Below are 71,610 nucleotides of genomic sequence, written 5' to 3'. Positions count from 1 at the left end.
TCAGAGAACAGGAATGAGATCAAACAGTGCTGAGGTTAGAGGAGTTGGTAGAAAAAGAAGGAAGAGCAGGTGTTACGGAGGATCCAGCCATGCAGAGCTCAGAAATTGGCAGCAAAATTCAGCTGCTGGACAGGAGGGGGTCACCCTGGGGACAGGGCAGGGAATACTGGACAGGCACAGAAGCCTTCTGGGCCCGGTTTGCTTTGGAGAGAAAGAAGGTTGTGGCTGCATGAAGAAATCCACAGAAATGCCATATTGGAAGGAAACAAACAGATGAAAGAAGTCTGAGTTGTTGGAAAACCACCCTGGTGAGAGGTAGAACAGGTGCATGACTGCTCCCTCTGTAGCAGCTAAGAGTCAAAGTATGCTCTTTGACATACACATCAAGTCAGAGGTAAAGGCATACTTAACAGTGCAAAGATAAGTATTAAGCAAGATAATACGGGCGGGCGCGGTGGTTCACGCCTGTAATCTCAGCACCTTGGGAGGCCAAGGTGGGTGGATCACCTGAGGTCCGGAGTTCGAGACCTGCCTGGCCAACATGGTGAAACCCCATTTCTACTAAAAATAGAAAATTAGTCAGGCGTGGTGGCACATGCCTGTAATCCCAGCTATTTGGGAGGCTGAGGCAGGAGAATCATTTGAACCCGGGATGCAGAGGTTGCGGTGAGCTGAGATGGCGCCATTGCACTCCAGCCTGGGCAACAAGAGCGAAACTCCGTCTCAAAAAAAAAAGAATAACATTTACATCAAAACTCCATAAAGACTGCTTTTAAAAAAGAAACGACAGGTCAATCTTGTTTAAAACTATCAGTGTAAAAAATTATCAGTGTCCTAAGTAAATATTAGCACACAGAATCTAAGAGTTAATTTTTATAATCATGCACGTTATTTTTAATCAAGTGGATTTCTTCTAAGATGCAAAAATAGTTTCATATTAGAAAATCTATTGACTTACTTCATCATATTAGCAGGTTAAAAGAGTAAGAACATATGCTGAGAATACATTTGACAAAATTAAATGTTCATTCCGGGTTTTTAAAAAGAGACTCAAAAGAAGGAGGAATAGATATTTACCTAACCCACTTTTTTAAAAAAAAATACATAACTAATGTTAATTTCTTATATTTCTTATTTTTTTAAATGTATTAATACCATGATTATATAACATAGGGAAAACTGAATAAAGGATATGTTATACAAGAATTTTATGTACTGTCTGCAATTCTTCTATGTCTAAAGTTATTTCAAAATAAAAACTTAAAAATGTATAGAACACCACACATTTCAGCCCAATAGCTACCATATTAACAGGAAATCATTCCACTAAAGTCATGAATAATGTAAGAATGCCCACTACTGCTATTATGATTTAACGTTTTATTGGTCAGTGATATTTAAAAAGAAAATTAAACTTGAGGTCTAAAACTGTAAAGAGAGAAGAAAAACAAATTCTGTTTGCAGATTCTATTTTCAGGATGTATACTTGGAAAAGAAACACAAGACAATAGAAAAACTAAAACAAAATAATTATGTAAGTTTGCAGGATATAAAATTAACATACAGAAATAAGCAGACTTCAACTATGTAAACAAAAATCAGCTAGAATTTATAAAAGAAAGATTCTTTTTACAATACCATTGAAAAAGATAAAATATTCCCTTTGACACAGCCACAGACTGCATGTTTGGTGATAGCAGGGCTGGAGGATGAGATACTTGGCTAATATGGTGGGGACATTAGTCATATACAGAAGGATTAAACAAGTAAGAAAATACATCAAGGAGAATGGGAGCCAGGATTTGTAACTGTTAGAAAAGGAAGTTACAAGTATAGAAATGAGGAAGTCTAGAATAAACCCTACTGAAATTGAAATAGGAAATGTCAGATTGAGTTTAGAAGTATCAGTATGAACATGTAGTTTTTAATAGAGGTAGATGAAAGGAGAGATAGGGATAGATATACTAACAGACATTAATGTGTGTGGGTCTGTGTGTGTGTGTACGCACATACATGTATTTCCTAGCTCTGTCCTTTGACAGGACCTAAAGTAATGACACTCTGGAGCAGATTAACACCAAACTTTAGTTCTGAATTCTGACTTTTTAGTTTCTGAATTTTTATTCACAACAGGAGGAAACCAGGGCCTCTTGGAGAAATGGCGATTCCAGAGCAGGGAAAATACAAAATGAACCAGAACATCTTGTGCCTCCAAATAAAGAAATGCTCAGGAATGATAGACACCTGTTATAAGGACACAGGAGCTGGCTTGAATGATCTCCTACTGGCTGACCTGAGATAATTTTAGCATTAAAATGATTAATGATGGTAAATCAATTAGAAATGAATAGTCATAATGAAGGAAATAGGAATCCATAATGATATAAATAATTATATAAATAAATGTTGGAGAAAGGAAAGCTCTACCTTACAATAGAATACCAACAAATATTAATTGCAAATAAGCACAAAATAATTATCCTTACAGTGAAGAAGTCATACTGACATTATCTTACAAGTGATGTAGACAGATATACAGAAAGGTATCTTACTCAAGATAATATCACCAGTAATGGGGCAAACTGACAAACATTACGTGCCTCCTGATATGACGCACTGAGAAGAACATAGCACCACTTCTGTGGTAGTCCTGCAAAAGACATATAACCTTACCCAAATCAAGAGGAAACAATTATACACTCAAATTGGCCTGCTCATGTCAGAAGTATCAAGGTCATAAAAGACAAGGAAAGACTGAGGAACTGTTCCATATAAAAGGACATGACAACCCAGTCCAACACATAATCCAGGATTGGATTGTGGTCCTATAACAAACATTATTAGGACAACTGATGCATTTAAATGAGATCTCTAGATTACACGGGAGTATTATAACAAAATTTCTTGATTTTGATAGTTACACTGCAGTTATGTTGGAGAAAGCCATTGTTTTTAGGAAATACTCAGTGAAATGCTAAAAGAGTAATAAGGTATTATGTCTTCAACTTACTCTCAAATGATTCAGAATAAGAAATAATTGTATGTAGAAAGAATAAAGTAAATGTCAAATTTAACAATCGGGGAACCATTGCTGAATGAGGAGGGTCACGTGCATCAGTGTGAAGAGACCACCAAACAGGCTTTGTGTGAGCAACAAGGCTGTTTATTTCACCTGGGTGCAGGCAGGCTGAGTCCGAAAAGAGAGTTAGCGAAGGGAGATAGGGGTGGGGCTGTTTTATAGGATTTGGGTGGGCAGTGGAAAATTATAGTCAAAGGGGGTTTTTCTCTTCCAGGTAGGGGCGGGGGTCACAAGGTGCTCAGTGGGGGAGGTTCTGAGCGAGGAGAAGGAATTTCACAAGGTTAATCGCTCAGTTAAGGTGGGGCAGGAACAAATCACAATGGTGGAACGTCATCAGAACTGGCCATTTTCACTTCTTTTGTGATTCTTCAGGCCATCTGGATGTATACGTGCAGGTCACAGGGGATACGATGGCTTGGCTTGGGCTCAGAGCCCTGACAAGGAGAATTTGGGAGATCTTTGTATTACCGTTGCAACTTTTCTGTAAGTTTGAAATTATTTCAAACTAAAAAATAAAAATACCTAGTTAAAGCTTAATAAAAACGTGCAAAATCTTTAGGGCAAAATCTTAAAAATACTAGAAAGGTATATAAGAGGCCTCAAAGAAATGAAAAGACTGCTATATACTTGAATAAAGATTTGCCATAAAGATGACTATTCGCCCTAAGTTAACATATATTTAAAACAATTCCAATTTTATATATAAAGTAATATAAACTAGTATTTATATATAAATATAAAACTGATGTGTTTAATTTGGAAATGAGACAAGCTGACTGTAAATTTTTTTTTTTGAGACGGGGTCTCACTCTGTCGCCCAGGCTGGAGTGCAGCAGTGCGATCTCGGCTCACGCAACCTCTGCCTCCTGCGTCAGCCTCCTGAGTAGCTGGGATTTCAGGTCCACACTATCACACCCAGCTAATTTTTGTATTTTTAGTAGAGACGGTGTTTCACCACGTTGGCCAGGCTGGTCTCAAACTCCTGACCTCAACTGATCACCCGCCTCGGCCTCCCAAAGTGCTGGGATTACTGGTGTGAGCCACCGCTCCTGGCCATAAAATTTATGTTAAAGAATTTATTTGTTTAAAAAGATCAAGAAAGTTCAGAAAGAGACAGGCAATGAGGGAGCACTAGCTCTATCAGATATTAATATGTTCTATAAAACCTAGATAATAAAAATATTGTGGCATGATATATGAATAGACAGACCATTTCAAGAGAATAGGTCAGCCATGGTGATTCACCTCTGTTATCTCAGCACTCTGGGAGGCCGAGGTGGGCAGATTACTTGAGGCCAGGAGTTTGAGACCAGCCTGGCCAACATGGTGAAACCCTGTCTCTACTAAAAATATGACAACTAGCCAGGCATGGTGGTGGGCCCTTGTAATCCCAGCTACTCAGAAGGCTGAGGCACGAGAATTGCTTGAATCTGGGAGGCAGAGGTTGCAGTGAGCCAAGATCGTGCCACTGCACTCCAGCCTGGGTGACAGAGTGAGACTCTGTCTCAAAAAAAAATTAAATTAAAATTAAAATTAAAATTAAAATACACAGAATAGAAGTCCAAGAAGTCAGTCACAAGCACATATGGGAATTCTGTCTGCAATAAAGATGGTGTCTTGAGTCAGTGGAGAAAAGATGGACTTTCTTTTTTTCTTCTTTTTCTTTTTTTTTTTTTTTTTTTTTTGGAGACAGGGTCTGGCTCTGTTGCCTAGGCTGGAATGCACTGGCACAATCTCAGCTCTCTGCAACCTCTGCCTCCTGGGCTCAAGTGATCTTCCCACCTCAGCCTCCCAAGTAGCTGGGACTACAGGCACACACCACCATGCCTGGCTAATTTTTATATTTTCTGGAGAGACGGGGTTTAGCCGTGTTGCCCAGGGTAGTCTCAAACTCCTGAGCTTGAGATCCTCCTGCCTCGGCCTCCCAAAGTGCTGGGATTACACGCACAAGCCACGGCACCTGGCCAAAAAAGATGGACTGTTCAATAAAATTATTCTGGGAGACTTGTGTGGCCAACTACCAAAATTAGATGTAGACCTCACATCATTTATTAGTGTATTATTCTGTTCTCACATTGCTATAAAGAAATACCTGAGACTGGCCCTCTCCCTCTCCTCCCTCTCCTCCCTCTCCTCCCTCTCCCTCTCCCTCTCCCTCTGCCTCTCTCTCTCCCTCTCTCTCTCTTTCCACAGTCTCCCTCTGATGCCGAGCCAAAGCTGGACTGTACTGCTGCCATCTCGGCTCACTGCAACCTCCCTGCCTGATTCTCCTGCCTCAGCCTGCCCAGTGCCTGCGATTGCAGGCGCGCGCCGCCACGCCTGACTGGTTGTCGTGTTTTTTTGGTGGAGACGGGGTTTCGCTGTGTTGGCCGGGCTGGTCTCCAGCTCCTAACCGCGAGTGATCCGCCAGCCTCGGCCTCCCCAGGTGCCGGGATTGCAGACGGAGTCTCGTTCACTCAGTGCTCAATGGTGCCCAGGCTGGAGTGCAGTGGCGTGATCTCGGCTCGCTACAACCTCCACCTCCCAGCCGCCTGCCTTGGCCTCCCAAAGAGCCGAGATTGCAGCCTCTGCCCGGCCGCCACCCCGTCTGGGAAGTTAGGAGCGTCTCTGCCTGGCCGCTCATTGTCTGGGATGTGAGGAGCCCCTCTGCCTGGCTGCCCAGTCTGGAAAGTGAGGAACGTCTCTGCCCGGCCGCCATCCCACCTAGGAAGTGAGGAGCGCCTCTTCCCCGCCGCCATCCCATCTAGGAAGTGAGGAGCGTCTCTGCCCGGCCGCCCATCGTCTGGGATGTGAGGAGCCCCTCTGCCTGGCTGCCCAGTCTGGAAAGTGAGGAGCGTCTCTGCCTGGCCGCCATCCCATCTAGGAAGTGAGGAGCGCCTCTTCCCCGCCGCCATCCCATCTAGGAAGTGAGGAGCGTCTCTGCCCGGCCACCCATGGTCTGGGATGTGGGGAGCGCCTCTGCCCCGCCGCCCCGTCTGGGATGTGAGGAGCGCCTCTGCCCGGCCGCGACCCCATCTGGGAGGTGAGGAGCGTCTCTGCCCGGCCACCTCATCTGAGAAGTGAGGAGACCCTCTGCCTGGCAGCCGCCCTGTCTGAGAAGTGAGGAGCCCCTCCGTCCGGCAGCCACCCCGTCTGGGAAGTGAGGAGCGTCTCCACCCGGCAGCCACCCCGTCCGGGAGGGAGGTGGGGGTCAGCCCCTGCCAGGCCAGCCGCCCCGTCCGGGAGGGAGGTGGGGGGGTCAGCCCCCAGCCCGGCCAGCCGCCCCGTCAGGGAGGTGAGGGGCGCCTCTGCCCGGCCGCCCCTACTGGGAAGTGAGGAGCCCCTCTGCCCGGCCAGCTGCCCCGTCCAGGAGGGAGGTGGGGGGGTCAGCCCCCAACCCGGCCAGCCGCCCCGTCCGGGAGGGAGGTGGGGTCAGCCCCCCACCCGGCCAGCCGCCCCGTCCGGGAGGGAGGTGGGGGGTCAGCCCCCCGCCGGGCCAGCCTCCCCGTCCGGGAGGGAGGTGGGGGGGTCAGCCCCCCGCCCGGCCAGCCGCCCCCTCCGGGAGGTGAGGGGCGCCTCTGCCCGGCCACCCCTACTGGGAAGTGAGGAGCCCCTCTGCCCGGCCACCACCCCTTCTGGGAGGTGTACCCAACAGCTCATTGAGAACGGGCCATGATGACAATGGTGGTTTTGTGGAATAGAAAGGCGGGAAAGGTGGGGAAAAGATTGAGAAATCGGATGGTTGCCGTGTCTGTGTAGAGAGAAGTAGACATGGGAGACTTTTCATTTTGTTCTGTACTAAGAAAAATTCTTCTGCCTTGGGATCCTGTTGATCTGTGACCTTACCCCCAACCCTGTGCTCTCTGAAACATGTGCTGTGTCCACTCAGGGTTAAATGGATTAAGGGCGGTGCAAGATGTGCTTTGTTAAACAGATGCTTGAAGGCAGCATGCTCGTTAAGAGTCATCACCAGGCCGGGCGCGGTGGCTCACGCTTGTAATCCCAACACTTTGGGAGGCCGAGGTGGGCGGATCACAAGGTCAGGAGATCGAGACCATCCTGGCTAACACGGTGAAACCCCGTCTCTACTAAAAATACAAAAAAAATTAGCCGGGCGTGATGGTGGGCGCCTGTAGTCCCAGCTACTCGGGAGGCTGAGGCAGGAGAATGGCATGAACCCGGAAGGCGGAGCTTGCAGTGAGCCGAGATTGCGCCACTGCACTCCCGCCTGGGCCACAGAGCGAGACTCCGTCTCAAAAAAAAAAAAAAAAAAAAAAAAAAAAGAGTCATCACCACTCCCTGATCTTAAGTACCCAGGGGCACAAACACTGCGGAAGGCCGCAGGGTCCTCTGCCTAGGAAAACCAGAGACCTTTGTTCACTTGTTTATCTGCTGACATTCCCTCCACTATTGTCCTATGACCCTGCCAAATCCCCCTCTGCGAGAAACACCCAAGAATGATCAATAAAAAAATAAAAAATAAATAAAAAAAAGAAATACCTGAGACTGGGTGGTTTAAAAAGAAAAGGTTTAATTGGCTCACAGTTCCTCAGGCTGTACAGGAAGCATGATGCTGGCAACTACTCAGCTTCTGGAGAGGCCTCAGGAAACACACAATCATGGTAGAGGCGAAGGGGAAGCAGGGATGTCTTAAATGGGTAGAGCAAGAGCAAGAGAGAGACTGGGGGGGGCAGGTGGTGCTACATACTTTTAAACAACCAGTTCTCATGATAGCTCACTCATTTCCTGTCATGAGAACAGCACCGAGAGGATGGTGCTAAATCATTCACAGAGGATCCACCCCTATGATTCAATCACCTCCAACCAGGCCCTGCCTCCAACTCTGGGAATTACAATTGAATGTGAGATTTGAGTGGGGACATAGATTCAAACCGTGTCAATCAGGATAGATTCCCCAATGCATCAAAGACTTAAGTGTCAAAAATGAAGTCATAAGAAGTACCAGAACAGTAAATTCTTTTATAACATCATAGTAGAAAAGTCTTCCTAAAGCCATAAATAAAACAATTGATGTTTTCAACTACAAAAACAGGGAACATGTCTTCATAGAAAGAAAATTAACAATATAAATAAAGATTAACGAGAAATAACAAACTGGAGGAGAGGATTTGTACCTCATATTACAGCAAAGGGTGAATCCCTCTAGTGTAAAAAGAGTTTCTGGAATTTGACAAGGAAAAGACCAACAGATGAATGATCAGTTCACAGACATAGAAATATGAGTGATTCTTAAATATATGAAAATTGCTAATTAAAACTACCTTTCAATACCATTTTCCATTATGGCCAAAATACAAAAATTTGACAAATATAATTGGTGAGGCATGGGGACCATGGGGAAATGCCTAGGCACTCTTGGATATTGCTGGTGGAAGTACAGACTTTAGGGAAAATAATCTGGGAACATCTATTAAAATTACAAAATTGCTGGTGTGATTCCATCCTGTGCAGCTGTTCTCTTGAGCAGTGGTCATTTATCTCTGTCCCCCTTCTCTGCCACCTAAGTGCGTGCTGCCACCCGATGGAAGATTTGATGGACATGGACATGAGCCTCCTGAGGCCCTAGAACTATCTTTTCGGTTGTGAACTGAAGGCCAACAAAGATTATCACTTTAAGGTGGATAATGATGAAAATGAGCACCAGTTATCTTTAAGAATGGTCAGTTTAAGGCTGGGCGCGGTGGCTCATGCTTGTAATCCCAGCACTTTGGGAGGCTGAGGTGGGTGCATCACGAGGTCAGGAGTTTGAGACCAGCCTGGCCAAGATGGTGAAACCCCGTCTCTACTAAAAATACAAAAATTAGCTGGGCATGGTGGCACATGCCTGTAGTCCCAGCTACTTGGGAGGCTGAGGCAGCAGAATCACTTGAATTCGGGAGGTGGAGGTTGTGGTGAGCCGAGATCGTGCCATTGCACTCCAGCCTGGGCGACAAAGCGAAACTCTGTCTAAAAAAAAAAAAAGAACGGTCAGTTTAGGGGCTGGTGCAAAGGATGAATTGCACATTGTTGAAGCAGAGGCCATGAATTACGAAGGCAGCCCAATTAAAGTAACACTGGCAACTTTGAAAATGTCTGTACAGCCAACGGTTTCCCTTGGGGGATTTGAAATAACATAACCAGTGGTCTTACAGTTGAAGTGTGGTTCAGGGCCAGTGCATATTAGTGGACAGCACTTAGTAGCTGTGGTAGAAGATGCAGAGTCAGAAGATGAAGAGGAGGAGGATGTGAAACTCTTAAGTATATCTGGAAAGCGGTCTGCTACTGGAGGTGGTAGCAAGGTTCCACAGAAAAAAGTAAAACTTGCTGCTGATGAAGATGATGATGATGATGATGATAATGATGATGATGAAGATGATGATGATTTTGATGATGAGGGAACTGAAGAGAAAGCACCAGTGAAGCAATCTATACAAGACACTCTAGCCAAAAAAGGACAAAAATTAAATCAGAATGGAAAAGACTCAAAACCATCATTAACACCAAGATCAAAAGGACAAGACTCCTTCAAAAAACAGGAAAAACTCCTAAAACACCAAAAGGACCTAGTTCTGTAGAAGACATCAGAGCAAAAATGCAAGCAAGTATAGAAAAAGTGCATTGAACAGTCCTGGGCACTACTGGTAAATTAAGCCCAAAGATGGGGAGAAAGGAAAAGGAGAGACCAATATAGTCCATACTGAGTGTCATCAACAATCCAGACTGAAGTCTTCTATTTTAATCCCAATCCCCTTTTCTGATTTGCCACCCATGCCTCTTCAGGCTGGAAACAATCTCACTCTTGGTTCCCTAAAGCACTTTCTTCTGACTGCTGTGATTCGGTGAACCTTGCCCTTTGCTTTCTATTACTTGTGCATTTGCATCACCTCTGACCATGTTTTTTTTTTTTTTTTTTTTGAGACAGAGTCTCACTGTCTCCCAGGCTGGAGTGCAGTGGCACGATCTCGGCTCACTGAAAGCTCTGCCTCCTGGGTTCACCCTGCCATTCTCCTGCTTCAGTCTCCCGAGTAGCTGGGACTACAGGCGCCCGCATGCATGCCCGGCTAATTTTTTGTATTTTTAGTAGAGACGGGATTTCACCATGTTAGCCAGGATGGTCTCGATTTTCTGACCTCGTGATCCACCTGCCTCGGTCTCCCAAAGTGCTGGGATTACAGGCGTGAGCCACCGCGCCCGGCCACCTCTGACCATGTTTTAAATCACCTTTGTATCTCCTTAGCTGTTCAATAAATATTTGAATGAATAAAAAAATTACAAAATTATTTACCCTGTGATCCAATAATCATACTTCTGGAGATTTATTTATATAGACATATGAACAAGTTTATTCATTGCAGCATTTTGGTAAGAGCAAAATGAGAGCAGGTCAAGTCTCCATCAATAAGAACTGGTTAGCTGATGATACATCCATATCATAAAACACTATGTACATGAGAAGAAATAAAAAAAGAAGCGTTTTACTGTTACTGATAAAGCTGCATAATATGTTTTTAAATTAAAAGCAAGATGTAAGATGGTAATGAATGCAACTGAGTATGTTACAATATGCTTCCTTTTGTGAAGGAAAGAGGGGGAATAAAAATAGATATTCATGTTTTTTATACTTTTACATAATAACTCCAGAAAGGAAAAAAAAAAAGTCGTTATCTGTGGTAAGGAAAAGAGACAGACAGAGCAAGGATAGGAATGGGAGTTTTCACTGCATACCATTTATATTTGATTTTATGTCAATGTATTGCTTACTCAAAAAGAATAGAATGTAATAGTAACAAATATTGAAACATAAAGTTAAACCTCAATCTGCACAACCTGCCTTAAAGCGCCTTTAATCCACTTCCCTAACTGTTCCTTGCTCTCGTGTATCACACTACTTGCCTTCCTTTTCATCCAGTTTTCTCAAGCTAACTGAATCATGGTAAACATCCTTTTAACTGTGCCAGGAATTCACTTTTCTCCAGCCACTTTCTAAAGTCAAAAGTAGAGGGCAGCAGCCCAGGCATGGTGGCTCATGCCTGTAATCTCAGCACTTTGGGAGGCCGAGGCAGTTGGATCACCTGAGGTCAGGAATTCAAGACCAGCCTGGCCAACATGGTGAAACCCCATCTCTATTAAAAATACAAAAATTAGCAGGCATGGTGGCAGGCACCTGTAGTCCCAGCTACTCAGGAGGCTGAGGCAGGAGAATTGCTTGAACCCGGGAGGTAGAGGTTGCAGTGAGTCAAGATCATACCACTGCACCCCAGCCTGGGTGGCAGAGCGAGACTCCGTCTAAAAAAAAAAAAAAAGGTAGGGAGCAGCTGACAAGGCCATGAAGGAAAAAGACTAAAATGCACCCGTTTAAGTTATGCCCCTCTGGTAAATGTTCCCGTCACACTACACTTCTCCTTCATAACACTCATCACTCTTGTAATGTCCTCACGGCTCAGAAAAATCATCACTTTTTATTATTGTCATAGCTAAAATTTATTGAGAGTATTATAATCCAAAAACTGTAAAGTGTTTTACATAGACTAAAATCTCACCACTAACCTATTTACTATGATTATTTATTTAAAGATCAGGAGATTGATACCCAGAAAGAGTAAGTAACTTGGCGGAGGGTCATGTACCCAAATGACAGGGCAGAACCTATGTCCTTAATCCTTACACTCCGCCACCTGGGATAGTCATGGTGGCAAGAAATACCCTACTTTCACTTTCATTACTTTAAATGTTTAAACAACTTATTGTATCTAATCCATTAAAAAAAAGAAAATTAGTGTCTAAGGCATTACTTGGTACAAATATTAGAATACTGTAATTGAGAAAAAGAAGTTACATGAGAAGTATAATGTGGTGCCTGTATTAAGCCATTCTTGCATTGCTATAAATGCCTGCGACTGGGTAATTTATAAGAAAAGAGGTTTGACTGGCTCATGGCTCTGCAGGCTTTACAGGAAGCACGGTGCTGGCATGTGTTCAGCTTCTAGGGAGGCCTCCGGAAGCTTACAATCATGGCAGAAGGTGAAGAGGGAGCAGCCCCTTCACGTGATGAAAGCAGAAGCAAGTGAGAGAGTGTGAGGGAGGTGCCACACACTTTTAAATGAACAGCTCTTGTGTGAACTCAGAGCAACAGCTCACTTATTACCAAGACGATGGTCCAAACCATTCATGAGGGATCTGCCCCCATGATCCAAACACCTCCTACCAGGCCTCACTTCCAACATTGGTGATTACATTTTGACATAAGATTTGTGTGGGGACAAATACCCAAACTATATCAGTGCCCCATGCTGAAAAGGAAATAGTTAAGTGTATACTTATTCCTTTCCTTCACATAAATCCGATCATGGCCGGGTGCGGTGGGTCACACCTGTAATCCCAGCACTTTGGGAGGCCGAGGCGGGCAGATCACAAGGTCAGGAATTCAGGACTGCCTGACCAACATGGTGAAACCCTGCCTCTACTAAAAATACAAAAATTAGCCAGGCTTGGTGGCAGTGCCTGTAATCCCAGCTACTGAGGAGGCTGAGGCAGGAGAATCACTTGAACCCAGGAGGCAGAGGTTGCAGTGAGCTGAGATCATGCCACTGCACACCAGCCTGGGTGACAGAGCGAGACTCCATCTCAAAAAAAAAAAATCTGATCATAAAATAATTCTTATTCCCATATTCAGCAAGCATATATTTCATCATCCACTATATCCTTAGCATCATGCCTGGAACACTGGGGAAAAGCAAAAACATACATAGACCCAAGATTTGATATTATAGTCTAGTACTGAAGAGATCATACAATACTAAATTTAACTCAAGATTTTTATAGATACTTATTTAAGTTTAAATTCACAGGATCAGGCAACCAAGCTAACACCCTCTAGGCAGGAAAATATGAATAGTTCAAGAAAATAGACCTAAAGATACTGATGATGGACGTTCCCCAGTAAAACAGTAGAATAAGTGACAGTGAAGCTTTCATTCTTAAAGGTCTGTCCACATGTGCAGAGTTAGCAATCAGCTTTTAGTGCCTTACTCTTTTTTGTGTGTGTGTGTGATGGAGTCTCGCCCTGTCGCCCAGGCTGAAGTGCAATGGTGTGATCTCGGCTCACTGCGACCTCCGCCTCCTGGATTCAGACGATTCTCCTGCCTCAGCCTCCTGAGTAGCTGGGATTACAGGTGCCTGCCACCATGCCCAGTTAATTTTTGTATTTTTAGTAGAGACAGGGTTTACAATTTTGGCCAGTCTGGTCTCAAACACCTGACCTTGTGATCTGCCCGCCTCGGCCTCCCAAAGTGCTGGGATTACAGGCATGAGCCACCACGCCCGGCCCGCCTTACTCTTAAATAGAACCAGTGAGCCTAATTTATTTCTGAGTAAAGGCTTTACTATGAAAGAAGAAGATTTTTAAAATCTTAACCATCTTTGGAGACATGTGAAAGGAGTGTTGGCTACGTGAAACAAACACAGGATTTTTTTAAAGCTAGAAAATAGTAAAGAGCTCTTGGAAGTTAACACTATAATATAAATAAATAATTCGTTAGAAAAATTGATACATAAAGGTAAGGAAATATCTCAGAAAGTAGAGGAAAAGTAAAAGAAATTGAAAATAGCAAAAACAAGACAATTGGAGGATCAATCTGAGAAGTCCAACATCTAACTAATAGAAGTTCCAGGAAGAGAAAACATGAAAAACAGAAGAAAATTATTAAAGAACCATTTAAGAAACAAATGTCTTCCATTTGAAAGGATGTACCGATTGCCCAATGAATGAAAACAGACTATGAGAAAGTATATAATCATGAAATTTTGAAATAGTGGAGACAATAGCAAAGTCCTAAAAGTTTCCAGAATTTAAAAGCAAAAACAAGTCACATACAAAAGATAAAAACATTAAAAGACAGTGGAGAACATTGCCTCCAAAATTCTAAGCAAAAATCACTTTCAACTTAGAATTCTATACCCAAACTATTGATTGTATGTGCAAGTTGACTAAAGACCTTTTCAGACATGTCAGATCTCAAAAATTTATATCTGTGTACCCTTTTCCAGGAAGTTACTTGAGGGGGTTCATTCCACCAAAGCAAGAACATAATCCAAGAAAGAAGAAAACTTGGGAACCAGGGAATAAATAGGACTCAATAAAGAAACAAAGGGAATCCCCAAAGATTATGGCAAATAAAGACCATGAGCTGTCAGTTGTGCACCAGTACAGATTAGAGCAGGTCCAAAAACTCAAGATAAAACTAATGAATCCCTGTGTTTGAGTGGACTGAAAGAACATTTCCAGAATTTAAGGCAAGTTGGGGGTTAACTTAATGATGAGTATAGAGAAAACAAAGCAAATTAAATAAAAAGTTTATTAACTTTAGGAGAAACAAAAAGTTGGGCAACAAAAGGAAAGCAAACATTGCATAAGGAATGGAACAATCCCAAATGGCTTTATGTAAATGTAATACTGTAACATCACATATTGATCTAACCAAAGTTATAACTTAACTATGATGGAAAGATGGAGGGGAATTGTGACCAGATGTACTGGGGATAGGAGTTGAAAAAAAGTAAATCCTCATTTTCCAAAAAGGGACGTCAATAGATAATGCTGACAACTATAATAATAGTAATAATAATAATAATGTAGTCATATAAGCATGCTATATTTAGAGGTATGCAGTTAAATATCAAAACCAACAGCAAAAAGGAGTTGAGCATGGTTGGGAGACTCTAAGAATTGATGTGGCACCCTAGAGGCCAGCTTTTCTATGCAATAATTCGAGTGTAGCTATTTGACTTGTTAACTGACATTCACGTACAACTGATGAAAATTAAAACTAAATTTAAAAAATGAAAAGAAAATGTATGTATGGGCATGTTTTTAAAAGCAAACAATATCAAAAACCTTAAATTTTTTTAATACATTGATATATGTGAATCAACTCACGTGAAATTTATACTTTCCTTATAAAGAATATTGAAATAATACAAGCCCCCGTGAAAGGGGAAAACTGAAAAGACGAAACAAGCCACACATTCAGCTAAGGAAAGCAGAAGCAGTTGAGAAGGACTAAACTAAAGCAAGACAGCTTCCTGAATACTGCTGAATAGGGCATCAAATTACAAAGAGGGAAAACCTAAAGGTCTATGGAATAATAGAGTGCAGCCAGCAGAAATTTAAACAGAAGGGAGAAAAAAACTTGACAGAATAATAGCAACCAATGCCAGAAGCACATCCCCTCACATAGGAGTCAAGTTACAGAATTTCCCTGACTTAAAAACTGGAAGTAGATTTTCCCACTTTCAGAAATGGTGAACCATATTAGAACATATTGTACAGTTAGTCTGAGCAAACATTTGTCCAACATTGAAGAATCTTTAAGGCCTTAAGAAATGTTAATTCTGCCACAAAACAACCTGAAGAATAAATTGTTTAAAAAAGAAAGAAAAATAAGCTGCTTTCTCTCATATTCAATTGAATGTTGTGACAAGGGTAATGCTAGTCTACTACGGTAGATGGTCTATTATTAATTGTCTACTGGAGTATATCTTTCCATAATTATCTCATAATTTCCTGCTCTTTTAACTTGAGCTAGGATAAATCCATGGCTAGGACAATTCTGTTTCTGAATATAGAGTCAATTGAATGTAGGCTTGAGTATGCAATTAGTGGATTGTTCAGGATTTTCCCTGCTGGCTCTCTTGCCACTATGTTTTGGCCATTCTGGTACTCAGTACCTCTGCCAGGGTGGTAGGAGAGAAAATGATGCAGATACATTCAACAATTTGTTTTTCTGTTTTGTAACAGGACTGATCTCCAGTGTTGGCTTTAATTAGATTTGAGGACTACTTCTAGGTTTCATTTATTTGAACTCTCCCCCAACCTATTTTATAGATTCCTCCTTAGTGACAAAAATTCTATTTTAAAGAGTTCTATGGTTTTTTCTTTTCTTTTTTTCTTTTTTTGAGACAGAATCTCGCACTGTCGCTCAGGCTGGAGTGCAATGGCACGATCTTGGCACATTCCAACCTCCACCTCCCGGGTTCAAGTGATTCTCCTGCCTCAGCCTCCCAAGTAGCTGGGACTGCCACCACGACCAGCTAATTTTTGTATTTTAGTTGAGACAGCATTTCTCCATGTTGGGCAGGCTGGTCTCGAACTCCTGACCTCAGATGATCTGCCAGCCTCAGCCTCCCAAACTGCGAGGATTACAGGCGTGAGCCACCGCACCCAGCAAAGACCTGTAGTTCTAACTCTAACAGCAGGAAATCCTCATTGGGATTTTATTTGTACAAAGACGTGTAGTTCTAGCTCAAACAGCAGGAAATCCTCATTGGGATTTTATTTGTACAAAGCTTCAAAGATTTCCTGGGCCGGGCGCGGTGGCTCACGCCTGTAATCCCAGCAGGCCGAGGAGGGCAGATCAATTGAGGTCAGGAGTTCAAGACCAGCCTGAGCAACATGGTGAAATCCTGTCTTTACCAAAAAGACACAAATTAGCTGGGCGTGGTGACACATGCCTGTAATCCCAGCTACTTGGGAGGTTAAAGTAGGAGAATCGCTTGATCCCAGGAGGTCGAGGTTGCCATGAGCCGAGATCAGGCCACTGTACTCCAGCCTGGGCGATAGAGCAAGACCCTGTCTCAAAAAAAAAAAAAAAAAAAAACAAAGTTCCTGGAAGAGATCACTAAGATGAGGCTAATAGTCGGCCTCCACCCACAACCCCTCTGCCTCTCCATATCAAAAAAAGAAAAAGGCAACCAAGAAATAATGGCTTCTCCTTAACTGAGGAGGAACTGTTCAAATGAAGAAGAAATTAACCCTAAGAGCAATGTCAGCGCAAGAGAATGTCAGCCTAAGCTACCCCAGCGGATGAAGGAGATCTTTTGAGGCGCCTTCCAGGAAAAATGACCAGCGGAGAGAGTGGAGCATTGTGTGAACAATTAAAACGAAAAAGGCGCCAGGGGGCGCTGCTGGCTCAAGGCTGGGCAGCCCCCGGGAAGGTAGCCGTTTCCTTGCTTCTACAGAAGCTCATGGTTGAAGATGTCCACAAGGGACAAGAGACCAGCAACCCCTGGGAGATGTCATGACACCAGCAAGGGGACAGGTGCTTAGTGTCTTCCAGCAGAAAGAGCAGATGGAGGGAGTGGAGGCCCATGTTTCCTGAATGTAGCTTAGGCTGCTGGAGCCTGAGGAAACAAAAGCTGCCTTTAGTGATTCTTCTGCCTGGGAAAGTCAGGGAAACCCAAGAGTGAATAAAACATGTTTCCTGTTTGCAAGGAGCTTTTAGCCTTCCACCATTGGTTTTACTAAAATTATATGTTTTTTCAATAAATACTTTACATCCCACACACCAAAATCGCTTCCAGATGGATTAAAGAGCATATATAGAATTGAAAGATTATGAATATGAACACAGAAGCTTAAAAACAATGAAAAAAACTATGAAGGAGATTGCCAGATTTAATTACAAAAAATGGTAACTTCTGATTATTAAAATATGAATAAACTACAGACAATGGGTGGAGAAAAATATTTTGTCAAAATGTGACAACAGGTCAATATTTTTATTATATAAAGAATGCATACATGGCCAGGTGCAGTGGCTCATGCCTGTAATCCCAGCACTTTGGAAGGCCGAGGCAGGTGGATCACTTGAGGTCAGGAGTTTGAGACCAGCCTGGCCAACGTGGCAAAACCCTGTCTCTACTAAAAATATAAAATTAGCCTGGCGTAGTGGCACGCGCCTGTAATCCCAGCTACTTGGGAGGCTGAGGCAGAAGAATCACTTGAACCTAGGGGGTGGAGGTTGCAGTGAGCTGAGATTGTGCCACTGCACTCCAGCCTGGGCGACAGAGCTAGACCCTGTCTCAAAAAAACAAAAAGAAGAAAAGAAAGAGAAAGAAAGAAAGAAAGAAGGAAAGACAGAAAGAAAGAAAGAGAGAGAGAGAGAGAGAAAGAAAGAAAGAAAGAAAGAAAGAAAGAAAGAAAGAAAGAGAAAGAGAGAGAGGAAGGAAGGGAGGGAGGGAGGGAGGGAGGAAGGGAGGAAGGGAGGGAGGGAGGGAGGGAAAGAAGGGAAAGAAAGAAAGAGAAAGAAAGGAGGGAGGGAAGGAAGGAAGGAAAAAAGAAAAGAATAATTGAAAAAGAACACACATACATAAAAATCATCATGCCCTAATAGAGAAACGAACGAAAATCTTGAAAGTTCAATTCATAATAAAGAATATGCATTTAGGAGACAAATATGAAAAACAGGATAACGTGATCTCACAAGTACTTGAAGAATTGCAAATTTAAAATAAGGTATCTTTTTTTAAAACACCCACACATACACAATTCTTAATTTGAATAAAGTTGTGGTAAAAGAAGATCTCGCCACTCCTAGTGACAATATAAATTATTAAAGCTTTTTGGAAAATAACTGCAGTTTGGCAGTGTATCAAGAACCTCAAAAATATTTATATTCACTGATTCAGTAATTCTGCTTCTGGACCTCCATCCTATGAAATACTATAAAATAAGAATTTTAATTGAAAAAAAATCACCAAGAGCCATTTATTCTGGTAAGAAATTCAAAGAAAGATAAATGTTTTAAACTAGTTAAATAAATTGCAATAGAACAGTTGATTCAAAAGGATATGAAGATTGTGATAACAGAAATGGCTGTACTATAGTGTTCAATGAATGGGGCAGAGTACAAAATTACACATTGTTTGATTATAAGTGCTTTTTAAAATCAAGAAATTTTTCTTAAAACACACAGAGAAAAGACCGAAATTAAAGTTTCGTTTGTCTGGGGTTAGTTGTCTGGAGGGCTGTGGATTTATTTATTTAAAAAAAAACTTTTCTTGTTTTCCAATTTCTAGAAATTCTTTATAATATAAACAATCTGAAAAGAAATTAAGAAAACAATTCCATTTACAATAGTATCAAAAGAACAAAATACTTAGGAATAAACCTAATCAAGGAGGTAAAAGGCTTTTACATTGCCATAAAACATTGCTGAAAGAAGACACAAATAAATGGAAGGACATCCTGTGTTTAAAATTTTTTTTTTTTTTTAGATGGAGTCTTGCTCTGTTGCCCAGGCTGGAGTGCAGTGGCACGATCTTGGCTCACTGCAAGCTCCACCTCCCAGGTTCACGCCGTTCTCCTGCCTCAGCCTCCAGAATAGCTGGGACTACAGGCGCCTGCCACCATGCCCAGCTAATTTTTTGTAATTTTTAGTAGAGATGGGGTTTCACTGTGTTAACCAGGATGGTCTCGATCTCCTGACCTCGTGATCCACCCACCTCGGCCTCCCAAAGTGCTGGGATTACAGGCGTGAACCACCGCACCCGGCCTCATCCTGTGTTTATGAATTGGAAGATGGAGTCTCGCTCTTGTCACCCAGGCTGTAGTGCAATGGCGCTATCTTGGCTCACTGCAACCTCTGCCCCCACCCCGTTCAAGCAATTCTCCTGCCTCAGCCTCCCAAGTAGCTGGCATTGCAGGCGCCCACCCCCACGCATGGTTAATGTTTGTATTTTTAGTAAAGACAGGGTTTCACCATGTTGGCCAGGCTGGTCTCGAACTCCTGATCTCAGGTGATCTGGCCACCTCAGCTTCCCGAAATGTTGGGATTACAGAGATGAGCCACTGTGCCCAGCTGGAAGACTTAATATTATAAAAATGTCCATACTAGCCAAAGCAACCTACAGATTCAGTGGAATCCTATTTCAGAATCTAAATGTCTTTCTTTGCAGAAATAAAATTACCCTAAAATTCATATGGAATATTAAAAGATCTTTAATAGCCAAAACAATTTTGAAAAGAAAGAACAAAGTTAAATGACTCACACTTCCTGATTTCAAAACATATTACAAAGCCATAGTAATCAAAACAGTGTAGTGCTGGCATGAAAACAGACAAATAGACCAATGGAATAAAATAGAGCCCAGAAATAAACTCTTGTGTATATGGTCAAATGATCTTCAACAAATATGCTTCATTTAGTTTTTTTATTATTTCTTTCTTTACCAAAGTAACTTAAGCAAACACAAAAGTCACATCATTTTATTTCTTCATCCTTCTATTAGCATCTCTAAAATATGGACACTTTCTTACATAACCATAATGTCATTATCACTCTTAATTAACAATTTCTCACTAATATCAAATGATTTATCAATAATCAAATTTCCCTAATTGCCTCAAAATATGTTCTATGGTTGTTTTGTTTATATCAACATCTAAATAAGATGCACACATTTCTTTTAGGTGTTCTTTTAATCTAGATTCCTCCCCCCACCCAAATGTTTGTTTGCTTGTTTGCAGAAACTAGGTTCATTTTCTTTTCTTTCTTTCTTTTTTTTTTTTTTTTTTTTTGGTGATGGAATCTTGCTCTGTCGCCCAGGCTGGAGTACAGTGGCATGATCTCAGTTCACTGCAACCTCTGCCTCTCAGGTTCAAGCGATTCTCCTGCCTCAGCCTTCCGAGTAGCTGGGACTACAGGCACGAGCCACCACTCCCAGCTAATGCATTTGTAGTAGAGACAGGGTTTTGCCATGTTGGTCAGGCTGGTCTCGAACTCCTGACCTCAAGTGATCCACCCACCTCAGCCTCCCAAAGTGCTGGGATTACAAGTGTGAGCTACCACACCTGACCAAACCAGGTTTATTTTCTATTAAATGTCCCACATATTGGGTTTGCCTATTGGCTTCTGGGATAGTCCCTTTGCATTGCTATAAAGGAACACCTGAGAATAGGTAATTCATAAAGAAAAGAGGTTTATTTGGCTCACATGTCTGCAGGCTGTACAGGAAGTATAGCTCCCACATCTGCTTCCAGGGAGGGCTTAGGAAGCTTCCACTCATGACTGAAGGCAAAGGGAAACTGGCATCCCATGGTGAGAGAAGGAGCACGAGCCAGGAAGGGGGTACCAACTTCTTTTTTTTTTGAGATAGAATCTCGCTCTGTAGTCCAGGCTGGAGTGCAGTGGCCTGATCTCAGCTCACTGCAACCGCACCTCCCTGGGTTCAAGCAATTCTCCTGCTTCAGCCTCCCAAGTAGCTGGGACTACAGGCACACACCACCATGCCCAGCTAAGTTTTGTATTTTTAGTAGAGAAGGGGGTTTCAATATGTTGGCCAGGCTGGTCTTGAACTCCTGACCTCAGGTGATCCGCCCAACTTGGCCTCCCAAAGTGCTGGGATTACAGGCATGAGTCACCGTGCCCGGCTGCCAGCCCCTTTTAAATAACCAGATCTCACATGAACTGAAAGAACTCACTCATTACCATGAGGATGGCACCAAGCTATTTGTGAGGGATCCACCCCCATGACCCAAATACCTCCCACTATGCCCACCTGCAACATTGGGGGTCACATTTCAACATGAGATTTGGAGGGGACAAAACATCCAAACTGTATCAGCTTCTTTGTGGTGACATTTAAATCTTTCTATTATCCCCCCATTCCCTGTGAGGGGAATTTGGTTTTAGACCCTTGACTAAGTTCAGGTTCAACATTTAGGGGAAGAATCCTTCATATGTGGTGCTGTGTGCCTAACCTCAGGAAGAATACATTCATTTTTCCACCTTCAGAGATAATGAGATGGATCAAGGGGTTCCGTAAATCTGTCCATTGTAAGGGCATCCTCCAGCCTTCTCTCATGTAATGGTTCCATCCATTACATATCACCTGACTCAACTATTTAGGACTTACAAAATGAGGCAATCCTAATTTTATCATTCCTACCCTATGTAGTATTTGGAAATCTGTTTAAAAAAAAAAAACTCTTCCACATAAAATAGAGCTATTTGGTGGAAATGCAGTATGTATAAGAAAGTTAGGGTAGCCAGGTGCGGTGGCTCATGCCTGTATTCCCAGCACTTCGGGAGGCCAAGGCGGGTGGATCACCTGAGGTCGGGAGCTCGAGATCAGCCTGACCAACATGGAGAAACCCTGTCTCTGCAAAAAATACAAAAAATTAGCTGGGCATGGTGGTGCATGCCTGTAATTCCAGCTACTCGGGAGGCTGAGGCAGGAGAATTGCTTGAACTCGGGAGATGGAGGTTGTGGTGAGCCAAGATTGTGCCATTGCACTCCAGCCTGGGCAACAAGAGTGAAACTCTGTCTCAAAAAGAAAAAAAAAAGAAAGAAAAAGAAAAAGAAAGAAAGAAATTTAGGGTAAATGCTAATTTTTTGCTTTTAATTATCATATTTCAGAGTAAGGAATTGGTGTCCTAGTTATTTACTGTGGCATCCAATGAGCTATTAGAGTTATTCTCTTTTTGATCTCATTCTGCCTCTCTCTCTATCATAAATTTGTTTTTTATATATTCAATATCGATCAATTCTAGTCTTAATTCTTTTTGATGCTTAAATGGTTTCATAATTGATTAATGGAGTTTCTTTATATTGGCCCCTGTTCTTTGGACATAATCCATAAATCTTCCTTGCTTTTTGACACAACAATATGTCCCTAACTCATCTTATAAATTCCTACGCAGATTTAGAATCAAGCATTCCTCCAGTGAGCCCTGATGTTTTTAGTGGGAAATGCTATTTAGAGACTCCAATCCAGACACCAGTTGTGCTCATTGCTATTGGGTTATCATTACCCCTAGGCCTTTTCAGTGGACAGAACCAGAAACTGTCTATTTGTGAAATTTTAAAATAAAATAATCTAGTAAATATGTGCAGTATGTGATTATACCACAATAAAGCTGTTAAAAACAAAAACAAAAATAAATGCACATCAATGGGCTCAATTTCAATCATTATTTTAAGTCAACACTGGTAAGATAAAGATAACCATGTTTTAAACAGAAAAGCACATAACACATAGCACACTCCTATGCACCACTCAGAGTTTAGCCGTCAACTGTTGACCAAGTTATTTTCATACATAAGAGAGAACAATAAATTCTAAGATTTATAAAAAATAGAGTGGAACAATTAGGTAAACATTTAGAAAAAATAATTTGAATCTCCTAATATCTTACACCAGAATACATGTCAGAAACATCAATGAAATCAATGTAGACAATGAAACCTCAGATGTACCATAACAAAACCATGGCGATTTTTTTAAAAAATGAAGTTGTGACAGACAAAGAAGACCCAAAACCCAAAGCAAGAAAAGAAAATATTATTTAATTTGACAACAACAAAAATAAAATTTCTTGATAGTAACAACCATGATGAGGAACTGACAAATTGAAGACAGACTGACAAACTGAAATAAAATTTCTGCAACTCAGATCACAGATTAAGAGCTAATTTTCGGCCAGGCACAGTGGCTCATGCCTGTAATTCCAGCACTTTGGGAGGCCGAGGCAGGAGCGTCAGGAGGTCAGGAGATCGAGACCATCCTGGCTAACACGGTGAAACCCCATCTCTACTAAAAAATACAAAAAATTAGCTGAATGTGGTGGCATGCACCTGTAGTCCCAGCTACTTAGGAGGCTGAGGCAGGAGAATTGCTTGAACCCGAGAGCTGGAGGTTGCAGTGAGCCGAGATCATGCCACTGCACTCCAGCCTGGGTGACAGAGTGAGACTCCATCTCGAAAAAAAAAAAAGAGCTAACTTCCATAACAGAGAGCGCTTATCAAATCAATGAGTTGAAATATCAGTAACCTAATAGAAAAAAACTGGTACAAGATATGAACAGACAATTCACAGAAAAGGAAATATGAACGACTCTTAAATAAATGAAATGATGCTTAATTCACTCTTAGTAATAGAAACACAACTTTGGGTGGTTGTTAAAATTAGTGGCAAGCAGTAAAAGTGATGAAGTTTGCTAAATTTCCTTTTTTTTTTTTTTTGAGACAGTTTCTCTCTTGTTGCCCAGGCTGGAGTGCAATGGCGTGATCTCGGCTCACTGCAACCTCCACCTCCCAGGTTCAAGTGATTCTCCTGCCTCAGCCTCCCAAGTAGCTGGGAGTACAGTTGCCTGCCACCATGCTCAGATACTTTTTTGTATTTTTAGGAGAGACAGAGTTTCACCATGTTGGCCAGGCTGGTCTCAAACTCCTGACCTCAGGTGATCCACCCACCTTGGCCTCCTGAAGTGCTGGGATTACAGGCATGAGCCACGGCGCTGGGCCAGATTTTGCTAAATCTTGATTCTTGTCCTTTTAATAATCTATGTGATCAAATGGGAGAACACATACAGTGCTTGCTGCAAGCTGTTTTATGGTTGTTTGGAGGAAAAGCAGTTGTGAACTGAGTTGCAAACTGAACCAGCCTCTTTTTCCATGGAACACCATAAAAGTCTTTTTTTTTTCCCAATTACTGGTTTGAATTATATTGTATCAAAGCATCTTTTCCCATCCCTTAATAAAAATCTAGGAAGAAATCTATTATTATAGTTTCTGGTAACTTCAGATTATTACAACCCAGTCCAGTTCAGTTTAAAACCCTGAAATGATATCCAGTTCAATGTTTTCTCCTCCACTATCAGTGGTTACACTTGTGGCTTGAGTAAATAGACTATTTAATTTAAAATAGAAACTGGGACACACTTGAGTGAAAGTCGGCACTAATAATAATAATGATACCTTGGTCATGTGCTGAGGCTACCCTGGCCATTTTGGATGAATGGTCACCCTAGGTGGAAGGACTTGAAATAGGGAGAAGGGAGTTTCCTCTGTTATTTCAAAACTCTCCCCCTGTGGATTCTAAGCCTAACTCTATTGCTGGGGAGCAGGAAGGAGGATAGAGAAGGCAGAAGGCATCTCACATGTCTAGCAGTATGTTGGTGGTGGGGAGCTACCCTTGGATCTGTTCAGTTCCATGCCTTGCCATTCAAAATTGGGAGTTCATCTGATTGAACACCCTCCTCTCACAAAGGAGGAAACGGGGACCCATGGAGACGATGACTCTTGTGAGGCGCATGCCTAATAAGGGGCCAAGCCTGGACTCCAGCATGTCCTCCAACTTCTCCCCAGCGTCCCCTGTGCTGCACTAAGGCAGCTTCTCTTGCATGCGCCCATCAGAGCCAGGACCAGGTTGAGGCTTTGGGCTTAGTAGTTAAGGGGGTGGCAAGAAACCCAGTAACAGAGGTAAATAATATTGGAATGCATTCTCTTAAATGTCAAAATCAAAGCAAAACAAGCTATGACAAGCAGAAACACAATTTTAAATGAAGACGGCATCAGTATTACTCACTTTTCCTTTTGCCTCAGTTTCCAGTAACCACAGTGCACATAATTTAGATGTCTAATGTCCATCTTGGACTGAACACGTCTAAGACAGAACCCTCTGGCTGGGCGCAGTGGCTCATGCCTGTAATCCCAACACTCTGGGGGGCCAAGGAGGGTGGATCACGAGGTCAAGAGATCAAGACCATCCTGGCCAACATGGGGAAACCTCGTCTCTACTTAAAATACAAAAATTAGCTGGGTGGGGTGGCGCACACCTGTAGTCCCAGCTACTCGGGAGGCTGAGGCAAGAGAATCACTTGAACCCGGGAGGCAGAGGTTGCAGTAAGCCGAGATCGCACCACTGCACTCCAGCCTGGCAACAGAGCGAGACTCCATCTCAAAAAAAAAAAAAAAAGAGAGACAGAACCCTCCATTTGCCACCCCCAACCTGTTCCTGCTTCAGGCCTCCCCATCTCGGTAAATGGCCTGGTTCATCAGGCTCAAAACCCAAAAGTCACTGTTGATTCCTCCTGTTTCCTCACTACGTATATGCAACCTATTAGCAAAGCATATAGAATCTGCTTCCAAACAATGTTTCCAATCTCCAGTTGTCTCTGCCTTCAAGGTTTCCACTTTTGTGCCCCTCACCAAGATCATCCCTCACCTACATCCCTGCAAAAGGCTACTACCTTCTTGTTTTCACTCTTATCCTCCTATAGTCCATCTCTTCAAAATGTAAACCAGGCCAGGCGTGGTGGCTCACGCCTATAATCCATCACTTCGGGAGGCCAAGGCCAGGCAGATCACCGGAGGCCAGGAGTTTAAGACCAGCCTAGCCAACATGGTGAAACTTTGTCTCTACTAAAAAAAAAAAAAATACAAAAAAAAAAAAAAGTAGCCGGGCATGGTGGCATATAGCTGTAGTCCCAGCTACTTAGGAGGCTGAGGCAGGAAAATTGCTTGAACCCAGGAGGTGGAGGTTGTAGCAAGCAGAGATCACGCCATTGCACTCCAGCCTGGGCGAGACAGCAAGACTTCACCTCAAAACAAATAAATAAATAAAAATTAAAATAAACAAAATGTAATCACATCCCCCACCCACCCTGCCAAAAATCCTTAGTGTCACCCAAATGACATGTCCTAGTCCTCACATCCAAAACCTATGAATATTTGGAAATATGGTCTTTGCACAGTGTGGTGTTTTGTTGTGTTGTGTTGTGTTGTACTGTGTTATGTTGTTTAAACATAGGCTCTCCCTCTGTCCCCCAGGCTGGAGTGCAGTGGTGCAATCATAGTTCACTGCAGCCTTAAACTCCTGGACTCAAGGGACCCTCCTGCCTCAGCCTCCCGAGTAGCTAGGACTACAGGCGTACCATCACGCATGGCCTGGAAATACGATCTTTGCAAATCTAATTAAGTTAAGGATCTCAGAATGAGTTCAGTCTTAGATGTAGGTTGGGCCCCAAATCCAGTGACTAGTGTCCTTAGAAAGGAGAGAGAGATTTGACACAGACACACACGGAAAAGGCCCTGTGACGATGAAAGCAGAGATTGCAGTGATGTGTCTACAAGCCAAGGAATGCCAGGTGTTGCCAGCAGCCAGCAGATGCTAGGAAAGCAGCACAAACATTATCCCTCAAAAGGGTTCAGAAGGCTCAACCCTGCCAACACTTCCATTTTGTATTTCTGGCCTCCACAACTCTGAGGGAATAAATTTCTGTTGTTTCAAGTAACCAACTTTGTGGTAAATGTTTACAGTAGTCCTAGGAAACTAGTACAGGAATCTTCCCACTGTGCTTAGAATAAAATGCAAGCTCCTAATCCTACTTCACAAGGTACTACATTACCTGGCCCCTGACTTCTTTCTTTCTCATCTCCTTCCCCTCCTCTCCCTCACTGCTGAACTGCACTGGCCTTCTCTGTTCCGCAAACACAGCAAGCTCACCTCCACCCAGGGAATTTGCATCTGCTCTTTCCTGTTTAGGAAGCCCCTCCCCCAGATTACTGCATGGCTGGTTCCTCCTGGTTATTCCACCTTTATTCTAATACCTCCTCCTCTGTAGACATTTGTTATTCTCTTCAGTTACACAGCTGAAAATGCGAGATGCTCACTTCCCCAGACTCCCTTGCAGCTTGGCCTTGACTATGTGAGCTAGGCTTTACCTGTCACAAGTTGGCATAAAGAAATAGGAACACAGCACTGCAGGCTGATGGTGTGAGAACTCACCCTTAGAGTTCCTTCTTCCTGCCTTTCTGGAACATTGTTTACCTGCCAGCAGCATGGAGGCTGCACTTTCTCTTAAACATCAGGTGCGGAGTCGTCCTCCAGTTTGTCCATCCCCGGCGACTTCATGGTAGGCTGGGGGGTGACCTCAGAGTCATTTCAATACCTCTAGTATAGCTCTTCTAAAGCCGAATTCTTAATCATAATCTGAGCTTCTTCACTGTTAACTTCTTGGTCACCCGAAACCCACTTAAAGTTTAGTGATTGCCTTTTTTTCTAGTTCTTTTAATAAGACTATTATTTTCACAGACATGTATAGGCTGGCTACAGTGTCCGGGCAGGGTTCCGGGCACTGGGAATACAATCAAAGACAAGACATGGTGGGGCGTGGTGGCTCACACCTGTAATCCCAGCGCTTTGGGAGGCCGAGGCAGGCGGATCACCTGAGGTCAGGAGTTTGAGACCAGCCGGGCCAACATGATGAAACTTCATCTCTATTAAAAATACAAAAATTAGCTGGGCGTGGTGGCAGGTGCCTGTAATCCCAGCTACTCCGGAGGCTGAGGCAGGAGAATAATTTGAACCTGGGAGGTGTTCACTACAAGAGCATAGGCAAAACAGAAGCACTGTCGAATCATGCATTGTCCAGGTCCCTTTGAGAGTCTGTTATACAGCAGTCCTCCTCTTTGCCCTTTCGTTTTCTGTGGTTACAGTTACCTGCAGCCTGAAAATATTAAATGGAAAACTCCAGAAATAAACAATTCATCAGTTTTAAACCACATGCCATCTTGAGTAGCGTGATAAAATCCCACGGCATTGGCCAGGCACGGTGACTCATGCCTATAATGGCAGCTGAGGTGGGTGGATCACCTGAGGTCAGGAGTTCGAGACCAGCCTGGCCAAGATGGTGAAACCCTGTCTCTACTGAAAATGCAAAAATTAGCTGAGTATGGTGGCAGGCACCTGTAATCCAGCTACTCAGGAGGCTGAAGCAGGAGAATCGCCTGAACCGGGGAGGCGGAGGCTGCAGTGAGCCAAGATCATGCCATTGCACTCCAGCCTGGGCGACAGAGCGAGACTCTGTCTCAAAAAAAAAAAAAAAAAAAATGCTGCTCTGTCTCTCTCAGAACATGAATCCTCCCTCTGCCCTGCGTCTCACGCCGTCCACAATCCCCGCCCATTAGTGACTTAGTAGCCGGCTTGGATGTCAGATCAACTGTGGTGGTAGCACAGTGCTTGTGTTTAAGTAACCCTTATTTTACTTAATAATGGCCCCAAAATGCAAGAGTAGTGATACTGGCAATTCAGACATGCCAAAGAGAAGCCAAATATATGCCAAAGAGAAGTCGCTAATCTCTTAATGTACCTCATTTATAAATTAAACTTTATCATATGTACGTATACATGGGTGAAAAAACACAGTGTATACAGTACTCAGTCCTATCCTCAGTTTCAGGCATCTACTGAGGTCCTAACTTAAACCCCCTTGGATAAGGGGGGACTACTGTAATCTGATTTCCTCAGTATCAAAGTGTTGTGTAGATGTATGTATTAACTACCTATTGCTGATAACAAATTACCACAAATTTAGCAACCAGCACACATTTATTACCTCACAGTTCCTATGAGTCACGGATCCAGGCATGGCTTAGGAGGGCCCTCTACTTCAGGGTCTCTCATTAGGGCTTCAATCAAGGTGTTGGCCAGTTCTGAGGTCTCATCTGAAGACTCAGGGATCTGCTTCCAAAGTCATGTCATTGTGGGTGTAACTTCAGTTCTTTTCAGGCTGTTGGGCCGAGAGCCTCAGCTCCTTTCTGTCTGGGCCACCAGCCACCCTTATGTCCTTGCTACATGGGCTTCTCCATAGGGTAGCCTCCAACATGGCAGCTCCTTCCTCAAGGCTGGCAAGGGAGAGTCCACTGGCAATACAGAAACCAGAATCTTATTTAATCTATTTGTGAAAGTGATATCCCAGTACTGTTGCCAAATTCTAGTGTTTGGGAGCAAGTCACGGTTTCCCACACTCGGAGAAGGAGTTTTCACAAGGGCATGAAAAGCAGGTGGGGACTCTTGGGGCCATTTTTGAGTCAGTCCAAAGCACAAAAGCAACACAGCAGAATTAGTATGTGGGGAGAGCCATGAAGTCCAGTCTTCTCACAAAGGAAGGCAAATGGTAGAAATATTTCCTAGAGTTATATTAATTCTGTACAACATGAAAAGCACAAGCCCAGCAAAAGTGACTGGTAAATCACATATCCCTAGCTTTCCCACATGATGTCTGGATCACAAAGCTGTGCCATGGAAATCCTCTGCAGGTCCTCTGCTAGAGCTAGGAAACAGCTCTAGCTGGGACAGAAGTAGACCAGTGACTTTTCAGATTGTATGCAGGCTGGGGAGCAGGACAAAGAGAGGAGACAGGGGGCACTAGTGAGGCCTGTGGGCAGGACATTCAGCTCCCACCCGCACAGAGAATTCCATGAGCTCTGCCATTAAATATGATTGTAAATTACCAATCTATCAAATGTTCCATATGAATCATTCTCCGTAGAAAGACGTTATTGTATCCCTACTTCTGTTCTTTTGGTCACTTTAGTGAAATGATTTTAATGAGCAAATAGGGTTGAATGGCCTTGGTATCTATGGAACTTCAAACGAAAGGATGAGAACTTTAAAAGGCATTCTACCTTACAATGGACACAATAGTAGCTCAATAAAATTTCTAACCTCATCGCTTCTCAGCCTTTTGGCTAAGATCAAGTGTAAAATTTCTAACCTCAGCTATAGTGAAATGTATAAAGCCCTTCTATGCCATGTTCTTTAATACAACAGGATTTTGTATCTCTCAGATATACTGCCACTGCTAATGATAAAGATGACTGCTAACATACACTGATAGTACAGAGCTAAGAGTGCAGGCAGCTTTGATCCAAACACTAGTTTTCCTGTGACCTAACCTCAGCTTCCTCATAAATAGAAAGTGAATAACAGCACTTATCACCTACAGTTGATGTGAGGATCAAATGGATTACTATTACAGTTAGAACACTCCCAACAATAGTGCTGGTTCTTCTCCTTCTCCTTCCGCCTTCTCCTTCTCCTCCTCCTCCTCCCCTCCCCCTCCTCCTTCTTCTTCTTTTTCTTTTTCTTCCTTTTTTTTGAGACAGTCTCACTCTGTCCAGGCTGGAGTGCAGGGGCATAATTTCGGCTCACTGCAACCTTCACCTCCCAGGCAGGCAATTTTCATGCCTCAGCCTCCCAAGTAGCCAGGACTACAGGTGTGCACCACCACACCTGGCTAATTTTTGTACTTTCAGTAGAGATGGGGTTTAACCATGTTGGCCAGACTGGTCTAGAACTCCTGGCCTCAAGTGATCCACCTGCCTCAGCCTCCCAAAGCGCTGGGACTACAAGCATGAGCCACCGCACCTGGCCTGGTGCTAGCTACTCTCATATGCCGAGTAACGTTCTAAATCTTCACATACTCTCTCTGGTTTTTATTCTTAAATTTCAGACTGAAGAAGTTTAACACAAAAAATATGTATTTAGATAAAAAATTCTGCAAATAAAATACAGGAGTTCCCCCTTATCCACAGAGGTAGTGCCAAGCTCCCCAGTAGATGGCTGAAAGCATTTCAGACTGAAGAAGTTTAACATACAAATGTTGTATTTAGATTTTTAAATTCCACAAATAAAATACAGGAGTTTCTCCTTATCCACAGAGCTGGTGCCAAGACACCCTGGGTGCCTGAAACCACAGATAGAACCAAACTCTATATATACTACGTTTGTTCCTGTACATACATACCTATGATAAAGTTTAATTTATAAGTTAGGTACATGAAGAGATTAATAATATTTTATTATACTTTAATAATAAAATAGGACAATGGTAGTCATATACTGTAATAAAATTATGTGAATGTGGTCTCTCTGATTTCAAAGTATCTTATTGAACTGTGCTGCAGGTAACTGAAACCTCAGAATGTGAAACCAGGGATAAGGTGGGGACTACTGTTGTGTCTAAACAGACTCATCCACATTCATTCCACAATTTGCCTTTTTCAATGTGATTCAGACATTTACACATGTGTACCATGAATTCAGTAGTTTTTGACTGCTGTAAATTTCCTTTTGGAGAAAGTAGGATGACACTGTCATTGCAGTGAAAGACCAGTAGATGGCCATCCACAGACCCACACAAATACCTGCAGTATTTACAAGATAATTGTCTTTACAAGATAATTGTCTTTACAAGATAATTTTAAAAGATCTGCAAAAATTAGTAAAGAAAGGCTATACATAGGGATATTGAAAACACAAATTTCATAAAGTTGTTAGGAATATTTCAAAAGTTAAAATGAACCTGCTATCTAATTCAATGTTTTTCACACCGAAATCCTCATTCGGCTGTTGGAGGAAATATCTGTTTGGGTACAACCTTCCCAGAAGGCAACTTACTTAATACCAAAGTATTTTAAATGTGCTTATTCTTTGATTAAGCCATCAGAGGATAAGTTATTTAGTAATTGACCTAAGGCATTAAGTAGGAGCTAAAATATTCATCTACAATAGTGGCTCTCAACCGGGCATTATTTTTACCCACAGGGACTGTTGACAATGTCTGGAGGCATGTTTGATTGTCACCAGTGGAGGAGTGGGGTTGCTCCTAGCACCTAGTGAGTATAGAGGCCAGAAATGTCGCCAAACCTCCTAAATGCGTAGGACAGTCCCCCAAAGCAAAGAATTATCCGGCCCCCAAAATGTCCATTGTGCTGAGATTGAGAAACCCTGATCTACCAGGATTTACCTCATGATATTGTTTATAGACTGCAAAATGGGAAAACCAGCCTAAATGCCTAAAAACAGAAGACAGGTTCAACAAATCCTAAAAGAATCATTCATACAATTCATGATAACACCGTCATTAAAAGACATGTTGGCCTGGCGTGGTGGCTCATGCCTGTAATCCCAGCACTTTGAGAGGCCAAGGCCAGTGGATCACCTGAGGTCAGGAGTTCGAGACCAGCCTAGCCAACATGGCAAAACACTGTCTCACCTGAAATACAAAAGTTAGCCGGACGTGGTGGTGGGTACCTGTAATCCCAGCTACTCGGGAGGCTGAGGCAGGAGAATCACTTGAACCTGGGAGGCAGAGGTTGCAATGAGCTGCGATCATACCACTGCACTCCAGCCTGGGCAACAGAGCAAGACTGACTCCTCAAAAAAAAAAGAAAAGAAAAGAAACATACATTGAATGATGGAATTATGTATTTTCTTCTTATTTTTGGCTTATTGTTGTTACTTTTTTCTCCAATGGATATCTCACATCTAGTATTCAAACATAACTTTTTTTTTTTTTTTGAGATGGAGTTTCGCTCTTGTTGCCCAGTCTGGAGTGCAATGGCACGATCTCGGCTCACTGCAACCTCTGCCTCCTGGGTTCAAGCGATTCTCCTGCCTCAGCCTCCCGAGTAGCTTAGATTACAGGAGCCCGCCACCACACCCGGCTAATTTTTGTATTTTAGTAGAGACAGGTTTTCAGCACGTTGGTCAGGCTGGTCTCGAACTCCGATGTCAGGTGATCCACCCACCTCGACCTCCCAAAGTACTGGGATTACAGGTGTGAGCCACCGCGTCTGGCCCAAACATAACATTTCAAAGAGAAATTGGGGGCCACAGAAGCTGCTAGTTTTCAAGAGAAAAATACGGCAAAGTGTTTGAAACTAAAACTAATAAACTTTAAAATTCCCAAACCTCACTAGATCCCACCTCCTGACTCTAGTAGTCTACTGTCTGCTTCTACAAATTTGACTTTTTTTGACTCCACATATAAGTGAACTCACACAGTATATTTATCTTTAGTAGAGACAGGGTTTCACCATGTTGGCCAGGCCGATCTCGAGCTTCTGACTCCAGGTGACCTACCCGCCTCAGCCTCCCAAAGGCTAGGATTACAGGTGTGAGCCACCATTCCCGGCCAGAATTTCCTTCTTTTTTAAGGCTGAATAATATTGATCCATTCAGGCTGGGCACGGTGGCTCACACCTGTAATCCTAGCACTTTGGAAGGCTGAGGTGGGCAGATAACCTGAGGTCAGGAGTTCAAGACCAGCCTGGCCAACATGGTGAAACCTCGTCTCTACCGAAAATACAAAAATTAGCCGGGCATGGTGGTGCCTGCCTGAACTTCCAGCTACTTGGGAGGCTGAGGCAGGAGGATTGCTTGAACCCAGGAGGTGGAGGTTGCAGTGTGCCGAGATCGCACCACTGCGCTCCAGCCTGAGCAACAGAGTAAGACTCTGTTTCCAAAGAAAAAAAAGATCCATTCATCTGTTGCTGGACACCTAGGTCATTTCCTGACCTTAGCTACTGTAAATAATGCTGCAATAAACATGGGAGTGCAGGTATCTCTTCTAGATACCAATTTCATTTTCTTTGGGTATATACCCAGAAGTGGGATGGCTGGTTCACATGGAAGTTCCATTTTTAATTTTTTGAGGACCCTCCATACTGTTTTCCAAAAAAAAAAAATTTCCATTACTTTTGTCTAATATTATCTTAACCATTTGTTTCCTTAGTTCTAGTCACATCAGCCATTTTTCACATACCTGCTGGGCCACATTTTGCTTTTCTCTATAAAGAAATTTCCTCGTTTACTATCAAAGTAGTTAACTTGTTCACCAGTTCCTCAAATACTTAAAGGATGAGGTAAGCCTAAGAAAAAGATGTACCAGATTTGTTATAAAAAAAAAATCACACTTGTACAAAATTACAATTGTACTTCTCAATGAAATTCCTTCATTGAATTTCCAGTCATCTTTGAGCATTAGTAAAACATGAATGCCGCTGTATATGTTCACTTAAAATATGCACAGTCACCTCCAGGCAGTACTACAGCGGTGGCTGATCACACCCCAGGGAGCAGGGCAATTGTGCTTTTGTCTATTTGTCGCACACAGCCATACCAATAAGTTAAACCTCTAAGTTATGAAGTCTCAGGTTACAGCTAGCACAATAAGAATGCAGGTTTTCAGAATTTCTGCTGAAAATTCTACTAAGAGAGTATTTACAGACAATGGATTACATTTAAAAATAACTGAACTGGGGCCGGGATAGGTGGCTCACACCTGTAATCCCAGCACTTTGGGAGGCCAAGGCAGGCAGATCGCGAGTTCAGGAGATTGAGACCATCCTGGCTAACACGGTGAAACACCGTCTCTAGTAAAAACACAAAAAATTAGCTGAGAGTGGTGCCACGTGCCTGTGGTCCCAGCTACTCGGGAGGCTGAGGCAGGAGAATTGCTTGAACCCAGGAGGTGGAGGTTGCGGGGAGCCAAAATCGTGCCACTGCATCCAGCCTCGGCGACAGAGCGAGACTCCATCTCAAAAAACAAACAAACAAAAAACCCAAAAAACTGAACTGGAAAACATCCAAATTTGAAAATTTAAAATAATTGTTAAAATGGCAGCAAAAAACCTCATACGTATCGTGAGCCAAAGAAACCCAGTTATTAGTTATGTTCCAATTATCACCAAATAAGACAATGCTATTATTTGATTAAAGTTTCAAACATAATTTCCTACCAAGGAACAGAAGACAAAACCTCAAGAAAGAGTCCTGACGGGGCGAGCGCGGTGGCTCACGCCTGTAATCCCAGCACTTTGGGAGGCCGAGGCGGGCCTGAGATCTGGAGTTTGAGACCAGCATGATCAACATGGAGAAACCCCGTCTCTACTAAAAAAAAAAAAAAAAAAAAAAAAATTAGCCGGGCATGGTGGCGCATGCCTGTAATCCCAGCTACTCCGGAGGCTGAGGCAGGAGAATCGCTTGAACCCAGGAGGCGGAGTTTGCGGTGAGCCGAGATCGCGCCATGGCACTCCAGCCTGGGCAACAAGAATGAAACTCCGTCTCACAAAAAAAAAAAAACAAAACAAACAAAAAAAAAAAACAACAAACAGGCCTGGACGGAGGGGTCAGAGCTCTGTCCCTCCCCATTTCAGAGTGTTTGAGCAAATAACTCTTTCGGCTCAGAGCTTCAGGTGGAAAGTAATATGAGATGATTTTACTCTTCTTTCTGCCCTGTATCAAAATCCATCTCAGTGATTTCCACGTATTTAGCCCCGGCTTCTTGCTCAGGTGTAGGTGAGCTCACCCTGCGCTCTCTCCCACTGCTCAGCTCAGTTGACCATTCGGGTTTTCCACTATACTTGGTCACTTATGTGATTATGAACAGATGTTCAGTATTAAGAAGACCCTGGGGGATCTTATCCAATGACTTTATCCAACAGAAAGGAGATGAGGTATCAGGACTGGGTGGCTAGCCAGGTTCCAGGCCGGGCCTCAGGATAGCTGCGCAGCCTGGCATTTTCGCCTCACTTTCCAGAAGGACGAGAAGCCAAGTTCAGGTCCTTTCCAGAAATAGATGTAGATACTTCTGCTGGACTGGGAAGCCAGGAGCTGAAATATCACAACAGGACGTTTCAGGCTATGAAAAATAACTGCTTACTAATTCTAACGTAAGTTATCCAGATTACGAGAAGCATTTCTGCCAATGCTCATGTCAGCTAAGCTCAGAGAAGTTACCTCATCCTCAGAGAGCAACGAATGGTATGGTCTATGTAGAAAGCAAAATTTGCAACGGAAAAACCAGAGTTCGTGTGCACTTTATGAGGAAGAGGGTTAGGTGCACCAGACAGAGGAGTTTCTCAGGTTTCCGTGTCGCCTGTTCTCTCGACCAGGTGGCCCTCTCGGCGCAGGCGGGGACCCCACCCTGCGGGACTTCGGCTCCTCCGTGCGGACAGGGGGCGCCCGCAGCCGTGCCTTTCCCGCCAACTCCACTAGTGCTCCAGCTCGCCCTTGTGCGACCGCCTCTAGGGCCCGGGATATTTCCTGTTCCGGGGCGTGTGGGACCCGGATGCAAGCGTGCTATATAAGCGTTGCTCAAGTCCCACCCCTTTCTTTTTGAGGAAGACGCGGTCGTAAGGGCTGAGGATTTTTGGTCCGCACGCTCCTGCTCCTGACTCACCGCTGTTCGCTCTCGCCGAGGAACAAGTCGGTCAGGAAGCCCGCGCGCAACAGCCATGGTGAGGCGGCAGTCGGCGGCGGGCGGCGCAACGCAGGGCTCGGGCGCCGGGGGGACCCCGGTTTCGAGTTCGTGCTCCTGAGGGCAGATGCCGGGGCGTGTAGGGGCGGAAAGGCGCTCCTGAAATGGTGGGGAAACGCGGGAAGCTTCCGGAAGCTGCCTTTCTCCAGAAGTGGCAGACCATTTTTGGCTTATTGTTCTTTTTCATGTATCTAATAATAGGCTTTTAAGGATACCGGAAAAACACCCGTGGAGCCGGAGGTGGCAATTCACCGAATTCGAATCACCCTAACAAGCCGCAACGTAAAATCCTTGGAAAAGGGTCAGTGCATTCGTTATGCGGGGGGGAGGGGGAATTGGGCGAAAAGCGACGAGCTTTACTCGTTAATGTTAGTGTAGAAGGTGGACTGCAAGAACTAAAGTGACAAGTTACTTAAAAAAGTAAAGCGTGGCTTAAAATTGCTTTTACTGTCATACAGCTGGCGATGAGGAGGTACCTATTGTGTTGAGTAACGGTGATAATTTTATACGCTATTCTGAGCCAGCAGAAGTGAAGGCCTTAAGCCGATTTTAATTGTTTCGATTATACTGAGAGGTCTTTTATTTCCTGTAGTGTGTGCTGACTTGATAAGAGGCGCAAAAGAAAAGAATCTCAAAGTGAAAGGACCAGTTCGAATGCCTACCAAGGTAAAGTAAATCGGAGGGGCAGGAAGTAGGAGTTGCTTCCGGATGTTGCATAAATTCAGGTTCTTTAAGGAGTTCGGCTGCCAAAATTGTTAACACTGATGCTGTCTACAAACGCACATAGAAATCGGTGGTAGATTGCGGTTCCTAGTAAGTAGCTAATGTTTAGATATGATTGTTGAATTATTGTTGCTGTGTTCTTGGTGTGCTTTGGTGCTTAACAGGCGCAAGCTCTAAGGGTGGTGTCCTAGCACAGTGAAAACAGACCTGGCATTTTCAACCCATGGTACCTGAAAATCTATTAGTGTAAATTGGAATCATACCAAAGGGAAACTAATGAAATGATTAGAAGTAATGATTTTCCAGATGTTCTAGGGATAAGTATAAAACGATAAACACTTGGTTTCCTTTGTCTTTTGTTACAGACTTTGAGAATCACTACAAGAAAAACTCCTTGTGGTGAAGGTTCTAAGACGTGGGATCGTTTCCAGATGAGAATTCACAAGCGACTCATTGACTTGCACAGTCCTTCTGAGATTGTTAAGCAGATTACTTCCATCAGTATTGAGCCAGGAGTTGAGGTGGAAGTCACCATTGCAGATGCTTAAGTCAACTATTTTAATAAATTGATGACCAGTTGTTAACTTCTGTTGGTTTTTATTCAGAATACTGGCAGATTTTAGGAATATAAAGGTGTACTATGAGACTTCCACTTTTCAGGTGGAATATATGGGTATCTTAGAGTGGTCTATCCTGTTTTCGTTGTCGTTTGAGTCATTTGAAAACTGGATTCCGTTAACTACATAATATGTGAGACCTGACTGGTTTTATTGGACACTGGCAGTTTATAACTTTGGCATACTCTAGATAAATTCTGATTGGTATGGGGTGTTAAGGTTTCTGGGGCGTTTGTAATGCACACCCATGGTTGAGAACCTAGTGCGCTAGTAGGCACGTGTTAAAAAGCTAGTAACTAATATTTTTAAATTAACCAAGTTTAACGTCCTTAAAAAAGGATTAAGTGGCAGAGGCAGGACTAAAACTAAGTTTTAGGGTTTTAGGAACTAAAACTTAGTTTAAAAATACTTATATTTTCAGTGTTTTATATTTTAAATATAAAATTTTCACTTTTTTTTTTTGGGGGGGGGGACGGCGTTTTGCTCTGTGGCCCAGGCTGGAGTGCAGTGGTGTGTTCTTGGCTCACTGCAACCTCTGCCTCCCAGGTTCAAGCAATTCTCCTGCCTCAGCCTCCCAAGTAGTTGGGATTACAAGTGCCTGCGACCAAGCCTGGTTAATTTTTTATTTTATAGTAGAGATGGGGTTTTGTCCTGTTGTTCAGGCTGGTCTCAAACTCCTGACCTCAGGTGATCCACCTGCCTCAGCCTCCCAAAGTGCTGGGATTACAGGCATGAGCCACCATGCCTGGCCCATTTTCACTTTTACATTTTTTAAAAATACTTATATTTTCAGTGTTTTAGACAGGGTCTCTGCAGTCCAGGCTGGAGTGCAGTGGTGTGATCACTGCAGCCTTGACCTGGGCTCATGCAATCCACCTCAAACTGCCTAGTAGCTGGGACTTAACAAGCATGTGGCTACCATGCCCAGCTAATTGTTTTTTGTAGAGGTGAGGTTTTGCCATGTTGCCCAGGCTGGTCTGGAACTCTGAAGACTCAAACCATCAGCCTGTGTTAGCCTACTAAACTGCTGGTGTTACAGGAGTGAGCCACTGTACCCAGCCTAGAATTTAAAATCAGATAGATACCCTTACAGGTTTGCTAAACTTATTGGGGAAAGTTTCTATAGATTTATTGTGGAAAAATGGAACATCTACAAATTGTTAAGATTGCCTTCAGAAAATTTTTGAAATTTTTAATAGGATCAAAGTTGGGTAATTCAAGTTTTTTCTTTTTGGATTTGGGCCTAGGCTTTCACGCTGAACTCTGCTATCTTTTCAAATTGACCTTCAGTTGAGATTTCTGTATACAACCAACTGCATGCTAGGCACCTGCAACCCACAGCTGAAAAGCTAATGTGTCTAAAATGAAATCTTCCCTCCCAGAAGCTCTGTCCTGTGTTCCTAGTCTGAATCCATTGTCTACTGAAGTCTCACAGTTCAAACTGGAGTCACCCCTTGCCCCTCCCCTACTGCTGTTACCCAACATCCAATTCCTTCTGAGTCTACTTCAGATCTCAAGACAAACCCAGTTAACATCAAGGATTTGAATGGAACTGAGTCTGGAATGAATTATGCCACATTGCTAAATTTAAACCAAACAGTTGATCTTTGGGAGCTGTTTAGCTATCAGTTAATAAGACCATTTTAAAATGGAATACCTATCAATACGTGGCCCCCAGACAAATACCTATGAACTTTTAGTGCAGCATAGCAGTCTTTAGAGCACACATGTCTTGAGAACTGACTGAGGAAATGAAATTCTGAAAAAAATGTCACTAAAGTCCAGAGAACATATACTGTGAAAAATACACTTCAGTAAATCAGAAAATAGTGGAAGGACAGCTTCATGGCTTTCACGGAATTGTGAACATGAGCAGTTGTGTTTTTTCACAATGGTTAAAGTGTTGGATTAAAGCTATACGTAATTGAGAACCTGTATTACAGCTAAAATAGCACTAAAAAATTTGAAACTGCTGTTATCTTCAATTTCTCAAACACTTAAAAATACCTGCATGGAAATAAAACTGCAGGGCCTTTGAATATAGGGAATTCAGGATAGATTAAATAGTGGTAATGATGCCAATAATTCTATGCAAGTTAACAGGCCATCTTGTATGGATGGGAGTTAAAGGAAGGTTGAAAATAGGATATCTCTGCAGTGCTTACTCTATTTGGATTTGCAGAGCACTGCTTCTGGTGTAGAAATGTAAGCTAGCAATAACCAAGGGAACAGAAACCACCATGGCTGTTCATTGCTGGGTCAGAATTTTTTTTTTTTTTTTTTGAATTTAAATGGAAACAGTCTCGCTGTGTCACCCAGGTTGGAGTGCAGTCGTGCGAACATGGCTCGCTGCAGCCTTCAACTCCCTGGCTGAACCGATCCTCCTGCCTCAACCTCAAGTAGCTGGGACTACAGGCTCACACCTTGACGCTTGGCCTGGCTTTTTTTGTGGAGATGGGGTCTTGCCATGTTGCCCAGGCTGGTCTCAAACTCCTATGCTCAGGCGATCCACCCTCCTCGGCCTCCCATAGTGCTAGGGTTATAGGCAAGAGCCACTATACCCAGACTGGATTAGATTTCTTCACATGACATCCGTAGAGTGCCTGTGTGTATGCTCTGTGGATGTAAAATGAACAGGCAAGAGTACAGAAGTAGAATCTCTAGCCATGCAGTCAGACAGATGGCTCCAAAATTAGTTACTTGGTTATGGAGACGATCAAGTTACTTGACTTTGAGCCTCAGTTATGTGCCAAATGAGGATACTAATAGTATCTATCTCAAATGCATATATGGGTGTTCACTGTCTCTGGGAGACATTTTCCAAAGAAACCAAGACTAACTTGTTAAGGGAATAGATTTCTCTCACTGATACAGGATGTGCTCTAGCTGGCCCACGATACTGCATTGAATTACAGTGTTTCCTAAGTATCTGTGGGGGATCAGTTCAGTACCTCTCTTGAATACCAAAATTGAGGAAGTTCAAGTCCCTGATATAAAATGGCATAGTATTTGCATATAATCTATGGCATCCTGTATAATTTGTCATCTCTAGATTACTTGTAATACCTAATACAATGTAAATGGTATGTAAGTAGTTATGCTGTATTCAGGGAATAATGACAAGAAAAAGAATGTCTATACATGTGCAGTAGAGACAATTTTTTTTCTGAATACTTTTGATCTACAGTTGATCGAATCTACAGATGCAGAACCCATGGATACAGAGGGCCAGCAGTACACTTTGAGAAGTGTATTCGAATCCCCGGGGACATGTCCTTTTTAACTGCATTCTCCTCCGCCAAAAAAGTGACCAAGCAGGTATAAGTGGAGAAACAGCCAAAGCTGAAGTGTATTCTTTTTTGTTTAATTGTACTTCAGTGGATGCAAATGAAATTTTATCTTTTGAAAGTAAGAGGAACTATGGCTGGGCGGGGTGGCTCACACCTGTAATCTCAGCACTTTGGGAGGCCAAGGTGGGCGGATCACCTGAGGTCAGGAGTTCAAGACCAGCCTGGCCAACACAGTGAAACCCTGCCTCTACTAAAAATACAAAAATTAGCCAGGTGTGGTGGCACGCTCCTGTAATCCCAGCTACTTGGGATGCTGAAGCAGGAGAATCTCTTGAACCTGGGAGGCAGAGGTTGCAGGGAGTTGAGATTGTCGAGTATAGTGGATTGAGTGCTGTGGAGCCGAGATTGCCAAGTGCAGTGGATCGAGTCCACTGCACTCCAGTCTGGGCAATAGAGCTAAACTCAGTCTCAAAAAAAATAATAAAGGAAAAAGTAAGTCAGAGGCGCAAAATCAATCCTTATTTCCTTTAACCTAGGAATAATAGCATATTTCACTTTCATAGAAATTGAACTCTTAGAGAACCAGATCCTTCTATACCTTTTGTTCTGTAAACTGCTATTTATTTACTTATTTTTGCCTCACATATTGTGCATATCCTTCTTCATTAACTTAAAAAGAACTCACCCCATGGATCATCTGAGGTCAGGAGTTCGAGACCAGCCTGACCAACATGGTGAAACCCTGTCTCTGCTAAAAATGCAAAATTAGCTGGGCGTGGCAGTGCGTGCCTGTGGTCCCAGCCACTTGGGAGGCTGAGGCATGAGAATTACTTGAACCCGGGAGGCAAGGGTTTCCAGCCTGGGCGACAGACTGAGACTCTGTCTCAAAAAAAAAAAAAAAAAAAAAAAAAAAAAAAAAAAAAGATATTTTCACCAAGAGAATATGGAAATTTTTAATTTTAAGAAACACTGTCAAATTGATGCTTTCAAGCAACTGTGCACATTTGTATTCCTCCCAGGAGTCAGTACAATATCATATATCTGGTATACAAAAAAAATCGCTCATTATTTTAGCCCTACCCTCCATTTGTCTCTCTTCTTTCTGGGACTCCTATTGATTGCATGACCTTCTGAAGGTCTTGTGTGTGTCTTACCTTTTTTTCATAACTTCTCTTAATTTTTTTTTTTTTTTTTTTTTAGAGTCTTTCTCTGTCACCCAGGCTGGAGTGCAATGGCGTGATCTCAGCTCACTGCAACCTCTGCCTCCTGGGTTCAAGTGATTCTCGTGTCTCAGCCTCCTGAGTAGCTGAGACTACAGGTGTGCACCAGTGTTCCCAGCTGATTTTTGTATTTTATGTAGAGATGGGGTTATGCCATTTTGGCCAGGCTAGTCTCGAACTCCTGAGCTCAGGTGATACACACACCTCAGCAAATCTTTTAAATTATACATTCTGTGATATTTCCTTGACTTTCTTATCCAGCACTTGTATTGATTATTTTTCATTTTGATAATGTTGGGTTTTTAAAAACTCCTTTATGATGGAAAATTTCAAACATACACAAAAGTAGAGAGAGAATGGTATAATAAACCCACTCAGTTTTAAGGATTGTCAACTAATACCAGTTTTATTTCATGTATGACTCCAACAACTTCCCCAACCAGCCTTCAGATTATTTGAAAGCAAATTTCAGACATCGTATTTTACTCATACATTTTCTAGTATCTAAATCTGAAAGAGACTCTTTTCTAACAGTTCTGTAGCATTAATTATACTCATACTGTTGTGCAACAAATATCCAGAAATCTTTTGTCTTGCGAAACTGAACCTCTTACCCATTAAACACTAACTCCCTTTTTTTTCACCCTGAACCATTGGCAACCACAATTTTACTTTCTTTTTCTGTGAGTTTGATTACTTGATACTTCATGTGAGTGGAATCATATAATATTTGTCTTTTTGTGACTGACATTTTATTTAGCTTAATGTCTTCAAGTTTGACCCATACCATATCATGTGGCAGGATTTTTCCCTTTTTTTTTTTTTCAGACGGAGTCTCGCTCTGTCGCCCAGGCTGGAGTGCAGTGGCGCGATCTCGGCTCACTGCAAGCTCCGCCTCCCGGGTTCATGCCATTCTCCTGCCTCAGCCTCCTGAGTAGCTGGGACTACAGGCGCCCACCACTAAACCCGGCTAATTTTTTTGTATTTTTAGTAGAGACAGAGTTTCACCATGTTAATGAGGATGGTCTCCATCTCCTGACCTCGTGATTCGCTCGTCTCGGCCTCCCAAAGTGCTGGGATTACAGGCGTGAGCCACCGCGCCCGGCCATGATTTTTCTTCTTTTTTAAGGCTGAATAATATCTCAATGTATGTATATATACCACTTTTTAAAAATTCATTCATCTGTTGGACATTTAGATTGTTCCCACCTCTTGGCTATTGTGAATAATGCTATAATAAACATGAGTATGCAAATATGTCTTTGAGATTTTGCCTTGAATTATTTTGGATATATACCAAGTGAGATTGCTGGATCATATGGTATTTCTATTTTAAATTGTTTAAGGAATCTCGATACTGTTGCACCATTTTGCATTCCCATCAGGGGATCCAGTTTCTCCAAATCCTCACCAACACTTCATTTTTTTTTTATGGTAACCATCCTAATGGGTGTGAAGTGATATCTCATTGTGGTTTTGATTTGTACTTCTGTAATGATTAATGAAGTTGAACATTTTTTTATATGCTTGTTGGCCATTTCTTTCTTTTTTTTTTCTTTTTTTTTTTTTTTTTTTTTTTGAGACAGAATCTTACTCTGTCACCCAGGCTGGAATGCAGTGGCACGATGTTGGCTGACTGCAACCTCTGCCTCCCGAGTTCAAGCAATTCTCCTGCCTCATCCTCCCACGTAGCTGGGATTACAGGCGCATGCCACCACGCCCAGCTAATTTTTGTATTTTTAGTAGAGACAGGATTTCACCATGTTGCCCAGGCTGGTCTTGAATTCCTGACCTCATGATCTGCCTACCTTGGCCTCCCAAAGTGCTAGGATTAAAGGCGTGAGCCACCGCTTTTGGCCAGCTTATTGGTCATTTCTATACCTTCTTTATAGAACTGCCTATTCAAGTCCTTTGCTCTTTTTTTTTTTTTCCTTTTTTTTGAGACGGAGTTTCGTTCTTGTTGCTAAGGCTGGAGTGCCATGGCGTGATCTCTGCTCACTGCAACCTCCACCTCCCGTGTTCAAGCGATTCTCCTGCCTCAGCCTCCCGAATAGCTAGGATTACAGGCATGCACCACAACACCCAGCTAATTTTTTGTATTTTTGGTAGAGACAGGGTTTCACCATGTTGGCCAGGCTGGTCTCAAACTCCTGACCTTAGGTGATCCACCCACCTTGGCCTCCCAAAGTGCTGAGATTACAGGCGTGAGCCACTGCGCCTGGCTGTTTGCCCATTTTTTTGAAGTGAGTTATTTTTGTTTTTGTGAGTTGTATGAGTTATTTATGTTTTCTGGATATTAACCCCTTATTAGGTAGATGATTTGCAAGTATTTTCGTTCATTTTGTAGGTTGCCTTTTCACTCTCTCAGCTATGTACTTTCATGGACAAAAGCTTTAAAGTGTGATGTAATGTAATCACATCAAACTTTGAAATCTTTGATTTCATTGCCTATGTTTTTGGCATCATATCTAACAAATCATTGCCAAATCCCATGTCATAAAGCCTTTCCTCTATGTTTTCTTCTAGAAGTTTGATAGTTTTAGGTCTTACAGTTCAGTTTTTAATCCATTTTGAGTTTATTTTTGTATATTGTGTAAGGTAAGCATAATTTTTGTGTATCATGTAAGGGTTCCACTTTATGGCTTTTGCCTGTAGATATCCAGTTTTCCCAACACTATTTGTTGAAGAGACTGTTCTTTCTCCATTCAGTGGACTTGGAACCCCTGCTAAAGACAATTTTACCACATACACAATAATTTATTCCTGGACTCTCTATCTTATTCCATTGGCCTGTTTGTTGTTATGCTCATGCTACCTACCAGAGCTTTAATTATTGTGACTTTATAATATGTTTTGAAATCAGAAGTGTGAGTCCTCCAATCCTATTCTTTTTCAAAACTGTTTTGGCTATTTGTTATCCCTTGAGAGTCCACATGAATTTACAGATACATTTTTCTATTTCTGCAAAAATGCCATTGGTATTTTGATAGGTATTGTGTTGAATCTGTAGATAGACCTCTTTGGGTAGTATTGACATCTTAACAATATTCAGTATTCTAATCCATAAACATAGGATGTCTTTACATTTATTTGAATCTTCTTTTATTTCTTTTAGCAATATTTTGTGGTTTTCAGTGTATAAGTCTTTCACCTCCTTGGTTAAGTTTATTCCTATGCATTTTACTCTTTTTGGTGCTATTGAAAATTGGATTGTTGCCAGGAGCGGTGGCTCACGCCCTGTGATCCCAGCACTTTGGGAGTCCGAGGTGAGTGGATCAAGAGGTCAGGAGTTCAATACCAACCTGGCCAAGATGGTGAAACCCCGTCTCTACTAAAAAATACAAAAAAATTAGACGGGCACGGTGGCAGGCGCCTGCAATCCCAGCTATTCACGAGGCTGAGGCAGGGAATTGCTTGAACCCTAAAGGCAGAGATTGCAGTGAGCCGAGATCATGCCATTGCACTCCAGTCTGGGCGACAGAGTAAGACTCCATCTCAAAAACAAAAACAAAAAAAGACAAGAAAATAGGATTGTTTTCTTAGTTTACTTGCCAGATTATTTACTGTTAGTGTATAGAAATGCACCTGATATTTGTATTAATTTTGTGTGCTGCAATTTTGCTGAATTTGTTCATTAGTTTTCAATCTTTTGTGATATAATACCATGTCATCTGTGAATAAATACTTCTTTCCTTTCAGTTTGGATGTATTTTATTTCTCTTTCTTGTGTAATTGCTCTAGGACTTCCACTGCTATGTTAAATAGAAGTTGCAAGAGTGAGCCATCCTTGCCTTGTTCCTCATCTTAGAGGAACAGCTTTCAATTGTTTACTATTGAGTGTAATATTAGCTGTAAGCTTTTCATATATAGCTTGTATTACATTGAGGTAATTTCCTTCTATCCTAGTTTATTGAATTTTTTTAAATCTTAGTTCTTCTTAAAATGTTTTGTAGAATTCACCTGTGAAGTCCTGTGGTCCTGGGGTTTTCTTTGTTGGGAGGTATTTTGGTTGCTGATTAAATCCTTACTAGTCATAGGTCTGTTTGGGTTTTTTATTTCTTCATGAATTAGTTCTGGTATGCTGTATATTTCTAGGAATTTATCCATTTCTTCTAGATTACCCAATTTGCTGGTGTATAATTGTTCATTGTATTCTTGTTAATCCTTTTAATTTCTGTAGCATCATTTATAATGTCCCATATGGCATTTCTAATTTTAGTTATCTTCTCTCTTTTTTCTTGGTTAATCTAGCTCAGAGTTTGCCAATTTTTTGACCTTTTCAAAAAACCAACTCTTAGTTTCATTTTTAAATTCCATTTATATCTCTGTTCTAATCTTAGTTATTTTCCTCCTTTTTTTTGCTAACTTCGGGTTTCATTTTTTCTCCTTTTTCTTGAGGTTTAAAAGGGTTTCTTGCAGGGCGCAGTGGCTCACGCCTGTAATTCCAGCACTTTGGGAGGCCGAGGTGGGCGGATCATGAGGTCAGGAAATTGAGACCATCCTGGCTAACACACGGTGAAACCCCATCTCTACTAAAAATACAAAAAAATTAGCCGGGCGTGGTGGCGGACGCCTGTAGTCCCAGCTTCTCAGGAGGCTGAGGCGGGAGAATCGCTTGAACCCGGGAGGCGGAGCTTGCAGTGAGCCGAGATCACGCCACTGCACTCCAGCCTGGGCGACAGAGCAAGACTCCGTCTCAAAAAAAAATAAAAAAATAAGAACAATAATAATAAAAAGCGTTTCTTGAGGTATAAAATTAGGGGTTTCTTGAGGTATAAAATTAGGTTGTTTCTTTTAGCTATTTCCTCTTCTTTTTTCTTAGAGATACAGTATGGCTCTGTCACCCCAGCTGGAGTGCAGTGGAAGGGTCACAGTTCACTGCAACCTCGAACTCCTGGGCTCAAGCAATCTTCCTACCTCAGCCTCCTTAGCAACTGTAACTACAGGGCCACTATGTCCAGCTATTTTTTATTTATTATTTTTTGTAGAGATGGGTTCTCACTATGTTGTCCAGGCTAGTCTTGAACTCCTGGTTTTAATCAATCCTCCTACCTCAGCCTCCCAAAGATCTGGGAGTACAGGCATGAGGCATCACACCTGGCCTATTTCTTCTTTTTTAATGTAAGCATTTACAGCTATAATCTTCCTTCTTGGTAATGCTTTCACCGCATTCCATAAGTTTTGATATATTGTATTTTCATTTTCATTTGTCTCAAGATATTTTCTAATTTCTCTTGTGATTTATTTTTTTCTTTTTCTTTCTCTCTCTTTTTTTTTTTTTTTTTTTTTTTGAGACAGAGTCTCACTCTGTTGCCCAGGCTGGAGTGCAGTGGCACAATCTTGTCTCACTACAACCTCCGCCTCCCAGGTTCAAGCAATTCTCCAGCCTCAGCCTCCCGAGTAGCTGGGATTACAGGTTCCTGCCACCACACCCGGCTGATTTTTTGTATGTTTAATACAGACGGGGTTTCACCATGTTAGCTGGGCTGGCCTCGAACTCCTGACCTCAAGTGATCTGCCTGCCTCAGCCTCCAAAGTGCTGGGATCACAGGCGTGAGCCACCGTGCCTGGCTTAGAAATGGGGTTTCACCATGTTGGCAAGGCTGGTCTCGAACTCCTGATTTCAGGTCATCCACAGGCCTCGGCCTCCCAAAGTCCTGGGATTACAGGCGTGAGCCACTGTGCCCGGCCTCTTGTGGTTTCTTCTTTGACTCATTGGTTGTTTAATAGTTTGCTCTTTAATTGCCACATGTGTGTGGATTTTCCGTTTTCCTTCTGCTACTGATTTCTAGTTTCATTCTATCGTGGTTGGAAACGATTACTTTGTATGATTTCAGTCTTCTTAAATTTGTTAAGACTTGTTCTGTGGCCTAACCTGTGATTTATTCTGGAGAATGATCTCTGCACTTGAGAAGAATGTGTATTCTGCTGTTGTTGGATGGCGTGTTCTCTATATGTCTATCAGGTCTAATTGGTCTATAATGTTCAAGTCTTGTTTCCTTATTGATCTTCTGTCTGGTTGACTTAGTCTACTTCGTCTGACAGTAGAATGGCCACCTCTGCTCTCTTTTGGTTACCATTTGCATGGAATAACTTTTTCCATTTTTTCACTTTCAGCCTATGTGCATCCTAGATCTAAAGTGAATCTCTTATAGAAAGCATACAGTTGGATCTTGTTTTTTTTTTTTTAATTCATTCAACCAATCTGTGTCTTTTGATTGGGGAGTTTAATTCATTTATATTTAAATTAATTACTGATAATGAATGACTTACTATTGCCATTTTGTTGTTTTCTGTGTATCTTGTAACTATTTTTTCTCTCTTCCTCTTGTACTGCCTTCCTTTATGTTTCATTAGTTTATTTTTATTTATTTATTTATTTTTGAGATGGAGTTTCGCTCTTGTTGCCCAAGCTGGAGTGCAATGGCGCGATCTCGGCTCACTGCAACCTCCGCCTCCTGGCTTCAAGTGATTCTCCTGCCTCAGCCTCCAGAGTAGCTGGGATTACAGGCATGCGCCACCATGCCCAGGTAATTTTTTGTTTTTAGTAGAGATGGGGTTTCACCATGTTAGCTGGGCTGGTCTCCACCTCCTGACCTCAGGTGATCTGCCCACCTTGGTCCCCCAAAGTGCTGGGATTATAGGTGTGAGCCATCTTGCCCGGCCTCATTAATTTTTGTAGTGACATGCTTTGATTCCCTCCTCTTTTCCTTGTGTGTATCTTCTATAAGTATTTTTTTTGTAGTTACTATGGGGATTATATAAAACATCTTAAAGTTATAATAATCTATTTTAAACTGATACAACTTAACTTTAATCACTTACGAAAACTCTACTTTGTTACATATTTGTCCTCTGGTGAATTTTTCAGTTCAGCTATTTTTCCACTCCAGAATGTGTGTTTTTCTTTTTAATAGTTTTAATTTCTTTATTGATATTCTCATTTTATTCATGCATTGTCTTTCTGACTTTGTTTAGTTGTCTATTTGTGTTCTCTTTTAGCTAATTGAGCTTCTCTATAATGATTATTTTTAATTGTTTATCAGTTAATTCATAGTTCTCTACTTCTTTAGAGTTGGTTGCTGAAGATTTATTTTGTTCATTTGATTGGGCCATTGTGTTGGTCTGTTTCTGTGTTGCTGTAAAGAAACACCTGGGGATGGGTAATTTATAAAGCAAAGAAGTTTAATTGGCTCATGGTTCTGCAGGCTATACCAGCATGGCTCCAGCATCTGCTTCTGGTGAGGGCCTCAGGAAACTTAATCATGGCGGAAGGCAAAGTGGGAGCAGCCACATCACATGGCAAAAGTGGGAGCAAGAGAACAAGGGGAGAGGAGCCACATACTTTTAAACAACTAGATGTTGTGTGAATTCAGAGTGAGAAATCACTTATAACCAAGGGGATAGTGCTAAACCATCCATGAGGGATCCACTGCCATGATTCAGTCACCTCCTATCAGGCCCCACCTCCAACATTGGTAATCACATTTCAACATGAGATTTGGAGGGGACAAACATCCGAACCGTATGAGCCATGTTTCCCTCTTTTGTATGTCTTGTGACATCTTGTTGGGATTGTCTCTTCCAGTCCATATGGACTGGCTTCATATAGGAGATCTTCACAAGAAGCCTGACATAGATGGTGGGCGACTTCTCAAACCTTTCTTGGGGATGCATTTCCTTTCTTTCTTTCTTTTTTTTTTTTTTTTTTTTTTTTTGAGATGGAGTCTCGCTCTGTTGCCCAGGCTAGAGTGCAGCGGCATGATCTCGGCTCATTGCAGCCTCTGCCTCCCAGGTTCAAGCGATTCTTCTGCCTCAGCACCCCTGAGTAGCTGGGACTACAGGCATGCGCCACTGCACCCGGCTAATTTTTGACTACAGGAACGTGCCACCACGCCCGGCCAGGGATCCATTTTCTCTGGGCCTGTGTGTGTAATTTTCTTTTATTTATTTTTTATTTGTAGAGACAAGTTCTCACTATGTTGCCCAGGCGGGTTTCAAAACTCCTGAGCTCAAGCCATCCTTCTGCCTTGGCCTGCCAAAGTGTTAGCATTATAGGCATGAGCTACTGCTCCTGGCACGGGTTTGTGGGTGTGTGTGTGTAATGTTCTAGTTAAAAAGCTTGTGTGTGTGTGTGTGTGTGTAATGTTCTAGTTAAAAGGCTTGCCCGTTTTCTCAGGAGTTCATGATCTCTTACTCCCTCTGGTGTCTGTCTTCAGTACTGCAGCTTTCCTGTAGCAACTCATGTGACACTTACCTTTTTCAGTGGTCCCCAACCTATCATCCAAACTATGCGTCTTCTGCTCTGAGTTCACTGAGTCAAGCAAGGCAGAAAGTAGTCTGTTGGACGGCCCCCAGAAAGCCAGGATGTTGGGCTCATGTTTCACTCTTCTTTTTCCCTTGGCAGGGAGAAGCTGGGAGTTGTGAGTTTTCTTCCACTCCATGTTGCATTGGGAACGCAGAGGGGTTAGGGTTGGCAAAATGTAAGACATTTTCTTACCCACTTTGATGTAGTTAGTCTTGGCTTTGTACGCACCTGAGTGCTGCGACCTCTTTGGTTTCTGGAGCTCTCACAAAGGCAGTTTGGTCCGCATATTGTTGTTAAGTTGGTGTCTCCGTGGGAAAACGGGACTGGGGCTTCCTATTCTGCCACCTTGCTATTATCACTCTAATGACTCTTTTTTTTTCTTTTGAGATGGAGTTTCACTCTTGTTGCCCAGGCTGGATTGCAATGGCATGATCTCGGCTAGCTGCAACTCCGCCTCCTGGGTTCGAGCGATTCTCCTGCCTCAGCCTCCTGAATAGCTGGTATTACAGGTGCCCGCTACCATGCCTGGCTAATTGTTTTGTATTTTTAGTAGAGACGGGGTTTCACCATATTGGCCAGGCTGCTCTTGAACTCCTGTCCTCAAGTGATCCACCTGCCTTGGCCTCCCAAAGTGCTGGGATTACAAGTGTGAGCCACTGCGCCCCGCTCGAATGACTCTTTTAAAAACATAATTATATATCATTATAACAACTAACAGTAACAATTCTTAAATTCTTTTTTTTTCTGTTTTTCTAAATGAGATGGGGGTCTCGCTCTGTTTCCTGGGCTGGAGTACAGTGGTGTGATCACAGCTGATTGCAGCCTCGACCTCCCAGGCCCAAGTGATTCTCTCACCTTAGCCTCCTGAGTAGCTGGGACCACAGGCGTGTGCCACCATGCCCGGCTAATTTTTTTTTTTAGAGATGGGTGTCTCATTATGTTGCCTAGACTGGTCTCAAACTCCTGGGCTCAAGCTATCCTCCCTTCGTGACCTCCCAAAGTGCTGGGATTACAGGCATGAGCCACTGTGCGGGGTCAACAATTCTATTTTTTTTTTTTTTTTTCGAGACGGAGTCTCGCTTTGTGTCTACGCTGGAGTGCAGTGGTGTGATCTTAGCTCGCTGCAACCTCTGCCTCCCAGGTTTAAGCGATTCTCCTGCCTCAGCCTCCCAAGTAACTGGGATTATAGGCGTGTGCCACCATGCCCGGCTAATTTTTGTATTTTTAATAGAGACAGGGTTTCACCATGTTGGCCAGGCTGATCTCAAACTCCTGACCTCAGGTTATCCACCCACCTCAGCCTCCCAAAGTGCTGGGATTACAGGCATGAGCCACCACGCCTGGCCCTCAACAATTTTTAATATCATGAAATATCCAATGGCGTTCAAATTTCCTTGAGTGTTTTTACTTCTTGTTTGAATCAAGATCAAATAGGTTGACGTGTTTCTTAAATCTCTTTTAATCTAGTAGTTTCTTTCCATATAAAAAGGCATATAGATACAGACAATCCTCATTTTGCTCAGTAGTATGAGACCAAAGAAAATAACCATACAGCCGGGCGTGGTGGCTCACACCTGTAATCCCAGCACTTCGGGAGGCTGAGGCAGGTGGATCATGAGGTCAGAAGTTCGAGACCAGCCTGACCAACATAGTGAAATCCCGTCTCTACTAAAAATACAAAAATTAGCCGGGCATGGTGGTGCTCGCCTGTAGTCCCAGCTACTCGGGAAGCTGAGGCAGGAGAATCACTTGAACCCAGGAGGGAGAAGTTGTGATTAGCTGAGATCACCCCACTGCACCCCACCCTGGGTGACAAGAGCAAAACTCTGTCTCAAAAACAAAAAAACAAAAAAACAAAAAGAAAAGAACCATACAAGCTGAGAATATGCAAGAGGATCATAATAATCAATAGGGAATTTTTTTATTGTTCTATGGACCTGTAAAATTTTTGTGAAAACATTAAAAAGCCTCTTACTGTGAGTTATAAATGTAAAGGGAAATGGAAAATAATAAAAAAGTAAAACTAATATTTAACACACTGTCATCTAATACGTTAGCAATATTGAGAATTAAAGCATTATATTTCTTTCTTCAAAATATTCAGTTGTTATTTGAACAGTGTTTGCTTTCTTCACTCATCATATAACTTATAAGAATTTTTTAGGCTGGGTGCGGTGGCTCATGCCTGTAATCTCAGCACTTTGGGAGACCGAGGCGGGTGGATCACCTGAGGTCAGGAGTTTGAGACCAGCCTGGCCAACACAGTGAAACCCTGTCTCTACTAAAAATACAAAAATTGTCTGGGCATGGTGGTGTGTGCCTGTAATTCCATCTACGTGGGAGGCTGAGGCGGGATAATTGCTTGAACCCGGGAGGCAGAGGGTGCAGTGAGACAAGACAGCGCCACTGCACTCCAGCCTGGGCTACAGAGCAAGACTCCGTCTCCAAAAAAAAAAAAAAAAGAATCGTTTTCTGTGACCAAATAACTAAGAAATATTTTTTCTTCCCCTTTGCTGATAGAAAACACATCCTCCTCTTCCTTCCCTGTGGTCCTTCCTATCCACCAGGAGGCGGAGGTTGCAGTGAGCCGAGACCAAGCCATTGCACTCCAGCCTGGGCAACAAGAGCAAGAAACTCTGTTTCAAAAAAAAAAAAAAAGAATTTTTTTCCATGCCTTGAGGAACCATCATACTATTAACTTTGAATCAGCTTCCAACATTTTATCCTTTGTGCTTTCAATGTCATGAAATATTTCTAGATTTTCATTATTATAAAGTTTGTTGATGGCGTCACTTCTTCTGGGGAATTTTCTTTCTTTCTTTTTTTTTTTTTTTTTGAGACAGAGTCTCGCTCTGTTGCTCAGGCTGGAGTGCAGCGTTGCGATCTCGGCTCAGTGCAACCTCTGCCTCCTGGGTTCAAGTGATTCTCCTGCCTCAGCCTCCTGAGTAGCTGGGATTACAGGCATGCACCACCACACCTGGCTAATTTTTGTATTTTTTTTTTTTTAGTAGAGACAGGGTTTCACCATGTTGGCCAGGCTGGTCTCGAACTCCTGACCTCAAGTGATCCACCCGCCTCAGCCTCCCAAAGTGCTGGGATTACAGGCGTGAGCCACTGTGCCCAGCCTCTTCTGGGGCATTTTCATTCTTTTCATCACAACAACTTTCCTCATTCATGTCAATAAATCTGCCTTCACTAAGTTCCTCTGGCTACACAGCCAGAGGAACTTCTCAGGTGTTAGTAGTATCCACATGCTCGTCGTCAACTATTTTTTCTAAACTCCATTTACATTTGATTTAAATTTCACTTCCAGCATTATCACTTTTTGTTTCTTTGATATGCTTTTGTCTTTGTTGTCCAGTTCCCTGTTCTGACATTCATTTTTGTGAAATGTTATGTGGGTTTATCACTGGGAGATAAGGAGGTGATACAACTACACACTTTGCTATCTTTGCAGTCTCCATGAGAACTGAATGACAGTTGTGTGATGACCAATCACCAGACTTTGAAAGAAGTTACATGATCATGATTGATGACTGATCATTATGTGTATGTTATTTACTTAGTGATTTGTGGACTGAAGAGCTAGCCATGAAATTTGTACTTTATGCAGTTACTCATAATTAATATACAGTGCTAACTGATGTTTGAAATGTGTTGTTGAAGGATTGGTATTATTTAACTACACTATTATAATTGAAATTCATGCTTATCAGAACTTTGAAAAGCAATGAGTGCCTGTTTTAGGATTAGCTTTGATTCTTCAGGGGGCAGTTGTCTCATTTGGCTTTTCTCTCTAATGCTGCTGTTTTCCTTATATTTCTGGGAATCTTGGATTTCTTTTATTTATAATTAAGCGTTAAAATTAAATTTTTATTTCTAGGAACAGGTTTGGATTTTCCCTGTCCTTATATAGATATGCCAGTTTCTCTTATAATGTCCTCCTCTGACATTTGAAGGATTTGCATGGACTTCCCTTTTGGGTACACCTGTAGGAAGCGATATGGGGGATCCCTCACAACAGACACCACGAAAATACTAAAACGAAGAGCAACAATCCTCACACTTGAGACCTTAGCTCTTCCCAGGGTTTTTTCAACTTATAAATGGGTACAGCTTCCTTTATCCTTGGTGAGGCTGGAGCTTGTGGCAGAGGCTACCTGGCATAGGTATTTCATTAACACACTGCTAAGTCTTAATGTAAGCCCCTTTTTCAGGCTCCTTCAAAATCCTACATTCTGTACCAGACTTATCCCCACCTAGAGCTGCCAGAGACCCAGGAAAAGCAGTTCCCACCACCACACCCCAATATGACCATATTCTTGGGTGTGGCCTCCTTCATTCTGTTTCATCCTTCAGCAGGCCTTCCACCACTTTTTGAATTCCAGAAAGTTGTTGAAATCACAAGTCCGTATCCATTCTCTTTGTTCCTTGGTTTTCCTCTGCAAGAATTTCAGTGAGGTCTCCAGGCAGACAGAAAGCAAATATCATTACTGAGTCTGCAATTCTGAGCTGAGATTTAATTGATTCTTAAAGTTTCTCAAGTGTCTGTTTTATGTAGATAACTCCTCAAGGACCCTTCTCATTATGAAGAGAGGGAGGGTAGCACAATGCTTAAGGGTAGAGGCTCCTGAGCCAGACTATGTGGATTTCAAATTTGACTCTGCTCTTTCTCAGCTGATACTTTGGCTATGTTACTTACACTCTTGTACCTTAGTTTTCTCATCTATAAAATAATGCCTCATGGAATTGCTTGAAGAGTAAATTAGCTAATATTTTTAATGTTAGCTAGGACGGTGCTTGGCAGAGAGTAGGAGCTATGTAAGTATTTGAAAACGAATGAGTCCAGGCACAGTGGCTCACGCCTGTAATCACAGCACTGTGGGAGGCCAAGGCGGGTAGATCACCTGAGGTCAGGAGTTCGAGACCAGCCTGGCCAACGTGGCGAAACCCCATCTCTAGCAAAAATACAATAATTAGGTGGGCATGGTGGTGCGTGCCTATAATCCCAGCTACTTGGGAGGCTGAGGCAGGAGAATCTCTTGAACCCAGGCCGGAGGTTGCAGTGAGCCCAGATCGCACCACTGCACTCCAGCCTGGGTGACAAGAAGAAAACTCTGTCTCAAAAAGAAAAAAAAAAAAAGAAGAAGAAAATCAATGAATTTGAACTTAGAAACAAAATGTATCTGAAAATGCAATGCCTTGAATTTCTTGTCTCGCTCCTATCTGGTACAGCATTCCCTGAACACAAGAAGTTTACATTTTTTCTTTCTGCTTAGAAATCAACCTGGGTACTCGGGAGGCTGAGGCAGGAGAATGGCGTGAACCCGGGAGGCGGAGCTTGCAGTGAGCCGAGATCGCGCCACTGCACTCCAGCCTGGGCGACAGAGCGAGACTCCATCTCAAAAAAAAAAAAAAAAAAAAAAAAAAAGAAATCAACCTGGGGTGACTGCTTTTGCAGTTAAGTAGGTGGTTAATAAAAACTAAATTTTTCTCTATTTGAATAACTATGCGTATCCCTGATAAGACACTCAGGCACCTTGGTAGCCACTGAAATGAATTCACCATACATCAAACTAATAGAAGCAAGAGAAACAATCTGGCAAAGAAATACTCAATGAAATAAATTCCAAACATCTGTTTCCTTTTATATTTATTAATCATTGCATTCTCACAATATTTCAGCCAAAGCCTGGGGAAAGTGAGAACTCTACCTATTTAAATAAGTTCAACAAAAAGCCCATAATAAAATATTTAGCATAAGACACAGATCTAAAAAATGAAAAGACATAGATCTAACAAAACTGCAATTAAAGAACTGTGCATTGTTTTCCTATAAGTGATTTGTCAGATGTTTTAAAATTATATATTTCTTATTATTTGTTCACTTAAGATTTATCACTTTGTACATTAATCAAGTCTCAAGTGTTTTCATCTCCAAGAGTCACACTGTGAGCTTGAATCTTTTTCAAAGAAAAATCCCATTAAGCTTTGCTTTAAAGAAAACAAAGGAAAACTCACAGGAGCAAAAAGTATTTTGTCTCCTAAAATTGAAGAAAGAGGCCAGGCGCGGTGGCTCACGCCTGTATTCCAAGCACTTTGGGAGGCCAAGGCGGGTGGATCACCTGAGGTTGGGGTTCGAGACCAGCCTGGCCAACATGGTGAAACCCTGCTTCTACTAAAAATACAAAAATTAGCTGGGCGTGGTGGCAGGTGCCTGTAATCCCAGCTACTCAGGAGGCTGAGGCAGGAGAATCACTTGAACCTGGGAGGTGGAGGGTGTAGTGAGCTGAGATCACACCACTGCACTCCAGCCTGGGAGACAGAGCAAGACTCTGTCTCAGAAAAAAAAAAAAAGAGGGAAGAGACATAAACCAGTGCTATAAAAGCTGTGAGCCTGATTTATCACAGTTGTTACCACAATGCCAGAAAATAATCTTGACAAGCACAAGTTCTTTAAAGATTCTTCTTTTTATTTTTCTTTCAAAACAATCTCAAATTTACATAAAAGCTGAAAGAACAGTACACAGAACATTTTTCTCAGCCATTTTGTATAAGTTGCTAACATGATGCTCCATTGTCCTAAACACTTCAACATGTATTTTTACAAAAACATACATTCTGCATCCCAACCCTAATGCAAACATAAAAATTAGGAATATTACAATGACACATCATACCTAGTCCTCCTTATTCAATTTCACCAATTGTCTTCGACTTGCCTTTAGAGTGCAAGGATCCAGATGAGAATCAGGCATCACGCTGAGTTAACATAACAGGTCTCTTTAGTCTCATTTGGCTCAGAACAGCTCTTCAGCCTGCCTTTGATTTTCCTGGCCTTGACACTTTAGGAGATGACAAGGCACTGCCCCACTTGGACCCCTTTCTAGCACCACTCAGGCTCCAGCCCCTCACTCAGGGCTGATTCCATGTCCCCTTCCCCCATATAGGCACCCTTTTTACCCATTGGGACACCAGCACCCTGCACCTGGGAGCCCCTTCCACAGACACCCACTTCGCCCAGCTCAGGCTCTGACACTCTGCAGCAGGGCCACTGTGGCTCCCTACTGCCCTATAAGGATGGTCACATGCAGGGGCTGAGTTGCTGACGGAGGGAAGGGAAGGGGAAGAAAAAGAAAAGGAAAAGGTGCTGGGCACGGTGGCTCAAGCCTGTAATGCCATCACTTTGGGATCTGGAGGAATGGACTAGTAGTTGTAATAATCACAAAAGGACTCCTGTGGGAACGGACAGTTTGCCATTGCAGAATATAAATCCACATTTCACAATCTCTTACTACTTTAAATGTATTTATACAATAATTTACTGATTTCATTTCAGTTTGAACAAGGTCAATAGAATATCATTTTTGTCTACACACATGTTTAAGACATGTGAATTCTGTGTGTGCTTTTCATCAACCATGACTTTTTTTTTCGAGACAAGGTCTTGCTGGGAGGCCCAGGCTGGTGGATCACTCAAAGCCAGGAGTTCCAGACCAGCCTGGACAACATGGGGAAACCCCGTCTCTACTAAATATACAAAAATTAGCTGGGCGTAGTGGCACGCGCCTATAATTCCAGCTAATCCGGAGGCTGAGGCATGAGAATCTCTTGAACCCCAGAGGCGGAGGTTGAAGTGAGCCGAGATCATGCCACTGTACTCCAGCCTGGATAACAGAGCAAGACCCTGTCTCAAAAAAAAAAAAAGTCATGTTTGACTATGATTATTAAAAACACACACAGAAGCCACATATCTTAAACGCTTGTGTACACAAAAATGATATTCTATCTACTTTGTTCGAACTGAAATGAAATCAGTAAACTATTGTATACATACATTTAAACTAGCAAGAGATTCTGAAATGTGGATTTATATTCTGCAATGGCAAACTGTCCGTTCCCACAGGAGTCCCTTTGTGATTATCGCAACTACTAGTCCATTCCTCCAGAGCCTCCTGCCTGGGCTGTTGCAATGGCTTCTTTGCTGGTCTTCCTGCTTTCACCCTTGCCCCCATCCCCAGGCTCATTCTGTGTTTTCAATGGAGGCTAAAATTATCTTTCAAATATTTAAATCGGATCATATAACTTTTCTGTTTAAACTTCTGTAATAGAGACTTCTAGTTTCTGCTCACAATATACAGAACTAGAAAGGGAGTCACCTTCACCTGAACCAAATGCAAGTTCGTGACTTTTCTTGAACCCATAGGGGAGCTGAGGTTGGTTTGTTGTTGTTGGTTTTTGTTTTTGTTTTTGAGACGGAGTCTTGCTCTGTCGCCCAGGCTGGAGTGCTATCGTGTGATCTCAGCTCACTGCAACCTCTGCTTCCCCAGTTCAAGCAATTCTCATGCCTCAGCCTCCTGAGTAGCTGGGATTACAGGCGGTGGCCACCACACTGGCTAATTTGTGTATTTTTAATGGAGACGGGGTTTCACCATGTTGACGAGGCTGGTCTTGAACTCCTGACCTCAAGCGATCTACCCGCCTTGGCCTCCCAAAGTTCTGGGATTATAGGCATGAGCCACCACACCCAGCCATGCTGTTGTTGTTGTTGTTGTTGTTGTTGTTGTTTTGAGATGGAGTCTCGCTCTGTTGCCCAGGCTGGAGTGCAGTGGCATGATCTCAGCTCACAAAGCCTCTGCCTCTTGAGTTCAAGAGATTCTCCTGCCTCAGCCTCCTGAGTAGCTGGGACCACAGGTGTGCGCCACCACACCAGGCTAATTTTTGTATTTTTAGTAGAGATGGGGTTTTGCCATGTTGCCAGGCTGGTCTCCAACTCCTGGCCTCAAGTGATCTGCCCGCCTCGGCCTCCCACAGTGCTGGGATTACAGGCATGAGCCACCATGCCTTGCCAAGCTGAGATCTTAAGGCAACCAACTAGCTTGAAGTCTAAGGAGAGATGGGGGCCTGCTGAGAGAGACAAAATGTAAGCATTTGCTTCCCTAGGCCAGATGCAGTTGCTAAGACAAATTAAATATTTTTCATTCTTCTTCTCATCATGGCGGACCCTAGAGATAAGGCGCTTAGGGACTACCGCAAGAAGGTGCTTGAGCACAAGGAGATCGATGGCCGTCTTAAGGAGTTAAGGGAACAATTAAAAGAACTTACCAAGCAGTATGAAAAGTCTGAAAATGATCTGAAGGCCCTACGAAGTGTTGGGCAGATTGTGGGTGAAGTGTTTAAACAGTTAACTGAAGAAAAATTCATTGTTAAAGCTACCAATGGACCAAGATATGTTGTGGGTTGTCGTCGACAGCTTGACAAAAGTAAGCTGAAGCCAGGAACAAGAGTTGCTTTGGATATGACTACACTAACTATCATGAGATATTTGCCAAGAGAGGTGGATCCACTGATTTATAACATGTCTCATGAGGACCCTGAGAATGTTTCTTATTCTGAGATTGGAGGGCTATCAGAACAGATCCGGGAATTAAGAGAGGTGATAGAATTACCTCTTACAAACCCAGAGTTATTTCAGCGTGTAGGAATAATACCTCCAAAAGGCTGTTTGTTATATGGACCACCAGGTACGGGAAAAACACTCTTGGCACGAGCCATTGCTAGCCAGCTGGACTGCAATTTCTTAAAGGTTGTATCTAGTTCTATTGTAGACAAGTACATTGGTGAAAGTGCTCATTTGATCAGAGAAATGTTTAATTATGCTAGAGATCATCAACCATGCATCATTTTTATGGATGAAATAGATGCTATTGGTGGTCGTCGGTTTTCTGAGGGTACTTCAGCTGACAGAGAGATTCAGAGAACGTTAACGGAGTTACTGAATCAAATGGATGGATTTGATACTCTGCATAGAGTTAAAATGATCATGGCTACAAACAGACCAGATACACTGGATCCTGCTTTGCTGTGTCCAGGAAGATTAGATAGAAAAATACATATTGATTTGCCAAATGAACAAACAAGATTAGACATACTGAAAATCCATGCAGGTCCCATTACAAAGCATGGTGAAATAGATTATGAAGCAATTGTGAAGCTTTCAGATGGCTTTAATGGAGCAGACCTGAGAAATGTTTGTACTGAAGCAGGTATGTTCGCAATTCGTGCTGATCATGATTTTGTAGTACAGGAAGACTTCATGAAAGCAGTCAGAAAAGTGGCTGATTCTAAGAAGCTGGAGGCTAAATTGGACTACAAACCTGTGTAATTTACTGTAAGATTTTTGATGGCTGCATGACAGATGTTGACTTAGTGTAAAAATAAAGTTAAAGAAAATAATGTATGTATTGGCAATGATGTCATTAAAAGTATATGAATAAAATAACATCATAAAAATTAGTAGTTCAACTTTTAAGATACAGAAGAAATTTGTATGTTTGTTAAAGTTGCATTTATTGCAGCAAGTTACAAAGGGAGAGTGTTGAAGCTTTTCATATTTGCTGTGTGAGCATTTTGTAAAATATTGAAAGTGGTTTGAGATAGTGGTATAAGAAAGCATTTCTTATGACTTATTTTGTATCATTTGTTTTCCTCATCTAAAAAGTTGAATAAAATCTGTTTGATTAAAAAAAAATTTCATTCTTTATAATTTCTAAGTTTCCTCTGTATTTTGTAATATTTACTATGTATTCATATAGTAATTTGTATAGGTCAAGTTATAAAAACTTGGTCTCATGAGTTTAATGTAAGTCATCTGAATAGTCAATAGTTAAATACATAAACACCTCAGTTAGGGAATATTGTATTCTGAAAAATTATTTTTCAGACAATCAAAGTTTAATCCCATAATTTCCAAAGCTTTGTTTTTATCAATTCCCAGTGGAACTCTTCTGAAATGTGCTATACTTTTCCCTCCTTTATTAAATAGAGTATACTAATAATTACACATGTATAGGCTAGCAGATCCTCTGAACTTTCATTGCTGCACTGTGCTTGAAGACCGTCATGTCCTTAAGGGCCACTGCACCAGGAGAAGCCCTTGAATTCATTTAAAGATATGCTAATCTAGCTATTATTTTCTTACTTCAGGAAAACCTCTAAAGGCCATCTTCTGCAATGACATAATGCCTAGCGGATTACCCTAGCTCTCAAATGGAATGGAGCAGTAGAGCAAGTAGGAGTAGAGTGGACTAGAACACATGTAGGTCCCTGGTCAGCTTTGAGGGCAAGGCTGCCCTTCCAAGGCTTTGAGGGCATATCTGGGGCTGCACAGCCACTCAACTCAAGAGAGTGTTCACGACCATCCAGGCCCAGCCATAGGCTTTCTTAGTATTCTTTTTTTTTTTTTTTTTTTTTCTGAGAGTTCTGCTCTTGTTGCCCAGGCTGGAGTGCAATGGCACAATCTCGGCTCACCTCAATATCCGTCTCCCAGGTTCAAGCGATTCTCACTGTCTCAGCTTCCTGAGTAGCTAGGTCTACAGGCATGCACCACCACGCCCGGCTAATTTTGTATTTTTAGTAGACATGGGGTTTCTCCATGTTGGTCAGGCTGGTCTTGAACTCCTCAGGTGATCTGCCCACCTCGGCCTCCCAAAGTGCTGGAATTACACGCATGAGCCACTGTGCCTGGCTGCTTTCTTAGTATTCTGTATGGTATTGCACCTTGAGCTCTTGCTTGACAAAAGGCTTGTAACTTAGGATCTTTGGATCTCTGTAAATTGTGGATGGACTTCAGTTAATTCACTTTGAGGTTATAGGTAAAAATGACTGATTTTACTGCATAGAAGATCCAAAACTCATTGGATTCTCAGAGGGAATGAGATGGGCTGAGATGTTACTCTTGTAACTCCTAAAAAAAAGAAGTGATGGCAAAAGCTGCCCTAGTCTTGTGGACTAGGCTCAGTCTGAGCTGAGCATGGGGCATAGCTCAATTCTGAGTGAAATGCAACTGCCCACTATAGAAATAGCCCCTGAAGCCTGTGTAAATGTGTATCACACTCAAATTATAGCACTGTCTACACACATCCTGCACCTTGCTTTTTTTCACTTAATGTATCTTGGAAAAATCTTATTTTTGTGTTTATAGAACTATTCTTTTCCAGTGATTACCCAGGATTCCATTGTATGATTACAGCACAATCTATTTATCTGGTACTCTGCAACAGATTGAATGTTTGTGTCTCTTCAAAACCCCTATGTTGAGATCCTAACCCCCAAGGTGATGGTATTATAATGGAGATGAGGCCTTTGGGAGGTGATTGGGTCATGAGGGTGGAGTCCTCCGGAATGGAATTCACACCCTTATAAAAGAGGCTCCAGGCCGAGCGCCTTGGCTCCTGCCTGTAATCCCAGCATTTTGGGAGGCCAAGGCGGGTGGATCACCTGAGATCATGAGTTCCAGACCAGCCTGGCCAACATGGCAAAACCCTATCTCTACTAAAAATACAAAAAAAAAAAAAAAAAAAAAATTAGCCAGGAGTGTGGCACGTGCTTGTAATCCCAGCTACTTAGGAGGCTGAGGCAGGAGGCTCACTTGAACCCAGGAGGCAGAGGTTGCAGTGAGCTGAGATTGCGCCACTGCACTCCAGCCTGGGTGACAAGAGTGAAACTTGGTCTCAAAAAATAAATAAATAAGAGGCTCCAGAGGCTACAAGGAGAAAGGCAGCAGTCTGCAGCCCAGGAGAGGGCTCTCTGCAGAACTTGAATTCTTTTTTTGTTTTTTTGTTTTTTTTGAGATGGAGTCTCACTCTGTTGCCCAGGCTGGAGTGCAGTGGCACGATCTCAGCTCACTGCAACCTCTGCCTCCTGGGTTCTAGCGATTCTCCTGCCTTAGCCTCCCAAGTAGCTGGGATTACAGGTTTGTGCCACCACGCCCGGCTAATTTTTGTATTTTTAGTAGAGACAGGGTTTCACCATGTTGGTCAAGCTGGTCTCAAACTCCTGACCTTGTGATCCACCTGCCTCGGCCTCCCAAAGTTTTGGAATTACAGGCATGAGCCACCGCTCCCAGCCCAGAACTTGAATTATTTCAAAGCATGTTAAGAATTTGATTCTCTAGGAGGAAGAAGGTTAAGCTCTGTGTTGAGGCAATGCTTAGTAAATCATATGTTTTTCTGTAAACTTCAACTTGGTTTTGCTAAAATCATGGTTTCAATTTAACAAGAATTTGTTTTATTATCTGCACAACTCAAAGCTAGATGTTTCTCCTAACTCAGATTTTGGAGTCTTCCAAGGGCTCATTAGTAAAGTAAAATATAAGAAGGAATCAATTAGATTGGGGGTGGTGTAGTGAGGAGGAGGAAAACACGTGAAGTGGTGTTTCAGGTGGATGGAAGAGCTCACAGGTGAGCAGGAGCACAGTCCGAGAGAAGTCAGTGTGAATGGAGCCTCAGGTCTGGAGTTCATGTGCACAAAGAGGGCTGGAGAGATACGAAGGACCAATCATGCAGGGCCTTTCCTCTATGCTGAGGAATATAACCTTTATCTTCATAGGGGAGAATATCGGGGGGTTTTGGTGAGAAGAGTAAGTTGATCAGACACACTATTAAAAATGGACTGGGCCTGGTGCTGTGGCTCATGCCTGTAATCCCAGTGCTTTGGGAGGCCAAGGCGGGCAGATTACTTGAGGTCAGGAGTTCAAGACCAGCCTGGGCAACATGACAAAACCCCATCTCTACTAAAAATACAAAAATTAGCCAGGCATGGTGGCACTCGCCTGTAAACCCAGCTACTCTGGAGGCTGAGGCATGAGAATTGCTTGAACCCTGGAGGTGGAGGTTGCAGTGAGCTGAGATCACACCACTGCACTCCAGCCTGGGCAAAAGAGCAAGACTCTGTCTCAAAAAAAAAAAAAGAAAAAAAAAAAGGAAGAAAGGGAGAGAGAAGTCTGAAGTTGGGGAGACCATCAGAGGAGTTCAGGCCAGAGCTGAATGCAACTTGAACTAAAATAGTGGGCGTTGGGATAGAGAAAGCACTATCACTATGAGATGTTTTCAGAAGTATAATCTACTATATTTGGAAATCGATTGAATCTGAGAAAGACAGATAAATGAAGAGTGATGCAGGTATGGGGACCTCGCACGAGGATGATAATGGCAGTCCCGGGGATGGACAAGAGGCCCCGGGGACTTGTGTCGAATGAGATGAGAAGAGGGGCTGAACGAAGCCCTGCAGGACACCAGTCCTGAGAGGAAACAAATGCATAAGTGTAATGGAGAAAAACGAAGGGATTGCGGAATGAGGGAAGCCAAGGGACATATTTCAAGATGAGCAAGGTATCAACTGGGTCAGATAAAGTACAACATAAATAAGAGTCTTAAATTTAGCAAAAATTTATACAGAGATAATGTCAAAGAGGTGTGGAGATGGGAGGTAGACAGAAGAAGACTGAGAGTGGGAGGAGGCTGAGAGAATGGAGAGAGAGTGCACAAAGATATCCTTTGGAATGTTTGGCTCTAGAGGAGATAAGAGAACAAGAGCCAGGCACAGTGGCTCTCCTATAATTCCAACTACTTGGCAGGCTAAGGTAGGAGGATTGCTTGAGCCCAGGACTTCAAGGCCAGCCTGGGCAACATAGCAAGACTCCCATCTCCAAAAGTAAATTAATTAAAAAAAAAAAGAGGGCAAATCTGGAAGGCAGCAATGCAAGGTTTGTGTTTTTCAGATGAGGTTTCAGCTGTTTAAATGCTGATGGGGGGCCGGACACGGTAACTCATGCCTGTAATCCCAGCAATTTGGGAGACTGAGATGGGTGGATCACTTGAGGTCAGGAGTTCAAGACTAGCCTGGCCAACATGGTGAAAACTTCTCTAATAAAAATAAAAATATTTGCCGGGTGCGGCGGTGGGCACCTGTAATCCCAGCTACTTGGGAGGCTGAGGCAGAAGAATCACTTGAACCCAGGAAGCGGAGGTTGCTGTGAGCTGAGATCACGCCACTGCACTCCAGCATGGGCGACAGAGTGAGACTCTGTCTCAAAAAAAAAAAAAATGCTGTTGGGAAGGAGGCAGTTGGGAGACAAGAGGTGAACAGCGTGGAGAGTAACAGAGTGAGCCTCCCAAGAATGTCGGAGTATGGAATATAAGTTGGCAGGGGAATGAGCTAGGAGAGGAGGGGGATACCACAACCCCTTTCTGGTTGTAACTAGAAGGAATGAGGTAAGGACAAGGCCTGTGGCAGGTCAGTTCACTTGTTTATGCCCAGAGTTCAGAAAGTTCTCCTATGTGATTCTCAGTGTCTCTGTGAATAAGAGAAAGCCTCAGATGCTAAATTAGGAGGGATCTGGTGGGATCTAAGATTGGCAGAGCATGCAGAAGTTTGAAAAAGCATGGGGATGAACAGGAGCAATATAGAGCTGATCAGAAAACAGAAGGATTACTGGGATATATGACCTCGTTTTTACAGTGACACCAATATGAGCAACTTTGTTATTTTTTTCTCCAGTTGCCCTTGGTGATCAAGATTTAGACACAGGGCGGCTGGGTGCAGTGGTTCATGCCTGCAATCCCAGCACTTTGGGAGGCTGAGGCGGGTGGATCACCTGAGGTCAGGAGTTGAAGACCAGCCTGGCCAACATGGTGAAACCCCATCTCTACTAAAAATACAAAAATTAGCCAGGCGTGATGGTGGGTGCCTGTAATCCCAGCTACTCTGGAGGCTAAGGCACGAGAATCTCTTGAACCCGGGAGTTGGAGGTTGCAGTGAGCCGAGATCGCGCCACCTCACTCCAGCCTGGGTGACAGAGTGAGACTCCGTCTCAAAAAAAAAAAAAGGCCGGTTGCGGTGGCTCAAGCCTGTAATCCCAGCCCTTTGAGAGGCCGAGGTGGGCGGATCACAAGGTCAGGAGTTCAAGACCAGCCCAGCCAACATGGTGAAACCCCATCTCTACTAAAAATATAAAAATTAGCTGGGCATGGTGGCGGGCGCCTGTAATCCCAGCTACCCAGGAAGCTGAGGCATGAGAATCACTTGAAACTGGAAGGCGGAGGTTGCAGTGAGCCTAGATTGTGCCATTGCACTCCAGCCTGGGCAATAGAGTGAAACTCCACCTCAAAAAAAAAAAAAAAAAAAGATTTAGACACAGGGAAAGCAAATTGTTGTATTAATCCAAGATTGGGGTTTACTAGATTATGGCAATGGTGAAAGAAATGACAAGGGAGTGGAATATATTACCAATAATATTACCAAGTGATGGACCATGAAATCAATGAACGAAAGGAAAGATGCCCAGCAGAGGCAGATCCTGATAATTACATCCTGGTACAATGAGAGAGCATTGAAGTACGTGTCAATAATATAGCAGTAGCATTCAAGTTATGGTTATATATTTGTAATCAACCATGCAACATGGAGTTTTTGGATCACAAGATTTGGTATTGAAAGACATGTGTTCCAGTTCCTGTTCTTCTCTCAGGTTGGTCCTTCAGCAAATCATTTAACCTCTGGGACTCAGATACCTGATGTATGAAGGTTTAAACTAAACGACCTCAGAAGTCCCTCTCAGCTTTGAAATTCCAGAATTCTGATTATATTGAAGATAAATCATTTTTCCATGATCCCAAGTAGATGTGATGCCAATTTTCTCTTCTGGCTATAAAACACAATTAGTGGCTGGCACGGTGGCTCACGCCTGTAATCCCAGCACTATGGGAGGCCGAGGTAGGTGCATCGCTTGAGCCCAGGACTTTGAGACCAGCCTGGCCAACATGGTGAAATCCTGTCTCTACTAAAAATACAAAAATTAGCCAGGCCTGGTGGTGCCCGCCTGTAATTCTGAGGAGGCTGAAGCACGGGAATCGCTTGAACCGAGAAAGTGGAGGTTACAGTGAGCTGAGATTGCTCCACTGCACTCCAGCCTGGGTAACAGAGAGAGACCCTATCTCAAAAAAGAAAAATAAAAAGAAAAAAACCACATTTAGTAAGGGTGATGTTATTATGCTCCATGAATAATTACAAGAGGTTTTACTGTTTGAATTCTGATGAGATAACTGAGAATATTGGCATTAACAAGTTTAGAGAAGTGTTACAAGTTTTTATTTTAAAGTAGCCATAGCAAAGAGTCTAGTAACATTCAATAAAACAAGTTTTTGGGTTTTTTTAGCCTGGGCAAAATAGAAAGGCCTTGTCTACAAAAAAATAAAAATAAAAAATTAGCTGGGCATGGTTGAGCACTCTTGTAGTCCTAGCTACTCAGGAGGCCGAGGTGGGAGGACCCCTTGAGGCTGGAGAGTGGATGTTGCAGTGAGCCCAGCTAGTGCCACAGCACTCCAGCCTGAGCCACAGCAAGACCCTGTCTCAAACAAAAACAAAAACAAAAACAAAAACAAAAAAACTAAGAAGGCACTGAAGAGGAAAAGTTGTAAAAGCTAAATAAGGACAGAGAGTTTTTTGTTTTTTTTTGTTTCTGTTTTTTTGTTTTTTTTTTTGAGACAGAGTCTTACTCTGTCGCCCAGGTTGGAGTGCAGTTGCACAATCTTGGCTCACTGCAACCTCCGCCTCCCAGTTTCAAGCAATTCTCCTGCCTCAGCCCCTCGACTAGCTAGGATTATAGGTGCCCGCCACCATGCCCGGCTAATTTTTGTATTTTTAGTAGAGACAGGGTTTCACCATGTTGGCCAGGCTGATGTAGAATTCCTGACCTCAGGTGATCTGCCCGCCTTGGCCTCCCAAAGTACTGAGCTTACAGGCATGAGCCACCTTGCCCAGCCAGGACAGAAGTTTTATGTCTTAGAACTAGGAGGTTCCCCAATCCTATATATTATATAGAAGGTGCATACCCCATGGCCCCATCCACAAACCATTAGGCCATCATTTATATATTCAGGTGAGACCAAAGTTACTAACCATTTTATTACGTTGGTGCAAAAGTAATTACGGTTTTTGCCATTTAAAAGTAATGGCAAAAACAGCAATTACTTTTGCACCAACCTAATACATAGTGGAAGGTAGTAAATGAAATTTTATTTATTCTATATATAAGAACACTAACCTTTACAATTAAGTATAATTCCCGTTAAAAAATATTATTAATATTTCATGTGGCTATAGTCCTAACTAGTCTGGAGGCTGAGGCAGGAGAATGCCTTGAGCCCAGGAGCTGATGTTCCCGTGGTATGATCATGCCTGTAAATAGCCACTGTACTTCAGTCTGAGCAACAGAGTGAGACCCTGTCTCTAAAAAAAAAAGAAAAATAATCATAAAATTAGAAAATACATTTACAGTACTTGATCTAAGTTTATCTTGTCTGTTTATAAGATGAATTGTCTGTCTAAAATGGCCCACAACTGCAGCTGCAGACCTCAATCTATGGTACATATCAAGCAATTCAGCTTTTTCTTGTAATGTCATCACTTTTATCTGCTTCTTGGGATACTTACTTCATCGCTAGTGGCATTTTGTATGGGTCCCATGGTGTTATTCAAGGCTTACAGTTTTGCACTAAACAGGATAAAAAAGACGAGAGAACCACAAGAGATCACTTTTTACTGCTACATGCAGTTTACTGGAGAGACTGCTCATGGGAAGATGATTAGCGGGACAGGGCATTTTAAGTGGGTACTCACACACTTGAGATCAGTGCAATAGCAACAGAAGGCGGCTATGAAATTATTAGAGTATAGCATGTACTGTAGTTAATTTTATGTATCAATGATTTAATACTGCATCTTTATATTTGTTTACATTTCTCTCAACTATAAATGGTGCCATGTATGGTCTGTAAGTGTGTGCATGTAAGTTTTGATAGATTTTTATAATAAATTTGTGTATATTTTATGGTAGCAAATAATAAAATCGAATAGTATCTACATGCATTTTATGCCTTAATGACATATCTACGTTTTTAATTTTTTTTTTTTTTTTTGAGACGGAGTCTCACTCTGTTGCAGTCTTGGCTCACTGCAACCTCTGCCTCCCAGGTCAAGCGATTCTCCTGCCTCAGCCTCCTGAGTAGCTGGGATTACAGGCGTGCACCACCATGCCCGGCTAATTTTTGTATTTTTAGTAGAGATGGGGTTTCACCCTGTTGGTCAGGCTGGTCTTGAACTCCTGACCTAGTGATCTGCCTGCCTTGGCCTCCTTAAGTGCTGGGATTATAGGCGTGAGCCACCGTGTCTGGCAGTTTTTCTTAATTTTTTGATATTTCTAGGCTATGAGGTTCATCTTTGAGTTTTTCAAATTGTCACAAATCTCCAAAAAATTTTCATATATATATGAAAATTCTCTCTCTCTCTCTAGATATATACAGAGAGAGAGAAAGAAAGAAAGAGAGAAAGAGAAAGAAGGAAGGAAGGAAGGAAGGAAGGAAGGAAGGAAGGAAGGAAGGAAGGAAGGAAGGAAGACGGCCGGACGCGATGGCTCATGCCTGTATATCCCAGCACTTTGGAAGGCCGAGGTGGGCGGATCACCTGAGGTCAGGAGTTCGAGACCAGCCTGGCCAACATGGTGAAATCCTGTCTCTACCAAAAATACAAAAATTAGCCGGGCGTGGTGGTGGGTGCCTGTAATCCCAGCTACTCGGGAGGCTGAGGCAGGAGAATTGCTTGAGCCCAGGAGGTGGAGGTTGCAGCGAGCCAAGATCGCGCAATTGCACTCCAGCCTGGGTGACAAGATTGAGACTCCATCTAAAAAAAAAAAAGAAAGAAAAGAGAAAGGAAAGAGATGCGGTGTGTCGTTATATTGCCCAGTCTGGTCTAGAATTCCTGGCCTGAAGCAATCCCCCTGCCTTGGCCTCCAAAGTACCTGGGGTTACAGGCACACACCAATATACTGGCAAGCAATATATTGTGGACCTTTGCAGCATAAACCTGTGTTGTTCAAAGGTCAACTGTATGTGATGGAAACGTCCACAGAAATGTATGACTTATCGCTCTTCTTGGCTTAATTGGCTTAAGGATAGCTCTCTCTTGTGTGATTCTGGGAGTGACTGGTGAGGCTAATCTTGGACTCTTGGACACCCTTTTCTCTATAAGGACCTTGGAAAAAGCTCTACCTTCCTTAATTGAATCTAAAAATTCTGTTGTTCATCAATCCATCCTACAGAGCTGGTTTGGTCAAAACAAAGCAGAGCATAAGAGCGTGCCACTATAAGCCTGCAGCCTGTGTGGAGAAACGGTGAGCTTTTCTCATCCCTTCTTTATTCTTCCACTTTTACTTTAAAAAAAAAAAAATAAGTATTTTCTTTTCATTGCCACGTCAGCTGTTCCCTTCTTTAAAAAAAAAAAAAAAAGAAAGAAAAAAGAAAAAGGAACAGTGGCAGTGGCTCACACCTGTATTCCTAGCACTTTGGGAACCAAGGCAGGAGGATCGCTTGAACTCAGGGGTTCAAGACCAGCCTGGGCAACATAGCGAGACCCCGTCTCTACAAAAAATATAAAAATTAGCTGGGCATGGTGGCTCACACCCATGGTTCCAGCTACTTGGGAGGCTGAAGCTGGAGCCTGAGCCTGGGATGTGGGGGCTGAAGTGAGCTCTGATTGCACCATTGCACTCCAGCCTGGGCAACAGAGAGAAACCCTGTCTTTAAAGAAAAATAAAAATAAACAATTTAGAAACTGGAAAAACTATTTTTTTCTTTAATTTGATGAGAACATAGATATGTTCTCATCGTAAAGCACTTAGCATAGTTCCTGACATAGAGGGATGAACTGCACCTGTTGATTTCTATCCCTTTGCCTAGAAAGGATTAAAACAAAATCCAACCTTCTTGCTTTCTGGCTCCTCTTGCTTTCTGGCTCTGCTGATTCCTCTTGGAAGAAGGTCCATCTGTAAGAACATAAACAATCTGATTTTGTCAGGAGTGCTTCTCTCTATGCCTTCACTTGACTCTGGGGCCCCCATGGGCTGCACCCATCTCAGCCCAGAGTGAGTTTTCCACACTTTCAGAGGTCGGGGCAGGAGCCTGTCATTGGCTGAGCCTGGCCTGTCTGTCAAAGCTCTCTTCAGATGATATCACTCTCTGCTCTTCAGCCTCTTCTGCCCCACCATGGACTTAATCCTGAGGAAGAATTTTCCTCCCACTCTCTTCACTCAGGACAAGTCTTTCAAAAAG

At 42.6% G+C, this 71,610-nt stretch overlaps 1 protein-coding gene, 1 long non-coding RNA gene, 1 other non-coding gene and 2 pseudogenes across 4 annotated transcripts, besides 1 other annotated feature; 4 read left to right on the top strand and 1 right to left on the bottom strand.

Annotated features, from left to right (window-relative positions):
- NPM1P21 (nucleophosmin 1 pseudogene 21) lies at window positions 8,507–9,957 on the top strand (annotated as a pseudogene).
- CERNA3 (competing endogenous lncRNA 3 for miR-645) lies at window positions 35,594–36,276 on the bottom strand. Its single transcript, NR_149110.1, has 2 exons — window positions 35,988–36,276; window positions 35,594–35,861 (listed from the first exon to the last, which is right to left on the bottom strand). It is a non-coding gene; the product is annotated as a competing endogenous lncRNA 3 for miR-645 (long non-coding RNA).
- On the top strand, window positions 36,362–43,614 carry RPS20 (ribosomal protein S20). 2 transcript variants are annotated; one of them, NM_001146227.3, is made up of 6 exons: window positions 36,362–36,487; window positions 36,709–36,808; window positions 37,100–37,173; window positions 37,596–37,751; window positions 41,035–41,165; window positions 42,338–43,614. In NM_001146227.3, exons 1-5 carry the CDS (start codon window positions 36,485–36,487, stop codon window positions 41,128–41,130), a joined length of 429 nt encoding a protein of 142 aa, NP_001139699.1. In that variant the 5' UTR covers window positions 36,362–36,484; the 3' UTR covers window positions 41,131–41,165; window positions 42,338–43,614. The 2 variants fall into 2 exon arrangements, with proteins under 2 accessions (NP_001139699.1, NP_001014.1); NM_001023.4 differs by lacking the exons at window positions 41,035–41,165; window positions 42,338–43,614 and having other exon boundaries at window positions 37,596–37,814.
- SNORD54 (small nucleolar RNA, C/D box 54) lies at window positions 36,967–37,029 on the top strand. The gene has a single exon (NR_002437.1). It is a non-coding gene; the product is annotated as a small nucleolar RNA, C/D box 54 (small nucleolar RNA).
- Window positions 59,652–61,189, top strand: PSMC6P1 (proteasome 26S subunit, ATPase, 6 pseudogene 1; annotated as a pseudogene).
- Window positions 62,481–63,012: an enhancer, noted in NCBI's record as "NANOG hESC enhancer chr8:56960415-56960946 (GRCh37/hg19 assembly coordinates)". NCBI's record gives its function as "activates a minimal SCP1, AML or CMV promoter by ChIP-STARR-seq in primed H9 embryonic stem cells {active_cell/tissue: H9 hESC(primed)}" and the evidence as "EXISTENCE:reporter gene assay evidence [ECO:0000049][PMID:30033119]".

This window comes from Homo sapiens, chromosome 8, assembly GCF_000001405.40.
Source record: "Homo sapiens chromosome 8, GRCh38.p14 Primary Assembly".
NCBI classification, from domain to species: domain Eukaryota; kingdom Metazoa; phylum Chordata; class Mammalia; order Primates; family Hominidae; genus Homo; species Homo sapiens.
The sequence above is the reverse complement of the archived record's forward strand: the minus strand, read 5'-3'. Positions and strand labels throughout refer to the sequence as shown.

Bases quoted from the DNA above. Each gene is read 5' to 3' on its own strand.
- RPS20 (NM_001146227.3), top strand. The intron at 37,174-37,595 runs GTAAAGTAAATC...CTTTTGTTACAG, and splicing joins CAGTTCGAATGCCTACCAAG to ACTTTGAGAATCACTACAAG. The intron at 37,752-41,034 runs GTGGAAGTCACC...TTTGATCTACAG, and splicing joins GTATTGAGCCAGGAGTTGAG to TTGATCGAATCTACAGATGC.